The sequence below is a fragment of the Convolutriloba macropyga genome, chromosome 13 (genome assembly GCF_964194025.1).
Source record: "Convolutriloba macropyga chromosome 13, txConMacr16.3, whole genome shotgun sequence".
In the NCBI taxonomy this organism is placed as follows: domain Eukaryota; kingdom Metazoa; phylum Xenacoelomorpha; order Acoela; family Convolutidae; genus Convolutriloba; species Convolutriloba macropyga.
The window spans coordinates 22,874,811-22,946,899 of record NC_134480.1 but is presented as its reverse complement, the minus strand read 5'-3'; the positions used below and the strand labels follow the sequence as shown (position 1 = coordinate 22,946,899).

General features: G+C 37.8%; 2 protein-coding genes across 2 annotated transcripts in view; both read left to right on the top strand.

The window, feature by feature from the left end:
• The window catches only part of LOC142352183 (uncharacterized), a 21,325-nt gene extending 18,284 nt beyond the window's left edge, over positions 1–3,041 (top strand). The window contains exons 7-8 of the mRNA XM_075404594.1: positions 1,856–1,914; positions 1,992–3,041. Of these exons, the coding sequence (XP_075260709.1) occupies positions 1,856–1,914; positions 1,992–2,203 (271 nt within the window). The 3' untranslated portion in view covers positions 2,204–3,041. The remainder of the gene's footprint in view (positions 1–1,855; positions 1,915–1,991) is intronic.
• Positions 3,042–22,750: 19,709 nt separating this feature from the next.
• Positions 22,751–56,657, top strand: LOC142351667 (uncharacterized). The gene is made up of 4 exons (XM_075403807.1): positions 22,751–22,931; positions 27,876–28,054; positions 34,263–47,046; positions 49,896–56,657. The coding sequence occupies exons 1-4, from the start codon at positions 22,912–22,914 to the stop codon at positions 56,554–56,556; spliced, it is 19,644 nt and encodes a 6,547-aa protein (XP_075259922.1). The 5' UTR covers positions 22,751–22,911; the 3' UTR covers positions 56,557–56,657.
• Positions 56,658–72,089: the final 15,432 nt, after the last annotated feature.

The following is a 72,089-nucleotide window of genomic DNA, read 5'->3' as shown; positions in this document are numbered from 1 at the left end:
CAATGTCTTCAGATTTTGGATCACATATGACTTACGTCAAAAAATGGCATCTGCACTATAACTAATTTCGATGCAAATGCTAAAATTTTGGATCATATATGACTTACGTCAAGAAATGATATCTGCACTATAACTAATTTTGCGATGCAAGCGCTAAGTTTCTGAGTGCACTGAATTATAGATTTAAAGGTAGAGGTTGCTGCTTCCTGAATTATTTTTTCAACTAAAAATTATAAAGCAATTTTGGACCCTCGTTTTTTGCGTAACAGACTGCCGCTTGACGTTTCTTCATTTCGTTACCTGTTTCTTTCTCAATGGAGCTAAATAAGGGCCATTTTCCTGCAATATGCTGGCTATAATTGAAGCTTTTGGCCCTCTGAAACTGGTCTTAAGATTTTGGATCATGTATGACTTACGTCAAAAAATGACATCTGCACTATAACTAATTTTGCGATGCAAACGCTAAGGTTTTGAGTGCACTGAATTATAGATTTTAAGGTAGAGTTTGCTGCTTCCTGAATTATTTTTTGTCAACTAAAAATTATAAAGCAATTTTGGACCCTCGTTTTTTGCGTAACAGACTGCCGCTTGACCTTTCTTCTTTTCGTTACCAGTTTCTTTCTCAATGGAGGTAAATACGGGCCATTTTCCTGCAATATGCTGGCTATAATTGAAACTTTTGGCCCTCTGAAACTGGTCTTAAGATTTTGGATCATATATGACTTACGTCAAAAAATGACATCTGCACTCTAACTAATTTTGCGATGCAAACGCTAAGGTTCTGAGTGCACTGAATTATAGATTTAAAGTTAGAGGTTGCTGCTTCCTGAATTATTTTTTGTCAACTAAAAATTTTAAAGCAATTTTGGACCCTCGTTTTAATTTTGGACCCTCGTTTTTTGAGTAACAGACTGCCGCTTGACCTTTTTCTTCATTTCGTTACCTGTTTCTTTCACATTGGAGGTAAATAAGGGCTATTTCCCTGCAATGAGCTGGCTATAATTGAAGCTTTGGGCCCTCTGAAGCTGGTCTTAAGATTTTGGATCAGATATGACTTACGTCAAAAAATGTCATATGCACTATAACTTGTCTTGCGATGCAAACGCTAAGGTTCTGAGTGCACTGAATTATAGATTTAAAGTTATAGAGGGTGCTGCTTCCTGAATTATTTTTTGTCTAACTGGCAATAACTGAATATATTGTCTAACTGAATTATTTTTTTAAAAAGCAATTTTAGACCCTCATTTTTTCCAATAGAGACATTTTTCTTCATTTCGTTACCTGTTTCTTTCTCAATGGAGGTAAATGAGGGCTATTTTCCTGTAATATGCTGGATATAATTAAGCTTTTGGCTCTCCGAAGCTGGTTCTCTCCTCTGAAGCAAAAACAAATGTGTTCGAAATCGAACCGAACTAAAACATTTTCATAGAAAGCAGAGTACTGTTGATCAATTGCTTTGGAACGATTGGAGCAATAGACCGCTTCTAGGCCCTTGACTTTTTGCGTGATCCAGGTTTCTGTCTCATTCAAAAGCAGCTGAACTCAGTTGATGGCAGTTTACTACTGAAGGTCAAGTAAACAAAAAGTGCGTCCAAATTTTTATAACATTTTCACTTTTTCATTTTTCGTTTTTTCACCCATTTCAATAGTGATATATAATAACCTCTAATGAAGTCTTTTGAAGCCCCCATTATTGATTTCCCCGCGACTGAAGCAGACTTCAATGGATTCAGCTCAAACTAGTCTTTCGAGAGCAATTGTCTGACGTTAGGTGGTTATGTTTTAATATTGCCAGTTAGAACTGTTCAGATTCTTTGTAATTTCAGAGTATTGGAGTTTTTTGTTTTGTTTTCAGGTATGAGCGACTTCTGTTTCATTCGGTCTGCAAGTACATGCATCTATCATCCTATAGCGGTAAGAACCTCTCCTATTTTCCAAATTCTGTTAACAACTGAACAACTTTTTGTTTATTTGTTTTTACCACTGTGTAGTGGCTAATGGAGAAATGAAGGCTGTAAACAGTTCCACTGAAGGGGGGAATACTAGCAATAGTAGCGGATCTGGGCGGAAGACTTACGTCCAGAACAATCAGGATACTTTTCAACCTCCTAAATTACTGCTCTCCGAATATTTGCCCAGACTTAGTGGACTGGTGATTAAAGATGAGCAGGAAACAAACAATGTCGAAGAGAAAGAGTTATAGCATTTAACTGCTATTAGAAATATGCTCTTACGACAATCTGAGATTGAAAAGAGCTGCTCTATCGACTAGAAAAACTGTTAACTAAAACTCACTTAGCTTACAAAACTCTTCATTACTACCAAACTTGAACCAAAATATATAACATAATAACGTTCCTTAATAGACTTGTTAGATGTACAATTAGAACTGCTTCAAGTAGTATAAACAATTAGCTTAGATTTAGCGAAACGTATTTGATGCAATATTATATTCAATAATTATGCTTGCGTCACCACAACTAAGTTATTTTATTATGCCAAAAAATTATCCATCCAACGTGTGTTGAAAGTTTTTCAATGGAATTGAAAACATATTTGAATACAAACTGCGAAGTAATATAAAATGACTGTTTTCGAGTTGAGTTGTAGTTTGAGCTCCGAAGTTATGAACTTTCATTGTGGTTACTTTGATGTTAATGTTGGCACAAGTGTTCTCCTGTTTTCTGTAAGTTGGTTTCTATAAATAGATTGACCAAATTTGATCACGCGTTCCTTTTGGTAATATGACAGAAGTTAAGTATGGTGCTTCTGGTACTGTTCAAATATTACGTCGTCACCAAAGTTATATACATTGTAAGTCTGATTTGATCAAATTTCTTAGATGTTTACAAGATGTCATGATAGCTTACGATGAAGCTGGTAATGAAAACATGCTCAAAGCATGTGAGTGTTGAATATTTTAACAACATAGCGAAAAATGAACTATATTGTCCTAGAATTTGTTCTCTTTAAAATTTTTCCTGCTAATAAGTTTCACAATAAATTGTAAATGATTCAAAGACAATTAAATGTTCTTGATATCTTCTTTTTTAATAGCCACAAAGCGATATCTGGGGTTATTGTTGGTCTTCTCTTGTTTTTTTTTTACAAATCAAAGAATTTGAATTGTATTGGGTCGCTGTCCTTTAACCACTTGAAGAGGAGTATTAGAAGCGTTTTTTGTAATCACTTTTATTGGAGTGATTTTTACAGCGGGGGATGGGATATTATGCGAAAACTCGATTAGGCTAACAAAATTTTTGTAGCTATTAGGCGAAAAACCTGAGCGTAAGTTCTGTGGAAATTAGGTGATTAATAGCTGCCCTCATCTTCTCAGCCGGCTATTATTGCGCTCGTATTTTTTACAATTCAAAGAAAAGAATTTGAATTGTATTGGGGCGCTGTCTTTTTTTTTAAAGATCTGTTCACACATTTTCATGATTTTTAAAGTCAAATTGGAGTAGTGATTTTGGTCATGCCGAAACAGGAAATGGAGCGAAAAAGCGAGTGGTTTTGCGGCGTGAAATTTTTTCGCTCTAATTTTAAAGCAGAGTGAGAATACGGTGTTTGAACAAAAATTCGCTTGTTCGGTAGTGGTTTTTTGTTCACATGCGGCAATTTCTTTGATTTTTACTGTTTTTTCGGATCGGATTTTTCTCTAAATGGTTTTTCCAATCCATTCATAGTCCGTTCTAGGTCTAGTTTTCTGTTTAATAGCCGCCTCATCTTCTCAGCCGACTATTATAGCGCTCCTTTTTTTTTACTTCGTCGAATAAAAAAATTTTTCGCTTTACCTCATTTTGCCGCTTTTTCAACATTTTGCGTGATATCTTTTTGACTTCTCTAGACTAGTTTCTCTCTTCTCTCATTCTGCTAAAAGTGATTTTGAACATCAGTTGCTCAGCAAAGCAATTCAAAATGAACAGAGTCAGTATAAAAAATTGAAGTCAGAAGTAGAAACGGGATAAACCCATAAAGCCCAATTTCAGATGCCCGCTATTTGAACGTCGTTACTATAAGTCTTAGTTACCATCTCTAATGCTTATTGGTTTTGATAGTAGCCCCTGTAGCCTCTCTCTAAGAAACAGAAGTACGTTATCTTCAACTACGAAATGCCATCAAAATAAATCGGACTTAAAAAATGTTTTTGTACAAAAATTTTTTTTTCAATATCTTCTATTCTTTCAATCCCAATCGTGCTTATTGGAATCAACGGCGGCTATTTTCCGGCAATCTGCCGGGTATGTTTAGTCAATGAAAATTCTTTGAATTGTACGTCAGGACTTGTCGTGCTATGTTTTTTTACTTCGTCAAACTTTTTTTCGCTTTACCATTTTGCCGCTTTTTCGACATTTTGCGTGAAATCTTTTTGACTTCTCTAGGCTAGTTTCTCTCTTCTCTCATTCTGCTAAAAGTGATTTTGAACATCAGTTGCTAAGCAAAGCAATTCAAAATGAACAGAGTCGGTATAAAAAATTGAAGTCAGAAATAGAAACGAGATAAACCCATAAAGCCCAATTTTAGATGCCCGCTATTTGAACGTTCCTATAAGTCTTAGTTACCACCTCTAATGCTTATTGGTTTTGATAGTAGCCTTTGTAGCCTCTCTCTAAGAAACAGAAGTACGTTATCTTCAACTACGAAATGCCATCAAAATAAATCGGACTTAAAAAATGTTTTTGTACAAAAATTTTTTTTTCAATATCTTCTATTCTTTCAATCCCAATCGTGCTTATTGGAATCAACGGCGGCTATTTTCCGGCAATCTGCCGGGTATGTTTAGTCAATGAAAATTCTTTGAATTGTACGTCAGGACTTGTCGTGCTATGTTTTTTTGCTTCGTCAAACTTTTTTTCGCTTTACCATTTTGCCGCTTTTTCGACATTTTGCGTGAAATCTTTTTGACTTCTCTAGGCTAGTTTCTCTCTTCTCTCATTCTGCTAAAAGTGATTTTGAACATCAGTTGCTAATAAAAGCAATTCAAAATGAACAGAGTCGGTATAAAAAATTGAAGTCAGAAATAGAAACGGGATAAACCCATAAAGCCCAATTTTAGATGCCCGCTATTTGAACGTTCCTATAAGTCTTAGTTACCACCTCTAATGCTTATTGGTGTTGATAGTAGCCCCTGTAGCCTCTCTCCAAGAAACAGAAGTATGTTCAACTACGAAATGCCATCAAAATAAATCGGACTTAAGAAATATTTTTGTACAAAAATCTTTTTTTTTTCAATATATTCTTTTCGTTCAATCCCAATCATGCTTATTGGAATCAACGGCGGATATTTTCCGGCAATCTGCCGGGTATGTTTACCAATTGAAACGCTTAAAAGAGGTACAGCAATATCCGTTAGGTAATATAATTTGATTAAGCGCCTATAACAGTTTTCGAATTTGGATCATTTTCAAGATGTAATTTTACATTCTTATCAAGGGTATTTTTCGTACAGGAAATGAAACGCGTGAAAGAAAATAAAGTGATTTGGGTGCTGAACGAAACTGTAGAGTGGAGCGGAAAGAGTGATTTTTTGGTTCATAACGGTGTTTTTCGTACGGGAAATGAAACGCGTGGAGAAAAATTGAAGTGATTTGGGTGCTGAACAAAACTGTAGAGTTGAGCGGAAAAAGGTTTTTTTGTTCATACCGCTGTTTTCGAGAGAGCGAGAAATTGAGGTGTAGAAAAATTTTCTAATTTTTTAGTTAAAAGGTTTGATTATGATATTGTATTAAGGCTGTTGGATAGTGGTTTGAAGTTTTGTGGTAGTTAGTATGAGTTTTCAGCAAATTTTGAGATTTTTGAGCTATTTTGCTGATTTGTAAGCGAATTTTTGCCATTTGTGCCTTTTTGTTTTGTTCTACTGTCTTAAGTAGGATTTGAAAAGACGCTTGTTACTTGCGGAATTTTTAGATACCAAGCAAGTACAGTTTTTTTTTAAATTTTGTTAGGTTATATTTAGTTTTTTTTAGTTCAACTTGTTTTTAGAGCTTATTTTTGCATGCATTGACTTCAAATATATTTTAGTTTTTATTAATGGTTTTAGGTAATTGTCTTTTGAAGGGTTGTTTTTTGCACGATCACTTCAAGTTGGTTTTGTTCATTAATAGCCGCCGTCAGCCTCTCAGCTGTCTATTATAGCGCTCCTTATTTCTTTACGACTCGAAGAGGAGTTGGTTTTCTATCTGTCTTTTTTACAGGAAGTAGAATTGTTCATGCGGCATTTTGACCTAAAAGCGAACGTGAGAAAAGCTGTCATGGTGAACAAATATTTCTCAGCAAGAGAAATTTTTCGATCATGCACACTGCGTTCAGTGAATGACTTTTTGACTTTGAAAAATGTTTTAGAGACGGGCGCTTATAGATAACCGTTTTTATTCGTTTTTTCGTCCATTTGGCTGAAGTTTTTTCGCTGGTAATTTGTAGCAATAAATTTTGATCGATGCTGCATTATTTCGTAACTTTCTGAAATGAATACCGCAAAGTTCTGCAGAGCCTAATAATTCTTTTCAAGCGTAAAATGGGAACATTTCTCAACTTTATAGTTAATTTTTGAATTTTTTACCCTCAATTTCTTCATTTTTAGAGCTCTGAGAGCGAGTTTTTTCTTAAAAACCAGTTTATATGGCAGCCTTTGTTTGGAATTTTTTGCAGTGAACAACTCTTTTAAACGTGATGTCTTTTGTGTTATATAAATTTGTACACATAGTAATCCGTTTTTTGTAATTTTTGTCCAATTTTTCTTTGTATTTAGTTTTTGATTTTATTTCGTAAAAATATTTTTTTCTGTGCACAGGCAGTGGTTTAATATTGTATTACGAAAAATTGATTTATAAATTTTTTGATGTTTAATGCTTGAAATTCAATGAGAATTTGTTATTTTAATTGCAATTTCTTATATAATTTTTGTTTTGACCATTTTTTATGAAGTATTTTTTTCTGAAATCAGTGTAATCCTTTTTCACTTTCTGATTTCGACACAAGGATGACATTTTATTTTTTTGTGAGAGACCGAGAAAAGTAGCTGTGAAAAAGTTTTGCTAAGCGAGCAAAATTTTTTTGATCACGTGCTGTTTTTTCAAAGCAGTTTAGTTTTATTTTTAATTTTTTCTATCAGATGTGGATTTCCACAATTATCTAAACTCGTTATAGTGTGTTTGGAAGCTGGTTGGGCCGTTTGAAATATTTTAAACATGCAATTTTTAGATGTTTTTAAACCATTTTACCTTATTTTATATCTTTAATAGCCGCCCTCATCTTCTCAGCCGGCTATTATAGCGCTCCTATTTTTATTGACTTCTCTAGGCTAGTTTCACTCTTCTGTCATTCTGCTCAAAGTCCTTTTAAACAGCAGTTGCTCAGCAAAGCAATTCAAAATAAAGAGAGTCAGTATAAAAAAAATCAAAGTTAGAAATAGAAACGGGATAAACCCATAAAGCCCATTTTTAGATGCCCGGTACTTGAACTTTGTTCTCATAAGTTTTAGTTACTATCTATGATGCTTATTGGTATTGATACTAGACCCTGTAGCCTCTCACTGAGAGACAGGAGTATGTTCAATTACGAAATAAATTGCACTTAAAAATGTTTTTATACAAAAATCAATTTTTGTTGATATTTTCTCTTCTTTAAATCCCAATAGGGTTAGGAGAATCAACGGTGGCTATTTTCGGCAATCTGCCGGGTATGTTTTGTATTCTGCTTCTGTTTATGATAGCTTTGCAGGGTTTTGTGGTTGACATCAGTTGTTTTAGCACATTGGGTACTCTTTTCATTTTGATTATTAATTAATTTCAAATGTTTTTGTTGAAGAAAATTGGCTAATTTTGAGCAAATTTTTTGCTGAATTTTGGATGTTTTTTATGGTTTTTGTCTTTCTTCTGTTCTTACGCTTCTCGCTGCAGCTTTTCTCAGTAAATCTAATTCAAGAGTTTTTCTATCAGTGTTGGTAATATGGCCGACTCTTTAAGCCTAGACATGTCACTTCAAGTCTAGACAGACTTTTGCAATAAAATCAAACATTTTTTCAGGTTTTTTATCTTGACAGTTTCCAATAGTCGTTTGATATTTCTCTCCTGCGTTTTGGATGAGTGACCGATCTAGCAGAAGCTTATATAAAGTTTTTGCGGAAGTTTTTTTTACGTATCTTGAATTGTAAACAGGGCACTTTTCACTTAAATAAATTAAACAGCAGAATAATGTAGATTGTGCATTAGGACAATGAGGATAGTTACTTTTCTAGTTCGAGTCGTTTTCGGAATTCTTTCGGCTATATTTTAACTTCGTTCTGCTATTTTTTTTTGCTTTACCTTAGTTCATATCTTGTTAAACACTTTACGTTAAATTTTTTGGACTTCCCTAGGATAGTTTCACTCTTGTTTCATTCTGCTGAAAGTGTTTTTAGAGAATTTTTGCCCAGCAAAGCAATTCAAAATGAACAGAGTCAGTATCAAAAAACGAAATCAGAAGTAGAAGCGGGAAAGACCATAAAGCCCTATTTTAGATGCCCGTTACTCGAACTTTGTTCTTAGTTACCATCTCTAATACTTATTGGTATTGATACTAGCCCATGTGTCGTCTCACTGCGAAACAGTAGTATGTTCAGCTCCAAAATGACATCAGAATAATTTGCACTTTGATCATTTTTTCATCAGTTTTCTCTTCATTCAATCCCAATCTTGGTTATGGGAATCGACGGCGGCTATTTCTCGGCTATCTGCCAGGTATTTTTCTTTCAAGCAATTTTTTTCTGAATTGCTTGCGTGGCGGAATTTTCCACTCTTTGTGGAGAGAGTTTGGAGTTTTTTTGTTCATTTGCGTGATAAAGTTTTTGGTCATACGTGACTTACGTCACTTGCGAAAATGACCTCCTAACTGTCAAATTGACTTTGCTGTTCTGTGTTACTGAAATTTATTTGAATGCAGCTGTTAGAAGCACTGATAAGGTATACAGTTTCTTTATCAAATTATAACATCTCAGAAAAGAAATTCATTTTTTTTTCGTTTCTCTAAAATATTTTTGAGATCGCAGATTTACAAAGCTTTCGCGGCTGTTTTCTGGCAATCTGTCATCTATTTTTCATCTATCATAACCGAACTTTAACATTTTTAGTTTTGCCTCTAATGACATGAGGTGTAAATATATTGAAAGTGCAAACTAGGTGAACAGTTAAAATATCTAACCAAAGGAGCGCCAAAATCCCACTAACTCTACAGACGTAGTGCAGATATGTGCATCGGCTACAACATGCGGTGTAGTCAAACTTAAGGTAATGCAAAGAATTGAGCACTGAAAGGTTTGTTCAGAAAATGGTACAGAGGCTATGTTTCTGATTGCAGTTGTCGGATCTACTCAACGGTCGCCTCCCCTACTGCAAATGAGGAGGCAGTACTTGAATATAGGAATTTATTGGTCCGTCAGAACCGTACGCTTGGGTATTTTGTAATAATATTGAATAAAGCTTAGAAGGGGATGAGATTCTTCTACTAGATTATCAAATGGGAGGCAATAGTTGAGAAGATTGCTGTTGCATTTGTAGTGCTTCAGAAGTGATTGGATCAATAGTTCTCCGTCAATTAAGAGCCACGTAGGTTATGTGCACGCTTCCTTTTCATGTCAAATTTTAACTTTTTTCGGGGAATTCTTGGCCAATGTTCGTGGTATAGTATCAATTACTCGCAAACGAAGTTTGGACCAATTATACTAGTCCTTTGGTCTTTTTATTTCGCGTCTGAAGCTTTGACTTTGTGCTCTCAAGGATGGGATAAACATGTATAGCCCGGAGGCCATGAAATCATTATCAATTCTTTTAGAGCTTTACTATTTCTGGTATTAGTTTCCGGAGCTAATTTTGAGCTTGCTAGAATACGATACAACTCTGCGAAGAATTTGTCTTGGAAGTGTTAACGTTTTTGATACTCCAACTTTTTTTTGTAAAAAATGCCATCAACCTTAACCTTTGAATTTTGCACGTTGTCGTCAACCTTAGTTAAAGCTAAACAAAGCAAAATATTGGAAGTGAATTTATCACCAAATCTCAGTTTTTCAAGACAAATTTAACCTTTAAATGAGAACAATTTTACACCTGGAAGCTTCACAATGGAGGCAAACTTACGTAAAGTAACAATACTGCTTGAAATGTTTAAATGTTCAAACTCATTTTTGAAAGAGACGTCAATATTTATTTCTAAAAGGCTGCTCGGTAATATGCGTTCGCACATAATGTTCCGATCCCGCTATTCCATATTTCTGTGTCAATTGTCTACCAAATGAAGGGATAGAAAACCTTTAAAAATTCAAACGTTATACCAAAATAATTGGTAAATGAGTAACAAAAATTGCTTCAAACTTAAGTCACTTAAGGGCCGATGAGGCTTGCCATTATTAAGACTACAAGACAAAACGAACAAAAAGCCAAATAACAACAGTAATTATTATATACATCCAAAACTCCATGTCTATTTTACAAATAAAAAAATTATTAATGTTAAGTCAAAATAGCGTCAAATAAAACCTTTAACTAAATTAATTTGTACTTCACAAGAAAAAACATGGGACCAGTCTTTAATGAGATCCGGTAACATGACACAAAAGAACAAAAACGGCTGATATCTTATGAAAAGAAATGATTTCAAATAATGGAAACCATTAGATATCAACTGAAATCCTTAAATATCATGCATAGCTCCATTCGAAGACATTGAGACCTGTCATTATCCTGTTTATGTTATACGTTTTAAAAAACATACGGCATAGACAGACAACACGAAAAAATTTTAGCTAGAAACGGTGTCCGAAGCGTTAAAACAAAACGGTGGCGCAGTCGTTAAAACCTATTCGGTAAAAAACAAGATAAAATCAATTGCGCCTTCCCTGAACACAATGCAATGTTTGAGCTCTAAAAAATGCGACTAGAGAACAAGAAAAATGAGACTAGGGAAAACTGCAAATTAAAAAATTACATTTGTTTTTTCGAAAACAATTATTTTCATTGTCTTAAAAACGTTGGCTATCAACTGAAATCAATAAATAGGTTCATCTGGTCCAAACAAAATTGTTAAAACAATAAGCAATGCACTAAAAACAATAGATATTTTACGATTTGCTTTTTCGTCAACGCCAATAAAGTGATATTCGACCTGTAATTAAGGAGACTAGGTAACAAGTAGGCAAAAAGAACACCCAAGTGCACAGTAAAAAAAATACGTTTATATTTTTTTAAAACAATTTTTTCAAAATTATGAAAAGTTTTAGCTATCAACCGACATCTTTAAATAGGTTCATTTGTTCATCCACAGGAAGCTGCTAAGACCTGGAATTATCTGGAATTTTTCATACGACTACAAAGAAAACAAATAAAGACAAAAATAATGAAAATCTTTTTAATGAATTTCGAAAAATTTAGCTTATTTTCGTTTAAAAAAATTGGATCAAACAGTTCAACAACTGTTCTGTTTTTAGAGGTAAAATTAACAACACTATCGCTAATAATTGTCCAGTAAAATTGGCAAAATTGCTTAAAAATTAGGAAAGTTTGAACAAAAGCAACGAAAATCAGTCAATTGTTCACAAAATTTTAAACCTCGATAACTCCGTGGACGAAACGAAATGCAAAAATCTTTTTAATTATTTATCATACGTTGGACGGGCGTTCTTATGATACCACTCATAACCCTCTACAATGAATATTTTGATCAGCCAAAATTGACTGAACGAAAAGAAACCATTTGATTAAATAGTTCCTCCCCCACTAAAGTTGGTCGGAACAAAAAAATAAATAAAAATAAACCATCTGGCTGGCATCCCATATACAAGCATGGGCACTTAAAGATGCTCACGCGGAGTAAGCCAAACCAGTTCATATTTTTATTGCTTGCAGATTGCTTAAAAGCTGCAGATTTTTATTGCTTAAAGGCTGCAGAGTTTCCAGAAGACCTGATTAACGTATTTTAATCAACTATTTAAAAAGACGATGAGTCAGATTCTGAAAGCTATCATTTCACCTCTATAACTAAAAAATTTCTTATGATAAAAGTCTCTAGTTTCTACATAAAAGAAAACTTTTACAACCGCTAATTGGGTTCTGTAAAGGTCTTTAAACTACTGATGTCTTATTGTAATGAAACAATTAGTTAAAAAATCGACACCAAACGTTTTGTAATTACTGCTTTAGTTTGACCTCTCAAAAGCATTTGAAATGACGAAAAATTATGAAAACAGAAACCAATTGCATTTAGCGATGAAGCAATCTTATTTAAAGAACTGTCTCACAAATCAAATCCAGGAGAATATGGTTGCCGGCATTTTATCCGTTTCGATTAAGTTTTTCCAAGATGTACAGTACGAAATCATTTTTGGTCCTCTTCTAATCAATATATAGATCAACTAATGTTGCAAATTTGTTCCTTAAACTGTTACCTTCGTAAATTACGCTGGACTCTTACGGAAAAAACTTTTACGGAAGATGTTAGTAAAAGTACTACGATGACAAATGTCTATATTTGAACCGTAAAAGTTAATTATTTTGCTTAACATTATCTCAACAAAAAAGGTCAACTTATCACTCAGATTTGGTCAACTACTAATCAAAACCATTTCAATGATGAAGTACCTCGGGATATATATTGATCAAACTGCCGCAGACCTCAGCTATCGAGATGAAGTGAAGAAAATTGTCAAATTGCAGCAAGTTTAAAAACTGTATTAAAAAATATCATTTGTAAGAAAATTGGATGTTATATTTACAGCCCTAGGTGCAAGCCAGTTTCAATGGGCTGAAAAATGCCTCTTTGTTTGTCCTAAAAGTCATGAATACCTACTCCCGATAAATGTTTTCCAGAGTTTCAACTGATTTCTGGTTTCCGGTAGTTGATTGAAAACATTACACCCCCCCCCCCACCCACCCCGAAAAAAGAAAGTAAACGGTAAAAGTTTTACTGGAATTCGTTTGTTAAAAACCCACGTATAGCATCGTACGAGGAATATACAAAATCAGTCTCAAAGTTTTAATGAAGATAATGTTTTTCTCTTCATACTCTATCTTTATAATTTTCATCTATTGATGCACTGCTCAGAAAAAAATTTAGCTTTTTTAAATATAACTTCAGCTTTGATTTTGGTGGGATGTAGAAAATTCAATTTTACAGGAGGCCGTTTTTTAATAGGATGGATTCATAAATGTTGATAAGCGTTAGCTGTCGACCTTTTTTATTAAAAAAATGCCAAAAACGCTTTCAAGACTCTAATTCCTTTTTACATGTTTCATGCTAAAGCAGTTTGTCACAAATCGATCAAACTGGTTTACCTTGTAAAGTTGTCGTAATAAAACTGAAAATGTCCGAGAGTCGGGTCAAACTATATTGAACTCTTTCTATACATTGGCGCAGAAGCTACTCAATACCGAACATAGCAGAGAGGGTATCCTGTTTTGAAATATGTCAGTTGGATACGCGCAGTGCATCACATGGTGACATCTCAGTCGCTTTTGATGTTTTCTATAGTTGTCTCTTTAGGACGGTCTTCTCTCTTTCCACTTGCTTCAGGTCATTGTTTATTTTGATAGTTTTTTTGCTAAGTTTTTAAGTGCATGTCGTCTTTGTGACTGTTGTTTTTTGTTGGTGTGCGTCTTAACGGGCCTTCATAAGTATTCTTTGATGTTTGTCTTGTGGGACGGTTACTTTTAACGAAGGTGTTTGAATGATTGGCAAGGTGGTGACTCCGATAACTGCCCTCTAACATTCCTGTGCCAAAATTTCACTTATTGCTTTCTTTGATGTGTTGCTTATGACTTCCGTTGTCAGTTAAGTTCATATCGGTACACTGCGCCGATTGCTTTGTTGTTATCGTGACTCTTGTGAGCTAGCCCCCCCCCCCATCATTGCCAGTAATATTTGCTAAATAAATTGGTTGGTTTTGCATTTTCTGCTTTTTTGTTTACGATGAGTTCCGTAAAGCTGCGCACACTGTCAAATACAACACTATTCTTGTGTTTACTTCAGATGTCAGCGTTAATGATATTGGCGTGGTTTTGATTGAAAGCTGAGGATCAGGGCTTGCTTGATTGCTGCAGCTTGTTGTCATCAGTGTAATACTCGTAGTAATCACCCGTAATCAACTTGTTGCAATCAACCGTTTCGAAGGCTGCGGTCATATCCTATTCCATTAGGAATTTATTGTCGTTTTTGTGTGTTTTTTTTGTGTCTATAATCAGCTTGGTTGGTATTATATCTGCGAAGCTTTAGGCTGAGCGTAGCTATGTTGCGGTGTTCGTGCTTTTTTACAATACAACGTATTGAATTGTTTGTATTGAAGCTTTTTTTAAAAACTTTTCAGACATTTTTGTGATTTTTGAATTCAAATTGAAGTGATGATTTTGGTCACGCTGAAGCAGGAAGTGGAAGGGAGAAGCGATTGGTCTTGCGGCGTGATTTTTTTGTACACTCTAACTTTCAAGCAGTGAGAAACTAGTCGATTTTTAATCTTTTTTCCATGTTTTGATCGGATTTTTCTTCTAATTGGTTTTCCCAATCCATTATTATATAAACTTATCAAATGGATAGTATATATTGAAATAAATCGCCTAGTGTGGAGGACCTTCTAATTTGTGTATAAGGGTTTTAGAGACAGGCGTTGTATCTCATGAGATTTCACGTCTTCAAGGGCTCTCCTAACAACACGTTGCTGATTGCAGACTCAAGTGAAATTTTTGAATTTAGTAATTGCAATATCTTATCTCTTCCTTGAGCTTCTATTCAAGATCTACGATCTATACAGCTTCACTCCAATTGTAGGTCGGTACAAAAAGATTGTGTTATTCGCCGGGGAAACAATATGTTCCTCGGCTACCGCCCTTCGAAGGTTAACGCAAACGTAGTAGCTACGAGACGAGCAACCTAGCGTCAGCCCTACAAACAGTCTGTGAACGTCCTTTCGTGGTTGGTATACCTCCTCGCTTCACCACTGAGGACAAAAAAGAACTATAAGATCACGAGCCGCGACATCTCACTGTAAATAGCCTGGTCGAGAATAAAGCCAGAAGCAATGATTGGTTCTTTCGTAGTCTCTCAGACACTATGTACTGCGAACAGCATTTCTCGGAAGCAGATGGCGTGCATCTTAACCGAGCAGCTTTTAGCGCACTTCGATCGATTCTGATAAAACGAGTATTATACGAAGATTTCTCAAACGAAACAGCAGCAAATTACGAATCAAATGTGCATCTCTTCTCTAGACAGTCTGGCTGCTCCTGTGGTGCCTTTACTGGCTAAGGTCGGCAGCCTATTTTACGTGTAGTGTTCGTTTTTCTATTTTTGACTTGGCACCAGGTCACCTCTCGTTAGGTTTCATTGCCATTTAAGTCAAGGAAAGGGAGCAAAACGCTAGAGCCCCCGCTCTGTTTTCAATTGCGTGATTGTTTTGGCTGGCTTTCGGTCAAATATCGACAGGTTTCACTGCCAGAAAGCCAAAACAAGCACACTTCTAATAATAGCTGGCAATGAAAACCCAGTTAGGTAAGTTGAGTGAAATCTTTAATGCACAAACCACAGCGCCGCCTCAAGAGCCGAAATCAGTACCAAGAGAAGTGCACAATAAAGCAATTAAACGTGATAAGTTTGACGGTAATCGACTACGTGGTATCCCAGAGCTACAATCTAACAATCGTCTGCACCGGTACGAACATGAACTCAAGGAATTGAAAACAATAGCAAAGCGTTTGAAAGTCACTTGCACAGTCGCAGACCTAAACAGTATTTGAAATTTTAGGGACGTATAAAATCGCGTCTTACTAGTCAAAATAGACAGTGACTATTCAGAGGAATTGATTTTGCTCATCGTAAGCTAAAAGGCTACGAAAAAACTCATGTACATCAGTAAAGAACTAAAACCCGGAAAACAAGCGATTGAAAATGAATGCCTTCAAGAAAGACGAGCTCTTCTCAAAGCGGACAACTAAGAATATGAAACCTCGCTCTGCAACAAGAAATTGATGAAATTTGGATGGATGTTCAAACTTCTGATTCAGTTTGGCTAGCTAATCCAGTTTTAAAAGTAATGAATTCGAATCTGAGAAGCTTGATTGAATTAAAAAGTTAACTTTGCAAACTGCCTGAGTTGAGAGAACAATATGGATATAATCTGTCTGACTGAAACTTGGGTGACAGATGATATACCTGATGAGGCTCTGTTCCTCAAAGGTTACACCATTCATCGAAACAACAGAATGCCTCAACCACAAAACAAAACACGGAGGGTTGCTCGCTGCAGTAAAAAACATAGCGCACAAAAGATTGAATTGAGAACCAGAAAAAGAATGTCATAAAAGTTGAACTGGAAGATCTATCAGTAATAATTTGTTGCCTCTACAATTCTATGACTAGCCCTTCTATTTTTGACTTGGCACCAGGTTACCTCTCGTTAGGTTTCATTGCCATTTAAGTCAAGGAAAGGGAAAAACGCTAGAGCCCCCGCTGTTTTCAATTGCGTGATTGTTTTGGCTGGCTTTCGGTCAAATATCGACAGGTTTCACTGCCAGAAAGCCAAAACAAGCACACTTTTAATTCCAGATCAAAAATTCTCGCAACAATATATGCAAAGCGAAACACTACCAAATTGAGTCGAAAACAGTTAACTACGGCAAACCGTGAGTAACGAACAAATTCATTTCATGCATGCGTAGAATTCATGCACCTTTCGAAAAGATGCACAGGCATGACACCGGGAGCAGTAATTGGTCAAAGTTGAGTAATAAATAACATGTTTTTTGTCAAGATTTCGTCAAACCATTTGTCAAAAAGATGTAATACTGTATCGAATTTATTGAGCTCGGAACGAATTGGATGTTATCTCTGAAGTCTAGACAAGGATTGATGCAATCAAAGCTGAAGTTCAGAATAATAATTGGCAATGGAAACCCAGTTAGGTAATTTGAGTGAAAGCTTTAATGCACAAACCACAGCGCCGCCTCAAGAGCCGAAATCAGTACCAAGACAAGTGCACAATAAAGCAATTAAACGGGATAAGTTTGACGGTAATCGACTACGTGGTATCCCAGAGCTACAATATAACAATCGTCTGCACCGGTACGAACATGAACTCAAGGAAGTGAAAACAATAGCAAAGCGTTTGAAAGTCACTTGCACAGTCGCAGACCTAAACAGTATTTGAAATTTTAGGGACGTATAAAATCGCGTCTTACTAGTCAAAATAGACAGTGACTATTCAGAGGAATTGATTTTGCTCATCGTAAGCTAAAAGGCTACGAAAAAACTCATGTACATCAGTAAAGAACTAAAACCCGGAAAACAAGCGATTGAAAATGAATGCCTTCAAGAAAGACGAGCTCTTCTCAAAGCGGACAACTAAGAATATGAAACCTCGCTCTGCAACAAGAAATTGATGAAATTTGGATGGATGTTCAAACTTCTGATTCAGTTTGGCTAGCTAATCCAGTTTTAAAAGTAATGAATTCGAATCTGAGAAGCTTGATTGAATTAAAAAGTTAACTTTGCAAACTGCCTGAGTTGAGAGAACAATATGGATATAATCTGTCTGACTGAAACTTGGGTGACAGATGATATACCTGATGAGGCTCTGTTCCTCAAAGGTTACACCATTCATCGAAACAACAGAATGCCTCAACCACAAAACGAAACACGGAGGGTTGCTCGCTGCAGTAAAAAACATAGCGCACAAAAGATTGAATTGAGAACCAGAAAAGGAATGTCATAGAAGTTGAACCGGAAGATCTATCAGTAATAATTTGTTTCCTCTACAATTCTATGACTAGCCCTTGCAGATGGGAATATCAAGATCTGTTGACACTAGTTGGTTGCCTCGACTAGAAGTTAAAAGAGGAACAATGCAATGCAATAGTGATCACTTTTGATTTTAACTTTGAGAGCAGAAGTTGGGCAGGTCTCATATCAAATGACAAATATGAAAACGACGTTTTAGAAAATTTATCGGAGTAAAATTTCACTGAAATGTTGAAGATGAAATGCAAAAAGCGACTTGATATCTTATGACGGTTCCATGATTATCAACACATGATTTTCAACAGATATGAAAAATTGAGTTCAACAGGTCATACAGCTCGGACTATCAAAAGAACATAGTATCATTGCAATGTGAAATCGAATGTGAATTACCGGCAATGAGATAAGAAAAATAGGCATTTAATAGGGCGGACTGGTATCAGCTAAACAATTCCATTTCAAAACCCATTCCGACCGTTTCGTTTCAGTAACCTTGATGAACTTTTGAATCAGTGGTATCAATAGCTTTAATAATTATTTAATGACACTGTGCCTAAAACCACATCACACAGATGTAAGATGCCTCCATGGGTAAAATCAAGACAGCTAATCTCATGAGGAAACTGTCGACTCTGAAGAGAAAAATATCAAAACAATCAAGTCTGGCAAATTTAATAAAGATTAGGAAAATTTAATAATAAGTTTAGTATTTTGGTATAGGCGGAAACTTTGTTAAAAAGACTGTTTATTTAATTACTTGACTAACACAAAGCTATTTGTAAAAGTCAAGGAAGCCAGCTTTGAAACAACTGTAGTAACTAGCGGAGTGCCCCAAGGATCGGTACTTGGGTCTTTACTTATTATTAAGTAAATTAATGATCAGCCGCAACAGGTAGAACAGTTTGAACCATACGGCTACGCTGACGATAATAAACTGATCACAACCGATCCAGCAAAACTCCAAGCCGATATGGACAAATTAGAATAATGGTGCAAAGAGAACAATATGAAATTAAATAGAAACAAATGTTACTTTTTATCTATCGAAAATGAAAAGAACTCTAATCTTAGGCTCAACGGCAACCAACTCGAGCCAAAAACGACAGAAATATTTAGTTGTGATAATATCAACGAAACCCACCTGAAAATCTAATTGTGAAAACCGGTGCACAAAAGCCTGGAAAGCGTACTGTTTCATGAAACGAAACGTCTCTACCAACTCTAATGTAAAACAAAATTAAATGCATATGCGGGCTACGTTGTGCCGTTAATAAGCTACGCTTCCCAGGTCTAGTGTGCAAACAAAACGTGATTGAAGGATCTTAAAAATTTCAGCTCAAAGCTACAAGTTGAATTTTGGATGATTGGGACACTAATTATCAGACCTGACTGGAAAAGCTCAAGATATCAACGCTTTCAGTGTATTTCGAACTCCATTTCGTCCTTCTTTTACTCTCTTTTCTCGAAGGGAATTTTGATGTCGGTCTACTAATAAGAGTAAATTCAGAGAAAAACACTATGACAAAAACGAGACAACAGGATTTTATAGACATACATGAAACACGCACGAAAAAAACTGGCACGAAATTTTGGACAAGAGCCAGCTGTTTTCAGACATTTTTTCTAAACAGACATTTACATGAGTATGTGATGTAAACAAATTTCTATTAACTAAGATCTACTGGAGCTATTACTTCATCAAGAGTTTCTCAGATGTAAATTCAAGTTCGTGGACTTTCATGTATAATTGCGGACATTGCAACACAATGCAGAAAGTCAAATTAGCTGTGAAGTGACGGGCCCACGTTGCGAATTGGACGGATTCGAAGCCTAAACTACTACTAGGTCTAGTTTTTGTTTAGTCAGATATAATTTTTTGAATTGTGGGTCAGAATTTGATTTTTTTAAGATCTCTTCACTGATTTGCTTCAATTTTGAAGATAAATTGTAGAGGTAATTTTTTACACGCCGAAACAGGAAGTGACGCGAAACAAACGAGCGCTTTTGTTGCTTGAAATTTTTTCACTCTAATTTTAAAGCAGAATGAGGAATCGGCGTGTGAACAAGTCGCTTTCTCGGTAGCGGTTTCTTGTTCACATATGGCAATTTCGCTTTGATTTCAACTGTTTTTTTTTTTAATTTTTAGGTTGGATTTTTAAATAGTTTTTCCAATTCAATCGAGGTCTAGTTCTTTGTTTAGTCAATAAAAGTTCTTGAAGTGTAGGCTAGGATGTGTCCTGCTGTGTTTGTTTTTGTTTTGCGGTTTGACGCTCGTTTTTCGTTTTACATTTTGCTTTCTTTCTCTCGCTTCATTTTTTCTTTTGCTTTTTTCTTTCTTTCGCTTCATTTTTTCAGTGACCATTATGCTGTTGATTTCTTGTTTTTTTTGCTTAACCTAAATTGCTCTTATTCAGAGTCTGTTGCTAAAACAAGGTCGATTGTAAGATACTAGAAAAGAAGGGCCTGATAGCCGAGTGTTGAATACTTCGGTTTGTTATCTGGGATATCAGAGGGGGGGGGGGGGGGGGGGGGGGATGGGGACTTCTCTATTGTCAAACTTCACCCAAAAATGTCCTCAATGATACGCCTACCTCCATTGAATTAAAATTGTGATTTTGTTTAGGCTTTGCCGATTACTATTTTTTAGCCCATTTCTTCAATCTGTATTTTACGGCATGCAGGTCTATTTCGCAGCTATTCCGGCAATCTGCTGACTATGTTTTATGGTGTTTAAAGTGGTCGTTAATAACCTTAAAATCGTTTTAGATTGAAAACACTCATTTTAAGCTGTTTGAATTAGAATTGTTTTTGGTCTTCAACTTCATTATTCGGAATGCTTTTCTCTTTTTCTAAGGGAACTGACTGAGTTCGGAGTGAGGTACTGGAAAGCATTGAGGAGGGTCAAAATGGTACTGGAACAAGAATTTGTCGTGGCACAATGCTATGCTTTTTCTTAAATAAGAAAAGTATTGTCACCTGTTTAATTAATCTCAATCGTGGTTTGATTTAATTCCATTATTTGATCCCTTATTTTAACATCAATTTCTCAATTTATCTCCTCAAGATTTGTTTACTAGCGCTAGTACCTCATTCACTTCGTTTTATATTATAAAACTCCCCTCTCATTGAGTGAGTTTTTTTGTTTTCTATTTTGCTTGGTTTACTCTATTGGCAGTTGATGGAATATCGGTCCGTTGTCAGTTTGTTTGTTCAGGATAGTGTTTTGAGCTTTTTTTCAACTTGCTTTTGTTAATTTTGATTTTGTTTTATTGGATAATTTTTTGATATCAAGAAAAGTTTTATCCGCATCAAAGTACATGGCTGAATTTTTTTCACTTGAAGAAGGATATCTTATAGTGCTCAAGTTTAGAATATATCCATCTGTTCTTGAATGTGATAGCGGAATTTATCATTTTATGTGTTTAGGTTCTTGAACTATTTTTTTCGATTTGATGTGCTCTCTGATCTTATCTGGTTTCACCTCCTTGCTGGAAAAGTTAGCAATCGATGTTTGGATGTGTGAGGAATTTGATGTCATACAGCTGTTGTTATAGATTTACTCGACACTTTTTTGCGTTAAAGAAATTTGATTTTGCTAAGCTTTAAGTCTATGGTTTTCAAAGCTTCATGTATTTTGTACAACGTAACCTTATCTAAATTTAAAAATGTAATTAATTGGCCTATAATGGTGATTTGTACTAAATGCACACCATATGTACACAAGAACTCCTTAAATGTCCGAAGGAGTTTGGCCTAATATTACAGTAAAAACATCCAATTCTAGTCACATAAATGCTTCAAAAGCAATCGCATCTTTTAATCATTAATTTAAAACTCTCAACCAAGAATCTGATTAATGTACTACACGTTTTTATGTTCACTAATGAATTATTTTTCTTCATTTAAATGGCGCGTGTTCACTTAACAATGTTGTTTTTTCTGTGTCTGCAGGCCTCTCTTTGATCGTCGTTTGTGTATGGTACTTTATGGCATTTTGACCGCACAAATGAACTTTCAGTGTTGTGTTCTCTTTATCATCAGCTATTGTAGAAAGAGAAGTGAATATAATAAAGTAATGAACGAATAAGTTCATTCAACGAGCGGTGTTGTTGGAATTTTTTGGTACTGGTCACCCCGCTTTATGGCATACAACTTATGCCCAACCCCCCTCCCCTCTCCGCAAGCGCACTTGCTGTTCTCATATAGTAACGTATAATTATAACGACACAATTTGCAACTATGAGTTATAACTGGCTCTATGCCAGCGCCGAAACAGTAGATCCTTAAAAAAACTTAAAAAATGCGATAAATTTTTTTAAAATAAAGTTGAAATCTTTTATTTAAATTTTGTTTGTTGTCGCTCCCAGAAGTATTATCTTAAAGTTTCTAAATTTTAAACTGCTTAATAGAGTTTTTTTGGTGGATTGAAATGAAGTTGATGATGTTCATTTGCGCTTCAATTTGACATGATAACAAAGTTGCTCCTTGGTTTAGTTTCTAAGTATCTGAACGAAAAAAAAACTGCTTCGATCGCTTCATTATTGTATTATTTTATCTGAAAACAATCGTCTGAAAACGAACCAGAAAAAAACCAATTGAATGAAAATCATGCTCTCCTCTTTTGCTCGTGATTAATAGTTTAAACTCATAATAGACATTTTTCAATTGATATGATTCAGAAAAATTGCAAGTGAAAGAATGTGTTTTGAAGTTAAAACATGAAGCTAAATGCAACGCCCAGTTTTGAAAAGTTATAAGAATTGGACTGCATTATCAAGTCATAAAAAGAAAGTTTTTGGCTCTCAAACCACGTATGAAAATAAAGAGCCGCTCTTTAACAATTGACGAATGCAATTATCTTACAAACCTCTCAGATATGCATACATACCAAAATGGTATTAATCACTGAACCATGTATAACTTAATTACATTAATGGTATTACCAAAGAAAAAATAATTTGGCCACCTTTTGTATGCATATATTTTTGCCCATATCACAGTTCATAATTTTGCATCTGTTTTGTAAAGCAGCTGTAAGGTGTGTGTTTTAAATTACACAAGAAAAAAAGCAAATCTTTCTATGATCGGCGAATTTTTCAACAAGTAATTGAACTGCATTATTGTTATTGATTGAATACTTTTCAACAAGCTACTACATATTGTATGAAAAAATTTCTAATGGGGTAAGTCCAAACCTTGATAACCTTTGAGCTGGAATTGCTATCATTCGTTTCCCCTCCATCCCCACATCACCGCCAAATGATAACTGCTAACTTTTTGCATTCTTTCTCAATCATAGCAATGTCCAAGCCAACCCCCCTCCGCACCACCACCGGTAGATTGTGAACGTGTCCAATTTAAAATTTTCACACTGTTATAATGGTGTATACTATTCAAAATGGGTAATCCGCCTCTCAATAAGCTACGCGAACGATGATCAGTGCAATGACATGCAGTAACTTTTCATTTGTCTAATCAGAAAATTTATTCACGAGGGAAGAAAAGATTTTAATATTGATTAATAATAATAATAATAATAATAAATTGTTCTCAAGTATGTATAAACAAACATACTCGAAAGGCCATCAAAAGGCAACAAAGCCTAGTCGTGTGATGCCTTTGGGAAGCAGTTCAAGTTTGTTAGCTAATACGGGCGGGGGTATGGGGTTGATAGTGGTTTGTTTTTAAGGTTTAAAAAACAGTGAATGACAGCAAGAATACCTGAGGAAACGGTGGAGATTTTGTAAAAGAAGTGGAAAACTTTTCAGGTTTTAGATAATTGCCATAAAAACTAATAAAAAAGTTCTATGATATCAATTCCTTGTATAATATTTTCAAGAAAACTATGGTGGTGTGTATTAATTCCGGATCTGCAACAACTCTTTATAAAACTAACATATTTTGAGTCAAAATTAAGTTTATAATTTAGCATCTTTCTTATTGGTATTCCAATTCTCTTTGGGTTGATACCAGTATGCTGATTGCTGGGCTTTGGTTTCTTACTTGTTTTTCTTTTCTCATCTAACTTGACATGCTCTGAATACTCAATAAACCTGTTAAAAACTTCATATTTATGTTCTCCTCGAATTGTTTTGGTTAAAAATTTTGAAAGCTCGTAAATATGTAGCTCTTTCGCCAGGAAAATTCCATATTTTTCCCCATCGTTCGCTGTTGACTGATGACTTTTTTCCTGAAAATAATTTGCGCAATCTGTTTGATTTTAACTTCGATAAATTTCAGGCTTGTCTTGTTTGCAGTTCTGTAAAAAAGTACTCCATATTGTATTACCGCTTGAACAAAAGACTTACATACTAAAACTAATCGTTTAAAACTCAATACAAACTTTAGTTTATAGAACAATCCCGTAAATTTTGTCAATTTTGCTGCGACGCTATTTATTTTTTTTAAATTCAATTTGTTGTCGAGCAAAACGCCTAGATACTTTAATTCATTCCTCTTTTTAAGGTTTGCGTTGTTCAGTCTTAGATCATTAATCATGGTTTTTACACCTAAGTTCATGGTTTCAGGTTGATAGAATTATTATTGTCGACCTAAAGACAAAACACTATTAAATTGTTCTAGTTTTTTTAAAAAAAAATTCTTGTCTTTTGGGATTGAAGTGTCATGAAAGGTTGGTGTTAGCTGAACTATTTGCTTTTTGTCTTTTGACGAAAGTTATTGGTTTTGAGGACTTGGGATAGATGGTTCAATGAGGTTTCTCTCATTTTGCAGATTTGCTGATTTCGAGCGTTTTGATAAAAGTTATCGCTTTTGATGGCCACCAAAACTTTTTTATACATCTAATAGTTTGAGTTTTTTAATATTTAGGCTATTTTGTGTGTGTTTGGCTCATGATCAAAAAGGCTTAGAAATCTTATAGTTATGATAATTTGTTGTATTTGAGTTTTCGCATATTGAAGACCATAGCATCAGAATTTTTTTTACCAAATTGGTAGGTCTTTTTAATTGCTCTTCCACGAAGTTTGAAGCAATTATTGTAAAAGTGTTTATCTATTTAATGCAAATATTTTGCTTGACTGCTCTGTTCTAGAGTTTTTTTATTTCACTGCTTCAATGACTTTTTCTTGCTTGAAGTTTTGATTTTTGTTTGGCCTAAGTTGCTCTTATTCGGAAATTACAAATCTGTTGCAAAAACAAAAGCGAAGACAAGGGAAGATATCACAAGGATCTGATAGCCGAGAGGTAATTGCTTCAGAATATTACTACGGATGTCGGGGTTTCCAGGACCTCCGTGAACTAATTTTTGTCGGTACCCACAAAGATTATTATTGGGGCATTGTTAGCGAGAGATTGTAAAACAACGGTAAAGTTTGGGGAATCCCTGTAAGTTTGTTTCATATCCGCTACCGAATAACAAAAAGATGCCCCCCCCACATTCAGAAATTTTGCTGAAAAAGCCATCTTCTCAATAAGAGTTCCTCTGAATTTTGAAAACTCCCGAGCGTTATCCTTTTGAAAACTCCCGAGCGTGTCTTTATCACATCGCTGCCTTTTAATCTTTGTTGTGATTATTTGAGGGTTATGGATCTCTATGCGTTTGATTTAGCCTCTTGTTCATGACAACTGTATATTTTTGGGACTCTTTTTGAAAGGTCTAAGTTGGATGTTGATGTATAAATTAATGAATTTTTCTTCGTTTTTTTTGTATGAAGGGTATTATTGCTAACGCCAAAGTTCATTTATTTTAAAAATCTATTGTGAATTAATTCCCTTTAATTGCTCAATTTTAGAAATAATTTGACTTCTGAACTGTTTCAAATGTGTTCAAACTTTGCCTTAAGTTATTTTTGTATTAATAGAGATTTTGCTCCAAATTTGTCTCATGTTCGTAACAGTTCAATTTTCACACGTTGGTTCAGTCTTTGATTGAATTTGCGGCTTTGAAATCAAATAGTATCATATTTTTGCTCTCGGAATAATTATTCTTTACCTTTCTGCTGCAGCATCTAATCTTTTTTGCTGCTCAGAATTAGTGGAAATGAGTAGTTCCAATTTCTGATATCCCATCGGAAATGTGTAAACCGACAAGTCATTCAAAAAGAATCCGTTTCCTGGAATAAATTGACGAAAATTGTAAAAACTTTCTGTTCTGAAAAACTCTAGAAAAGTAAGCAGTTACTTCAGTTACATCTAAACACTTGTTTTTATAGCTGCGTTTATTGTTATGAGATCTGCAATTCAAGATTCAATCGGAGCTTTTAGTTTTTACCAATGGTTCTATACATTTGTTTTTGTAAAGCAATATGCATAAAACTCGGAAATAATAAATAGAAATATCTTGTGAGGAATTCTCAGAACTTCTTGAATTGTGAATTGAATTGTGAATTTAAGTTGCGCTTATTTGTTGCTGGGCTATTTGACAGCTGGGTAATGTGACAGGGTGCAATTAAATGTCTTCTGACAATTTAATTCGTTATAGAGATCAAGACAAGTCGATTGTATCGGAATGCAAAGTTTTCAAGAATTTCCGAGCGTTTCTAGCTAGTCTCAAATGATACCCCATCCACAAAAAATTTTTCGCTCCTTTTTTGCGAATGTTGATTTTGACCGCAATTGTTCGGTCAGAAGAATTACTTATCATTTTTTAAAATATTTTCCGAAGGTAATAAAACAGAATATTAATAGAATAATAAAGAATGCTGACGCTGACATATTTTTATCCTGCAATTGTTCTATTGGTTCTTGGTTTACAGTTCGCTGACATAAGTAAACTTTTTCAATGCCAAGTTTAGGACCGTTTTCCTCTGTGTCCCCCCTCCCACTCGTAATTGGTTCCTATAATTTATCGCCATGCACATGATACATTACCTTTGTTTTGATTTAGTCAACTTTCGTTGCGATAACAACAGTTGCATAACTTACTGATGAAATAAGACGTCAACGCCCGATTAACACTAAGAAATCTGCTTTTTCATTAGACTACGAGTTTATCACACTCTTTTATCACTTTTTTGCTATATAAACAGTGACGATAAAAGAGCGATAAAAGAGTGTAATAAACTCGTAGTCTAATTTTGTCATCAGTGTCATAAAGTTATGCAACTGTTGTAATCTCAACGCGGGTTGATTGAAAACATTACCACACGGTTGTTGCTGCCCTCTCAAAATTATTCAACTACTCGGCTTTGCCTCGAAATTTGATGACTTCGCGATGGCGATGACAAGCGTGTGGTAATTTTCATTATTACGTAATGGCGATTGTTCCATTACCGGAGCGATAACCGCGGAAAAGATTGCAAGTTGAATTTGGCCCTTGTTTTCTGTCTGTTTGTTTATCTGCATTCAATTTTTTTTTTGATTTTGTCCATATTTGCACATTAGCGTTATATCGCCAATGTTTTGCAGCCCTCCAAAGAAAAATTATTGTTTGTAGCATTTTTGCAAATAAAAACACTTTTTCGATTTTTGGCAACTTTACATGCAACAATTCTGGGGACATCAGGGGTAGAACACAACGCAAGAGCCGCCATTTGTAATGATCTATACTACCTGCCAATTTTTGTCCATTTTGACACAAGAAGGTTGGGCAATGGGAATTAAGTCTATGTAAGAACTGGTATTCAAATTTTCACCTTGTTATTATTACTATTATTATTACTATTAGTGGTTTCTGTGTAATAGCAGCGGAACAGCAATAGGTCACAGCGCCATATTGTCAGCTGCCGTTCTTCTTATTCAATCCGGCCTTTTCTATGTGTCTGCAACTTTTGCGTTGTACCATCACTGCAGCCATCCAAGCTTAGCCAGGCTATGGTCAATCTGAAGCTGAACTAGTGTAGATGACCTTATTACCCCCCCCCCCCCCCTCACATTGCCAATCTTCCCCAGTTGAGCCCTCTCCTTAGATTTCAATCTAAAATCTGGCATCATTTTGTGTTTTTTTGATGCTAGCATCTGAAAATTGTCTCTATAACTCATCTAATTTTATCTCTTTGTACTCTCCAGTTTACCCCTACAGTTGCACCTTTTGGGTAATTCGACACGAATGTGTTCACATTCGAGCTTGATTTTGTAAGAGTTAAGATCTTAAAACAGCTCGCATGTATTAACTTGTAACCTTTTGGGTCTTTGTGCTGTTGTTTTCAATTTTGACTGACCCTTTCTAGAGGCGCTTCCTCCAAACAAGGTGGTGGAATCCGACTCAAAGGGGAGAGTCGGGCTTCAGTGACAGTGACACCCGAGAGTGCTCTGGCCTTCGAGGTCAGGCAGGACCCAGAAGGCACTCTAGCTATCTGCAATGTCCAAGCTGCTACTTCATCACCCATATCTTCCAAAATATGCGACGGTCAGTTCTTTTGTTCACTTATTATTTATTTTTATTTAGGATCAGTTCTGCAACCCCAAGTTATACGTGCCCCACTAGCGGGTTATAGAAACAGTTAAATTGTCCTCTTGCACCCGAAGTTAACATTTACAAACTTTTATAATGGTGCGTCAGCATATTTGCACGCAAGTGAACGTTTTATAACTATTAGAGAGAATTGAAAGGTTAATATTCATAAAATAGAGCTGACGCTTTGTTCATGTTTCTGTTTTCGACAAGAAATAACTTTAACGCACAAAAGAAGTTCAGAATTCTTTAAAAAGAAATACGCATTATGAAAATGGCCGAGTTCGATCAAAACAGCGAAATCAATTTAACGGGGATAAATCAATGAAGCCGGGGCATTAAGACGTAGTGCATTAAATTATCAGAGTTTATGATAATTAGGGTAAATGCTAATTCGTGTATTTACCATTGTCCTACAAATTAGTTACTGAGTGCATGTTCTGCTAATTTAATTAAATCTATTTTGTTTTACCTAATCTAATAAAATTTAAAGTTTGTGACTCCTAGAAAACGTTTAGGCTGTCAATTTTTACTTCTTATTGTCCCCACATTTATTGGAAAAAATGGAGAACTATATATATGCTAGCCCCAGCTTTCTCAAGACATGCTCAGAGGTTTTTCGACTTTTTAATGTCAGTGGAAAATCAACTTAGAGTGGTGATTTTAGTCAAGCTGGAGCAGTAAAATGAGCGTATGAATTTAAAGTTCGAATGAATGTAAAGATGAATGTAAAGTTCGAAGTGTGAATTTATTCAAATTAGCCTTAAAGTGGAGTGAGAATGCGTGTTGAACAAATTTTTGGTTTTTGAGTATGAATTTGATCTCTATTTTTAGTGTTTTTTTCTGGAGTGCTATTAAAAATTTACTCATGTGGTCTAATTACGTCATTGCATGTAATTGATTCAATCCCTGAACCGGCAGCTAATGCTTTTAATGACTTTGTTGTCATAAATCTTAGTAATTTTTTCAAGTTTACCCGTACTTTTTTATTATCTCGCTTGTTTTATAAGTTACTGTCAATGCATGGGTGAGTCAGTTTAATTGTTTCAGTTCATAGCTAAACATTTCTTCCACTTTAACACCTATTGGTGTCAAAAAATTTCATCGATTTTTTAAAATTTTGCCTGTACGTGTTCTTCCATTTTGATGTCTTGCCTATTTATCCCATTTATGGAGGGTCTCATCATTTGGTAAAGAGACAATAATGAACCTAATTAGGGCTCAAGTTTTGAGTTAGTGCTTCTTATAACTTTTACACTATCTGTCTTCTAAGAATATTTGCGAACGTTTCAGTTTTGCCAGTATTTGTTGCCCATATTGCTGTCTCATCGAATAATTTCGTCAATTTCACATCTTGCCTGTTGCCACTGAGTCATAAATGGGTCTAAATAGTTGCTGGAATTCATAGCTGTGGTTCTCCTGACTTTGACACTATTTATTTTCAAAAAAATTGGTTAATTTTTGAGATTTGCCCGTTTTTTGCCTATGTGGTGTTCTTTTCCTTAAATCGGAAAGTTGCGGTGTAGTTTCAGTCTCATACTTAAGGTTAGTTTTAGCTAATGTTTTTTGCTTTTTTATGAACTAGATACCAATTGTTTTTGAAATGATTTCGTGATTTTGCGAATCTTGAATTTATTTGATGTTTTTTGTCCTTTATCCTTCTAATGGAATTTTTGAAAAGCTAAATTGTAAGCCATGCTGAGTTTATTGATTTTTGATACATTTTCTTTGTTCTGAGACCACCAATTGTCAAAAAGATGCAGATTTTTGTCAAATTTTTGTGCGCTTTTTTTACTTTGTCTATCAATGATTTTGTCAGGTTTGTTATATGGTGTACGAATTCTTACAAATGCGTAGTGTCAATAGTTAAAAAGGTTGTCATTGTTGATGATTTTCATGACACTAGTTTTCTGAAAAAAAATTTGTTGTCTTTGTTTATTTCAGCACATTTAAAGACACATGCTTCATTGACTTTTTTCTTGATAAATGTCAATGTTTAGTTCATAAGTTAATTCAATTCATTGGATTGTAATGGAGGACTTGTGCTGCTATGTTTTTTGTTCAAATGATTTTTGATGTTTTTAGGTCATCCCAGAATTGCACTACAAATTTTGAATTTGTAGATTTGAAGAAAAAAAGTTGTTGCACATAAATTTTCAGTCAATTTTTGGTTTTTTTTCACTTTTTGCTGTTCTTAGCAGCAAAGGTACAGAATAAGATGAGCCTCGGTTTTTATACTCATGGCTCATTGGCGCATTTCTTTATTTTAAAAAAATACAACCTGATGAGAAAAATAAGCATTTTGTACAAAATTTCTACAATCCATGTAAAAATTCCAATTTTCAGACAACTCATTGTACGGCAAAACTGTTTAGAGAGCAAAATGTATAGAATCAAGCCCTTATCCCCTTAACCCTGAGATTTTATTTAAATTTTTCACTTTGACGAAATTTTTATTAAAACTAGTGATTTTTGGTTTTTTAAAGCATGTATCAAAGTAAGTTTAATTCGTATTGAACATTTTACAAAAATGGTAATGGATCTTCTAGTGAGATTGGAGTTGGATACGATTGATTGATATTAAAAAAGTTTAGATGCTACCAAGCTCTTCCTTTTTACATTTTGCATTATTCTAAAGGGATTGTACGTGTGATTAGACTTGCGTTATTACATCTGCCTGTAGCAATTCAAATAACTCACCAGCTCGAAAAACGTACAGAAAACATTCTTAGTTGTTTAATAGTTGCGTTTGAATGAATTTTGAACCAGTTATCGTGTTCGTGTCTTTGTTTTAAATAAAAAATTTTTGTCTGGCGGTTTTGACTCTCTGAGTGACTTCTATGAGCCTCGATTTCTTGATTTTTGCATGACATTAAATGCACTACTTTAACACATTAGACAGCTTAACTGCAGCGTCCCCAAGTAACTGCGAAATGTCAAATGAAAAAAGCGCAAAAAGTTTCTGTTTCTCAAATGAATCTTGATATGGGTCAAAAGTAATCCATACCTTTTGTTTGTTTATTTAACGTTATTTTTCGAAAAACTCATTGTTAACGACTATATTTGCGCTGAACAAGCTAGAATATAATAGAGTCCTGGTCATTTGTTTGACAGCACTTAATTTGACATCAGTCGGCTGATATTGTCTTGATCATATTTAATAAAGTACGAACGCTATGTAATTTATTGACTGATTTTTTCTCAAGACTTGGTATATCGTCGTCATATATATTTTTAGGATGCCTAAAGAAGTATCACCAAGAAGCCGTTTGATTTGATTATCTGTCCTTTACCGTCTTTTTCAACTTAAAATTTTTGAAAAAAATGTACAAATTTTTTGTCAAAAATATTATTTCGAGAGTACCAACAGGTGCTGATGAAATCATAGTCATTTTGTCGATTTAGATGCTATTATGAATCTGGTTTGCTCAGGAGAAATCCGATAAGCATCTTTCCTTTCGTAAGCAACTGTCGCTGATGCAGATGGTTTTTCTTGAGTTCGCTCCACTTAAGTCAATTTTGTTTTTTTTTTAATTTTCTTTTAATCTGCTACCAATTTTGGTTTGATTTTTAATACTAAAGTTTTTTCCAGCAATGGAAAGTTTATTGTGATAATTCACTTAAGTAGCTTAACTAAAATATTGACTTGATTCCTTGTCTCTTTTTTGATTAACTTATTGGGATAGATTTTTAAAAGTAATCTGAGCAATAATTTTGGTGCATAAATTTGGAAAGAGCCCGATTCATTTGAGTTGAGCTACGAAACTCTTTTCGTTCAAAATTACGAGCAAGAAGTCATGAATTGAGGTTTGAAGGCCTACGCTCTTCAAAATTTGGAACATCGCTTCAAAAAATCAAGTTCGAAAGTGACTTCTAATGTTCTCAAAAGCTGTTTTCATTTTGCAATCGAATGTTCACTCGAATATTTCAATTAAGCTTGCCACCGCTTGCTACATTTGAGGTTTTTCATTCACTTATCTTCTTCAAAGTTTTGCTGTTTAAAAATGCTCTCAGCTTTTTTCTCGAGAGTAGCTGCGGCTTCATCAGTTTTTGGAACAATTTATATGACTTGCCTTTTCGAGTGGAATGTCTTGTAAGTATGTACTGTGGACATTTCAAACTGTACTCTAAGAATTTTGTTGGACCTTTGAAACAAGACTTACCAGAAACTGATATTCTGTAATGATCACAGAATTTTTCAATAATTTCACTGCTCCAAGTTGGAAGAAGAGCCCTATAATTTGATTTGAGCTATGAAAAACGGTTTTTGTTCCAAATAACCTACAAAAAGTCATGAAATAGGCATATGCTCTGCAAAATTTTGAAACAGCACTTTCAAAAAGCCATTCTTGGAAGTGACGTTTACTAATGTGACTATCTTAGTAATTAGACTATCCAGTCACCAGAATTTTGGATCCAGCCAACAGATGTCGAGCCTCTTTCATTTGCTGAATCTTTTTAGTTCCGCTATGAGATTTGACGAGAACAGAAGCCCTCTTCTCTCGAGATGCGAGCCCTTTTTGCGCCTAATTTTCTGTAATTTTGTCTTGAACTAGTCCTCTGAAATTTTTTGATATATTATGCCCAAACATGAATTTCGCGCTTTCCACAGGTTTGAAAGAAACAGAAATTAAAACTAACCTCTATTAACTGTTTTTAAACGAAATTTGAAACTATTTTGTAATCCTTCGTCTTTTGATCAGAATTTTGGCTTTGTTTTCGAATTTTTGATTTGATTCTTTGATCTTAAATTCCGCGGGAAAAGAAAATAAAAAAGAAACGAGAATAACATAAAATTCAAAAAACAAATCTTCAATCATAATTTTGAGGAATTTGAAAGAGACCCCTGCATGCAGTCGTCAGATTGTTTATCTTGGAAACATGTAAGCTTTAAAAACTAACTTTTCTTGGGTTCCAATATGAATAAATAAATCTTTTTCAGTAATGACATTGCTATTATTATTATTAATACTTTTGCACTGCCATTTTGTTTTGCGCAATCTATTCATTTGTTTTTGCACAATAATGGATTGAACTCAGTCTTCTTTTTTTAAAATTGTTCTCTCGCTCACGATCGTTAGAAGCTGAACTCTATTGGCGGTACTTCAATGCAAGTCAAATGGAAAGTGACTTTAAATCTTGAAGAGATCTATATACAAATCAGGACACTCACAAGACAGTTGATGGCTCTTTGACACTCCATTGACTTTTCCGTCATCCACGAGGAGTACTCTAAAAGTGTGCAACAAGATGTATACAAAGTGGACAAAATTTTAACATCAAACCTTTTTATTTTCGTGGAGAGGGAACAGTGAAAATCTGGACTGTGTAAACTGCGACAGTTTGTTTGGGGGACCTGCCAGTAATTGAAATTATAGGAATTGAGCACATCGACCTTATGGTCGTGGGCCCACTTCTTATATTTACAACTACTATTCTAAAATAACCATTTCCATAACTTCACCAAAATAATTAAAAATAACCATTTTCACAATTTTAGCGAAAATACTAAAAAAGACAATTGAAAAAATGAAATTTTTATTTTGGAAAATTTCTCAATATCTTTAGATGAGAACCCCAATGATTCAATAGAAAAATTAACCCCCAGCTTCGCGGATTAACTCCCAATGATTCAGTAGAAAGATTACAATTTTTTACTAGAAACAAAAGCAGGACTTGATGGAATTTATGATGAGATGTTAAAATATGTAAAGAACTATTATCAATGATTGTTATTACTCAATAACAACTAGATATATATTTTTAATTATGGTAATTAGGCATGGTCACACTTTCGTTGATGATACGTCAACAACAAAGAATGAGCTAAAGAAGTTTTTAGCCCACAAATAACAAAGTTCAGAAGAGAAAGAATGATACTATTATACAACGATGGTACTTAGTCAGCTGATTTAAATGATAAATCATCCTTAATTAAATCCAATAGTAATTATAATTTTATATTAACAGTTATTGATATATTTACCATCAGATATCCATGGGCTATACCTTTACTGTATAAATTTGGTATATCTATAACTAATGTGTGTGTGTAGAGATAGAGAGAGATAGAGAGAGAGCATCTTTCTCAAATTAGTGATAGCTTCTCATTGAGAATTGAAAAAATGATTCAGACTGCGACCGAATCGGTGCTTCATTGTAGGATACACACTGGACGGAATCTGTCTCAACTTCAAGGGCAAATCAGCTGAAGAAGTCAACAATTTCCTCAAGGACTACCGCCTCAATATTGACAAGGTCAAAGTCAGGTACCAAGGAGGCAAGAAGGGCAGCTCTGGTTACAAGTCAGCAACTTTGCCGCTGCCACCAAGAGCTGGGAGAGGAGGTGGTGGAAACGGTGAAAGCATCGATGTTGGTTTAAATTTTGGAGCTGGATCACACCATAATGGGGAACGTCCAACAAATACCATACATCCGGGTTTTGGAGTCAATATGGGAGACAACGCTGATATCAAAGGAGAAAAAGAGAAGAGAGATGAAAAAAACAAAGATGGTGGTTTCAAGTTTGGTTTTGGTTTTGGTCATGGCAGTGATGACGAAGATGACAAAAAGAAACACAAAGACAAAAAGGGTGGTGATTTTGGCCTGAACATTGGTGGAGACTTAGACATTGATGGGAAAAAGAAGGAAATTGATGCAGATCATGACGGCAAAGAAAAAGACGGAGACGGTGGTGTCAAATTTGGGTTTGGATTTGGTGGTGACAAAGACAAAGACAAACGAAAGACTGACAAAGACAAGGACCGGGAGTTTGGAGTTAAACTTGGTGATGTTGATGCGGATATCAAGGGAAAGAAAGTGAAAAAAGATCGTGACGGGAAAAGTAAAGACAAAGATGGTGGTTTCAAGTTTGGTTTCGGCTTGGGTCATGGAAGTGATGACGAAGATGACAAAAAGAAAGACAAAGACAAAAAGGGTGGTGATTTTGGCCTGAACTTTGGCGGAGACTTAGACATTGATGGGAAAAAGAAGGACATTAATGCAGATCATGACGGCAAAGAAAAAGACGGAGACGGTGGTTTCAAATTTGGGTTCGGATTTGATGGTGACAAAGACAAACACAAAACTGACAAAGACAAGGACCGGGAATTCGGAATTAAAGTTGGTGGAGACGTTGATGCGGATATCAAGGGAAAGAAAGTGAAAAGTGATCGTGACAAGAAAAGTAAAGACAAAGATGGTGGTTTCAAGTTTGGTTTTGGCTTGGGTCATGGAAGTGATGACGAAGATGACAAAAAGGAACACAAAGACAAAAAGGGTGGTGATTTTGGCCTGAATATTGGTGGAGACTTAGACATTGATGGGAAAAAGAAGGACATTAATGCAGATCATGACGGCAAAGAAAAAGACGGAGACGGTGGATTCAAATTTGGGTTTGGATTTGGTGGTGACAAAGACAAAGACAAACACAAGACTGACAAAGAAGGGGAACGGGAATTTGGAATTAAACTTGGTGGAGATGTTGATGCGAATATCAAAGGAAAGAAAGTGAAAAAAGATCGTGACGGGAAAAGTAAAGACAAAGATGGTGGTTTTAAGTTTGGTTTCGGCTTGGGTCATGGAAGTGATGACGAAGATGACAAAAAGAAAGACAAAGACAAAAAGGGTGGTGATTTTGGCCTGAACTTTGGCGGAGACTTAGACATTGATGGAAAAAAGAAGAACATTAATGCAGATCATGACGGCAAAGAAAAAGACGGAGACGGTGGTTTCAAATTTGGGTTCGGATTTGGTGGTGACAAAGACAAACACAAAACTGACAAAGACAAGGACCGGGAATTCGGAATTAAAGTTGGTGGAGACGTTGATTCGGATATCAAGGGAAAGAAAGTGAAAAGTGATCGTGACAAGAAAAATAAAGACAAAGATGGTGGTTTCAAGTTTGGTTTTGGCTTGGGTCATGGAAGTGATGACGAAGATGACAAAAAGAAAGACAAAGACAAAAAGGGTGGTGATTTTGGCCTGAACTTTGGCGGAGACTTAGACATTGATGGGAAAAAGAAGGGCATTAATGCAGATCATGACGGCAAAGAAAAAGACGGAGACGGTGGTTTCAAATTTGGGTTCGGATTTGGTGGTGACAAAGACAAACACAAAACTGACAAAGACAAGGACCGGGAATTCAGAATTAAAGTTGGTGGAGACGTTGATGCGGATATCAAGGGAAAGAAAGTGAAAAGTGATCGTGACAAGAAAAGTAAAGACAAAGATGGTGGTTTCAAGTTTGGTTTCGGCTTGGGTCATGGAAGTGATGACGAAGATGACAAAAAGAAAGACAAGGACAAAAAGGGTGGTGATTTTGGCCTGAACTTTGGCGGAGACTTAGACATTGATGGGAAAAAGAAGAACATTAATGCAGATCATGACGGCAAAGAAAAAGACGGAGACGGTGGTTTCAAATTTGGGTTCGGATTTGGGGGTGACAAAGACAAACACAAAACTGACAAAGACAAGGACCGGGAATTCGGAATTAAAGTTGGTGGAGACGTTGATGCGGATATCAAGGGAAAGAAAGTGAAAAGTGATCGTGACAAGAAAAATAAAGACAAAGATGGTGGTTTCAAGTTTGGTTTTGGCTTGGGTCATGGAAGTGATGACGAAGATGACAAAAAGAAAGACAAAGACAAAAAGGGTGGTGATTTTGCCCTGAACTTTGGCGGAGACTTAGACATTGATGGGAAAAAGAAGGACATTAATGCAGATCATGACGGCAAAGAAAAAGACGGAGACGGTGGTTTCAAATTTGGGTTCGGATTTGGTGGTGACAAAGACAAACACAAAACTGACAAAGACAGGGACCGGGAATTCGGAATTAAAGTTGGTGGAGACGTTGATGCGGATATCAAGGGAAAGAAAGTGAAAAGTGATCGTGACAAGAAAAGTAAAGACAAAGATGGTGGTTTCAAGTTTGGTTTCGGCTTGGGTCATGGAAGTGATGACGAAGATGACAAAAAGAAAGACAAAGACAAAAAGGGTGGTGATTTTGGCCTGAACTTTGGCGGAGACTTAGACATTGATGGGAAAAAGAAGGACATTAATGCAGATCATGACGGCAAAGAAAAAGACGGAGACGGTGGTTTCAAATTTGGGTTCGGATTTGGTGGTGACAAAGACAAACACAAGACTGACAAAGACAAGGACCGGGAATTTGGAATTAAAGTTGGTGGAGATGTTGATGCTGATATCAAAGGAAAGAAAGTGAAAAGTGATCTTGAGAAGAAAGGTAAAGACAAAGATGGTGGCTTCAAGTTTGGTTTTGGCTTGGGTCATGGAAGTGATGATGAAGATGACAATAAGAAACACAAAGCCAAAAAAGGTGGTGATTTTGGCTTGAACATTGGTGGAGACTTAGACATTGATGGGAAAAAGAAGGACATTAATGCAGATCATGACGGCAAAGAAAAAGACGGAGACGGTGGTTTCAAATTTGGATTTGGATTTGGTGGTGACAAAGACAAAGACAAACGAAAGACTGACAAAGACAAGGACCGGGAATTTGGAATTAAAGTTGGTGGAGACGTTGATGCCGATATCAAAGGAGAGAAAGTTAAAAGTGATCGTGACAAGAAAAGTAAAGACAAAGATGGTGGCTTCAGGTTTGGTTTTGGCTTGGGTAATGGAAGTGATGACGAAGATGACAAAAAGAAACACAAAGACAAAAAAGGTGGTGATTTTGGCTTGAACATTGGTGGAGACTTAGACATTGATGGGAAAAAGAAGGACATCAATGCGGATCATGACGGCAAAGAAAAAGACGGAGACGGTGGTTTCAAATTTGGGTTTGGATTTGGTGGTGACAAAGAAAAAGACAAACACAAGACTGACAAAGACAAGGACCGTGAATTTGGAATTAAAGTTGGTGGAGACGTTGATGCCGATATCAAAGGAAAGAAAGTGAAAAGTGATCTTGAGAAGAAAAGTAAAGACAAAGATGGTGGTTTCAAGTTTGGTTTCGGCTTGGGTCATGGAAGTGATGACGAAGATGACAAAAAGAAACACAAAGACAATAAAGGTGGTGATTTTGGCCTGAACATTGGTGGAGACTTAGACATTGATGGTAAAAATAAGGACATTAATGCAGATGCAGATCATGACGGCAAAGAAAAAGACGGAGACGGTGGTTTCAAGTTTGGGTTTGGATTTGGTGGTGACAAAGACAAACGAAAGACTGACAAAGACAAGGACCGGGAATTTGGAATTAAAGTTGGTGGAGACGTTGATGCCGATATCAAAGGAAAGAAAGTGAAAAGTGATCGTGACAAGAAAAGTAAAGACAAAGATGGTGGTTTCAAGTTTGGTTATGGCTTGGGTCATGGAAGTGATGACGAAGATGACAAAAAGAAACACAAAGACAAAAAGGGTGGTGATTTTGGCCTGAACATTGGCGGAGACTTAGATATCGATGGGAAAAAGAAGGACATTAATGCAGATCATGACGGCAAAGAAAAAGACGGAGACGGTGGTTTCAAATTTGGGTTTGGATTTGGTGGTGACAAAGACAAAGACAAACACAAGACTGACAAAGACAAGGAACGGGAATTTGGAATTAAACTTGGTGGAGATGTTGATGCGGATATCAAGGGAAAGAAAGTGAAAAGTGACCGTGACAAGAAAAATAAAGACAAAGATGGTGGTTTCAAGTTTGCTTTTGGCTTGGGTCATGGAAGTGATGACGAAGATGACAAAAAGAAACACAAAGACAAAAAGGGTGGTGATTTTGGCCTGAACATTGGTGGAGACTTAGATATCGATGGGAAAAAGAAGGACATTAATGCAGATCATGACGGCAAAGAAAAAGACGGAGACGGTGGTTTCAAATTTGGGTTTGGATTTGGTGGTGACAAAGACAAACAAAAAACTGACAAAGACAAGGACCGGGAATTCGGAATTAAAGTTGGTGGAGACGTTGATGCCGATATCAAAGGAAAGAAAGTGAAAAGTGATCGTGACAAGAAAAGTAAAGACAAAGATGGTGGCTTCAAGTTTGGATTTGGCTTGGGTCATGGAAGTGATGACGAAGATGACAAAAAGAAACACAAAGACAAAAAAGATGGTGATTTTGGCCTGAACATTGGCGGAGACTTAGATATCGATGGGAAAAAGAAGGAAATTAATGCAGATCATGACGGCAAAGAAAAAAACGGAGACGGTGGTTTCAAATTTGGGTTCGGATTTGGTGGTGACAAAGACAAACACAAAACTGACAAAGACAAGGACCGGGAATTCGGAATTAAAGTTGGTGGAGACGTTGATGCGGATATCAAGGGAAAGAAAGTGAAAAGTGATCGTGACAAGAAAAGTAAAGACAAAGATGGTGGTTTCAAGTTTGGTTTTGGCTTGGGTCATGGAAGTGATGACGAAGATGACAAAAAGAAACACAAAGACAAAAAGGGTGGTGATTTTGGCCTGAACATTGGTGGAGACTTAGACATTGATGGGAAAAAGAAGGACATTAATGCAGATCTTGACGGCAAAGAAAAAGACGGAGACGGTGGTTTCAAATTTGGGTTTGGATTTGGTGGTGACAAAGACAAAGCCAAACACAAGACTGACAAAGAGAAAGACAAGGAATTTGGAATTAAAGTTGGTGGAGACGTTGATGCCGATATCAAAGGAAAGAAAGTGAAAAGTGATCGTGACAAGAAAAGTAAAGACAAAGATGGTGGTTTCAAGTTTGGCTTGCGTCATAGAAGTGATGACGAAGATGACAAAAAGAAACACAAAGACAAAAAGGGTGGTGATTTTGGCCTGAACATTGGTGGAGACTTAGACATTGATGGGAAAAAGAAGGACATTAATGCAGATCTTGACGGCAAAGAAAAAGACGGAGACGGTGGTTTCAAATTTGGGTTTGGATTTGGTGGTGACAAAGACAAAGACAAACACAAGACTGACAAAGAGAAAGACAAGGAATTTGGAATTAAAGTTGGTGGAGACGTTGATGCCGATATCAAAGGAAAGAAAGTGAAAAGTGATCGTGACAAGAAAAGTAAAGACAAAGATGGTGGCTTCAAGTTTGGTTTTGGCTTGGGTCATGGAAGTGATGACGAAGATGACAAAAAGAAACACAAAGACAAAAAAGATGGTGATTTTGGCCTGAACATTGGTGGAGACTTAGACATTGATGGGAAAAAGAAGGACATTAATGCAGATCATGACGGCAAAGAAAAAGACGGAGACGTTGGTTTCAAATTTGGGTTTGGATTTGGCGGTGACAAAGACAAACAGAAAACTGACAAAGACAAGGACCGGGAATTCGGAATTAAAGTTGGTGGAGACGTTGATGCCGATATCAAAGGAAAGAAAGTGAAAAGTGATCGTGACAAGAAAAGTAAAGACAAAAATGGTGGCTTCAAGTTTGGTTTTGGCTTGGGTCATGGAAGTGATGACGAAGATGACAAAAAGAAACACAAAAACAAAAAAGATGGTGATTTTGGCCTGAACATTGGTGGAGACTTAGACATTGATGGGAAAAAGAAGGACATTAATGCAGATCTTGACGGCAAAGAAAAAGACGGAGACGGTGGTTTCAAATTTGGGTTTGGATTTGGTGGTGACAAAGAGAAAGACAAACACAAGACTGACAAAGAGAAAGACAAGGAATTTGGAATTAAAGTTGGTGGAGACTTTGATGCCGATATCAAAGGAAAGAAAGTGAAAAGTGATCTTGACAAGAAAAGTAAAGACAAAGATGATGGTTTCAAGTTTGGGTTTGGCTTGGGTCATGGAAGTGATGACGAAGATGACAAAAAGAAACACAAAGACAAAAAGGGTGGTGATTTTGGCCTGAACATTGGTGGAGACTTAGATATCGATGGGAAAAAGAAGGACATTAATGCAGATCATGACGGCAAAGAAAAAGACGGAGACGGTGGTTTCAAATTTGGGTTTGGATTTGGTGGTGACAAAGACAAAGACAAACACAAGACTGACAAAGAGAAAGACAAGGAATTTGGAATTAAAGTTGGTGGAGACGTTGATGCCGATATCAAAGGAAAGAAAGTGAAAAGTGATCGTGACAAGAAAAGTAAAGACAAAGATGGTGGTTTCAAGTTTGGTTTTGGCTTGGGTCATGGAAGTGATGACGAAGATGACAAAAAGGAACACAAAGACAAAAAGGGTGGTGATTTTGGCCTGAACATTGGTGGAGACTTAGATATCGATGGGAAAAAGAAGGACATTAATGCAGATCATGACGGCAAAGAAAAAGACGGAGACGGTGGTTTCAAATTTGGGTTTGGATTTGGTGGTGACAAAGACAAAGACAAACACAAGACTGACAAAGAGAAAGACAAGGAATTTGGAATTAAAGTTGGTGGAGACGTTGATGCCGATATCAAAGGAAAGAAAGTGAAAAGTGATCGTGACAAGAAAAGTAAAGACAAAGATGGTGGTTTCAAGTTTAGTTTTGGCTTGGGTCATGGAAGTGATGACGAAGATGACAAAGAGAAACACAAAGACAAAAAGGGTGGTGATTTTGGCCTGAACATTGGTGGAGACTTAGATATTGATGGGAAAAACAAGGACATTAATGCAGATCATGACGGCAAAGAAAAAGACGGAGACGGTGGTTTCAAATTTGGGTTTGGATTTGGTGGTGACAAAGACAAAGACAAACACAAGACTGACAAAGAGAAAGACAAGGAGTTTGGAATTAAAGTTGGTGGAGACGTTGATGCCGATATCAAAGGAAAGAAAGTGAAAAGTGATCGTGACAAGAAAAGTAAAGACAAAGATGGTGGTTTCAAGTTTGGTTTTGGCTTGGGTCATGGAAGTGATGACGAAGATGACAAAAAGAAACACAAAGACAAAAAGGGTGGTGATTTTGGCCTGAACATTGGTGGAGACTTAGATATTGATGGGAAAAAGAAGGACATTAATGCAGATCATGACGGCAAAGAAAAAGACGGAGACGGTGGTTTCAAATTTGGGTTTGGATTTGGTGGTGACAAAGACAAAGACAAACACAAGACTGACAAAGAGAAAGACAAGGAATTCGGAATTAAAGTTGGTGGAGACGTCGATGCCGATATCAAAGGAAAGAAAGTGAAAAGTGATCGTGACAAGAAAAGTAAAGACAAAGATGGTGGTTTCAAGTTTGGTTTTGGCTTGGGTCATGGAAGTGATGACGAAGATGACAAAAAGAAACACAAAGACAAAAAAGGTGGTGATTTTGGCCTGAACATTGGTGGAGACTTAGATATTGATGGGAAAAACAAGGACATTAATGCAGATCATGACGGCAAACAAAAAGACGGAGACAGTGGTTTCAAATTTGGGTTTGGATTTGGTGGTGACAAAGACAAAGACAAACACAAGACTGACAAAGAGAAAGACAAGGAGTTTGGAATTAAAGTTGGTGGAGACGTTGATGCCGATACCAAAGGAAAGAAAGTGAAAAGTGATCGTGACAAGAAAAGTAAAGACAAAGATGGTGGTTTCAAGTTTGATTTTGGCTTGGGTCATGGAAGTGATGACGAAGATGACAAAAAGAAACACAAAGACAAAAAGGGTGGTGATTTTGGCCTGAACATTGGTGGAGACTTAGATATTGATGGGAAAAAGAAGGACATTAATGCAGATCATGACGGCAAAGAAAAAGACGGAGACGGTGGTTTCAATTTTGGGTTTGGATTTGGTGGTGACAAAGACAAAGACAAACACAAGACTGACAAAGAGAAAGACAAGGAGTTTGGAATTAAAGTTGGTGGAGACGTTGATGCCGATATCAAAGGAAAGAAAGTGAAAAGTGATCGTGACAAGAAAAGTAAAGACAAAGATGGTGGTTTCAAGTTTGGTTTTGGCTTGGGTCATGGAAGTGATGCCGAAGATGACAAAAAGAAACACAAAGACAAAAAGGGTGGTGATTTTGGCCTGAACACTGGTGGAGACTTAGATATTGATGGGAAAAAGAAGGACATTAATGCAGATCATGACGGCAAAGAAAAAGACGGAGACGGTGGTTTCAAATTTGGGTTTGGATTTGGTGGTGACAAAGACAAAGACAAACACAAGACTGACAAAGAGAAAGACAAGGAATTTGGAATTAAAGTTGGTGGAGACGTCGATGCCGATATCAAAGGAAAGAAAGTGAAAAGTGATCGTGACAAGAAAAGTAAAGACAAAGATGGTGGTTTCAAGTTTGGTTTTGGCTTGGGTCATGGAAGTGATGACGAAGATGACAAAAAGAAACACAAAGACAAAAAGGGTGGTGATTTTGGCCTGAACATTGGTGGAGACTTAGATATTGATGGGAAAAAGAAGGACATTAATGCAGATCATGACGGCAAAGAAAAAGACGGAGACGCTGGTTTCAAATTTGGGTTTGGATTTGGTGGTGACAAAGACAAACACAAGACTGACAAAGAGAAAGACAAGGAATTTGGAATTAAAGTTGGTGGAGCCGTTGATGCCGATATCAAAGGAAAGAAAGTGAAAAGTGATCGTGACAAAAAAAGTAAAGACAAAGATGGTGGTTTCAAGTTTGGTTTTGGCTTGGGTCATGGAAGTGATGACGAAGATGACAAAAAGAAACACAAAGACAAAAAGGGTGATGATTTTGGCCTGAACATTGGTGGAGACTTAGATATTGATGGGAAAAAGAAGGACATTAATGCAGATCATGACGGCAAAGAAAAAGACGGAGACGGTGGTTTCAAATTTGGGTTTGGATTTGGTGGTGACAAAGACAACCACAAAACTGACAAAGACAAGGACCGGGAATTTGGAATTAAAGTTGGTGGAGACGTTGATGCCGATATCAAAGGGAAGAAAGTGAAAAGTGATCGTGACAAGAAAAGTAAAGAAAAAGATGGTGGTTTCAAGTTTGGTTTTGGCATGGGTCATGGGAGTGACGACGAGGATGACAAAAAGAAACACAAGGACAAAAAGGGTGGTGATTTTGGCCTGAATATTGGTGGAGACTTAGACATTGATGGGCAAAAGAAGGACATTAATGCAGATCATGACCGCAAAGAAAAAGATGGAGACGGTGGTTTCAAATTTGGGTTTGGATTTGGTGGTGACAAAGACAAAGACAAACACAAGACTGACAAAGAGAAAGACAAGGAATTTGGAATTAAAGTTGGTGGAGACGTTGATGCCGATATCAAAGGAATGAAAGTGAAAAATGGTCATGACAAGAAAAGTAAAGACAAAGATGGTGGTTTCAAGTTTGGTTTTGGCTTGGGTCATGGGAGTGATGACGAAGATGACAAAAAGAAACACAAAAAGGGTAGTGATTTTGGCCTCAACATTGGTGGAGACTTAGAAATTGATGGGAAAAGGAAGGACATTAATGCAGATCATGCCGGCAAAGAAAAAGACAGAGACGGTGAATTCAAATTTGGGCTTGGATTTGGTGGTGACAAAGACAAAGACAAACACAAGACTGACAAAGACAAGGACCGGGTATTTGGAATTGAAGTTGGTGGAGACTTTGATGCCGATATCAAAGGAAAGAAAGTGAAAAATGATCGTGACAAGAAAAGTAAAGACAACGATGGTGCTTTCAAGTTTGGTTTTGGCTTGGGTCATGGGAGTGATGACGAAGATGACAAAAAGGAACACAAAGACAAAAAGGGTCGTGATTTTGGCCTGAATATTGGTGGAAACTTAGACATCGATGAGAAAAAGAAGGGCATTAATGCAGATCATGACGCCAAAGAAAAAGACGGAGACGGTGGTTTCAGATTTGGGTTTGGATTTGGTGGTGACAAAGAGAAACACAAGACTGACAAAGACAAAGACCGGGAATTTGGAATTAAACTTGGTGGAGATGTTGATGCGGATATCAAGGGAAAGAAAGTGAAAAGTGATCGTGACAAGAAAAGTAAAGACAAAGATGTTGGTTTCAAGTTTGGTTTTGGCTTGGGTCATGGGAGTGATGACGAAGATGACAAAAAGAAACACAGAGACGAAAGAGGTGGTGATTTTGGCCTGAACATTGGTGGAGATTTAGACATCAATGAGAAAAAGAAGGGCATTAATGCCGATCATGACGGCAAAGAAAAAGACGGAGACGGTGGTTTCAATTTTGGGCTTGGATTTGGTAGTGACAAAGACAAAGACAAAAACAAGACTGACAAAGACAAGGACCTGGAATTCGGAGTTAAAGTTGGTGGCGACATTGATGCCGATGTCAAGGGAAAGAAAGGGATAAATGATCGTGACAAGAAAAGTAAAGACAAAGATGGTGGTTTCAAGTTTGGTTTTGGCTTGGGTCATGGGAGTGATGACGAAGATGACAAGAAGAAACTCAAAGACAAAAAGGGTGATGATTATGGCCTGAATATTGGTGGAGACTTAGACATCGATGGTAAAAAGAGAGACATTAAAGCCGATAATGACGGCAAAGAAAAAGACGGAGATGGTGGTTTCAAATTTGGGTTTGGATTTGGTGGTGACAAAGACAAACACAAGACTGACAAAGACAAAGACCGGGATTTTGGAATTGAAGTTGGTGGAGACGTTGATGCCGATATCAGGGGAAAGAAAGTGAAAAGTGATCGTGACGAGAAAAGTGAAGACAAAGATGGTGGTTTCAAGTTTGGTTTTGGCTTGGGACATGGGAGTGATGACAAAAAGAAACTCAAAGACAACAAGGGTGGTGATTTTGGTCTGAACATTGGTGGCGACTTAGACATCGATGGGAAAAAGAAGGACATTTTTGCAGATCATGACGGCAAAGAAAAAGACGGAGACGGTGAATTCAAGTTTGGGTTTGGATTTGGTGGTGACAACGACAAAGACAAGACTGACCAAGACAAGGAACGGCAATTTGGAGCTAAATTTGGTGGAGACGTTAATGCGGATATAGAAGGCAATTATGTGGAAGGTGATCGTGACAAAAAGAGCATTGACAAAGATGGTGGTATCAAGTTTGGTTTTGGCTTTGGTCATGGGAGTGATGACGATGATGACAAAAAGAAACACAAAGAAAAAACGGGTGGTGATTTTGGCCTGAACATCGGTGGAGACTTAGACATTGATGGGAAAAAGAAGGACAATAATGCAGATCATGACTGCAAAGAAAAAGACGGAGACGGTGTTTTCAAATTTGGGTTTGGATTTGGTGGTGACAAAGACAAAGACAAACACAAGACTGACAAAGACAAGGACCGGGAATACGGAATTAAAGTTGGTGGAGACGTTGATGCCGATATCAAAGGAAAGAAAGTGAAAAGTGATCATGAGAAGAAAAGTAAAGACAAAGATGGTGGTTTCAAGTTTGGTTTTGGCTTGGGTCATGGGAGTGATGGCGAAGAGGACAAAAAGAAACACAAAGGCAAAAAGGGTGGTGAGTTTGACCTGAACATTGGCGGAGAATTAGACATTGACGGGAAGAAGAAAGAAATTAATGTAGATCATGATCAGAGGGAAACAGTTGAGGACCGTGGCTTCAAGTTGGATGTAGAGGATAGCGTTGAATTGTCTGAACCTACTTCTGCACTGGAAAGCGCAGTACCTGAACCCAATTTTGAAGTTAGTGCTGGGAAGTCGTCTATTGACACCACAGGATTTAATGTGGAGTACGGTGGTCAAGGTTCAGTTGTTGGCGGAGTGTCGTCTCACAAGCAGAAAAAGGATAAAAAGAAGAGAAAAGATGGAGACTTTAAGAAAGAAAAGCGAAGTAAGAGCGAAAAAAAGAGCAAGCATGCAGCAAAAGGTGAGAGCAATGTGAAGTTTGGCAAAAAATCTCGAAAATCAGTTGATGCAGAATCCAGTGTTGGCGTTGTGGGGTTGAAGTACAGGGTCAAAACCGATGACGGAGAAGTGAGGTCATCATCTGATGAGGATAAGAAAAAGCGTGAACGAAAAGGAAGTTCATCGTCCTCAAGTTCGTCAAGTAGTTCCAGCTCATCTAGCAGCAGCAGCAGCAGCAGCAATTCTTCAGGCAGCAAAAAAGGCTTCATAGCTCGTCTGTTCTAAGCCACATCAACTAGCGTCCTTGTCAAATAAAATTCACTCGGCAAAACCTGTGAAATAAAACAGCCCTAAAGTTCATCTCAACAACTATTTTTCTCGCAAACTAAAGCTTCTTTTCCATTTTAGCTTCGCCTGTAATTGTAGTAATATTAAAAACCAGCACCGTATCATGATTTTTGCTCAGTTTATATTTTAATTCTCATCATACTGTAAGCATGTCACACACTGAATAAAGTTAAGGGGATTTTACCTTAAAAAATAACTTAAATCAGCTTTTAAGGATTATTTTAATCTTGCCTTAACAAAAGTTTACCTTAACTCTGTTGAGATAAAAAGTACCCTAACTTTATTTAGTGTGCACTTTCTGCCTTGCCAGAGAAGAAATCAGAGAAAATAGTTAGATCGCATCACTCTCAAATCCAACTCTCCGGTTTTAATTGCCAGTCAGAACCTGATTACAAGATATATATGTATATACACTCTAAGGTCCTATGTAAAAGTAATTTGAAGGCAGGGGTCACAAAAACAGTCGGGGGGGGGGGGCTTGGCTTTGAAGTGACTTCTGCAGAATCAAAGAAATTGTGCATAAAACACGCATTGTTCAATAAGTAATAAGTTAGTTAAGTTGATTTCAACTTGTGACTTTTATTATACGAACTTCAGCTGTGTTGTAGTATTTGACACTGCGCACTTTTGACATGAAATTTGCACTTGCGTGTTTTAAACTTAGATACGGCCAAGTTTAGAATTTGAAAGCTTTGCTTTATATTTCTTTAGTTCTTGTGTACTATCTTCACAAACCTGCAAAAAATTGATGCCAATGTGGTGACAATTACCCGAGTCGTGCGATTGTGCGGTGTACTTATACATTCCATTTCAGTTGTCGAGAGTTTTTTTAGTTTGTCGTCACATCAATTCGTTCACATTTTGTACTCTAAAGCGTAACCGAATTGGCTGAAACAAGTGTTTCTGCATGACTACCGGAGTATTTCCCATTATAACCCCCCCCCCCCCATGAACTAATAGCCCCCGCATTATGGTATAATCACCATGATTGGAGGCGATCATAGGTTATCTGACCTAAGCGGGGGGGGGGGGTATAATGGGAAAGACCCGACTACCGTTACCGATTATCTGAGATTATGGGTGTTTCCCATTGTAGCCCCCCGCCCCCAACCACCAGCACTACCATGAAACTATAGACCACTATTGTGGTATATTTACGTTATATTGAGGGGTTGTACGTTATTTGACTTCCAATTTGGGGGTTATAATGGGGAATACCCAAGATAATTGACTCTTGGGAAAATATAAAATTATAAAGTAATGTGGACTCGACTGGTAGGCTGGAGTAGAAAGAACTCTTCAGTGGTACATCTGGATAATCCTTATTCGGATCAGTCGAAACAGAATGGATCCGTTTAATCGTCTGCATTGTTTCTCTCAATGCTTAAACTCTTTGTAACTGTAACCGGATCTTTTCCGTTTGTGCCCCCCCCCCCCCCCCCCCCCAAGTACGGTATTCGCCCCCCAATTACAGAGCACGTGCCATTACATAGTAAATCATTATGTAAAAATATGGCACCTGCGTCTGGGGGGCGCATGGCAACTGCGTCTGGGGGGCGCAAATAATATGCGCGAGCTGGGGGGGGGGGGAGGGGGCACAAACGGAAACGATCCCTGTAACCATGGTACTCTTTTTAATCATTTCAATTTATTCTTTTTATTACAAGTGTGTTCTTGTAAAATGTGTATTTTAATAGTGAAAGAAGCTATATGAAATAATTCTTAGAGAAATACTGAAATTAATTTTTCTTGATGTAATAAATTTGTGCTAAATTGTCTATACTAATTAATTAGCAGCATCATTAAATTTGTCCGAAAATGTTTAGTTATTGTAATGATCTTTTTATTAATGATAATTAACAGTTTTACGTTTACTTAATAGTGTTTTTAGCCCTGAAAAAGCCTGGAAGCGCGTTCCTGCTCGTTTGGCGCTTTTCTGATTTTAAGTAATCTGTTCAAATTGTCACGTCTTACTTCTTCATTCTTTTAATTAAAATTTCAAAAAAAATATCGTCATTTTTTTTTCTAAAATGCTTTTTGAGATTCGTTTTTAATCAAAATCAAAGATGGGGCATTGTGGCTATTTAACAGCATCGCTGTTAAAGTTCTATATCCAAGAACGTCATAATTTTCGCCATTTCAATGAGAAAAGGTTTAAATCTGTACTTTAAAGACCTGTCGGGTTGACGGGAGAGATAGAGATTCAGTCTTGAGAATGCACGAATTTTAATCAGTGTCCAGTCAAAGCCACTCCTTGTCTTCATGTTTCGCTTAAGCGGCAAAATCTAAGTATTGCCGAGACTTGCGACGTCCTGAATCTTTTTTATCCGATTCTGCCCAATTGGATAAATTTATTTTATTTCGAATTTTAATTTTCAAAAGTGTTGCAGCAACTTATCAAGAAGAGTCACTAACCATATTTCAATTGTTATTATTATTAAGCTGTAAATTTATTAATATTTTATTGCTGAGCACGGACTCCTACTCCAAGTCTTAAAAAAGTTGCGGAAAAGTGGCAGTTCGAGTCTTCCCATTATAGCCCTCTCCAGCTTACTGGTCGTGTAACTTATAGCATAGTCCCCGCCCCCATTACCGTAAACATTCCATAATGGGAGAGGGTATAATTTCTGAGGAGGAGGGCTGTAGTGGGAAAAACGTGACAATTCATGCCAAATAATAAAATTTTTTCACCTAGTGTTGTCCCTTTTTCGAGTGTCTGTCTGAACTAACTGAAAACTGTTCTATTTCGTAACTACACATGCACGCTTCCTGGGCTTCACAGGTGTCGACACCTGCTCTTCGTTACAGGATTCTCCCTGGAAGGAATCACCCTGCGCTTCTCAGGCAGCGAATCAACAGATGATGTCAACGACCTCATCCGCAAGTTCCAACCCAACATCCGCAAAGTACACGTCAAAGTAACCAACGAGTTTCTGGCTGAAGTGGGCGGCAGTAAATCTGGATCACTCCGAAGGCCTCAAAAGGGTAAATTTGGCGGTGACATCGGCAGCCCGTCTGACGCAGGTTTCGACCTTGGAGCCGATGCCAAAATTGGCGGAAAATCTAATAAAAAATTAGAAATTAAGCCGCCGAAAGGTGACCAGGACAATCGCAACAATGACGGCGCTCTCAAACTTGGTTTTAGTTTTGGTGAGAATAAAGACGATGGCAGTGATGACGAAAAGAAGAAGAGAAAGGAAAAAGATCTCGATCTGGACGTTAAGCTTGGGTCTGATTATGATGCAGACATCAAAGGCAAAAAAGTGAAAGGAGGCAAAGGTAAAACACCTGATGGTGAGGGTGGATTCAAATTTGGTTTCGGATTCGGTGGAGGTAAAGACGATGACAGCGATGACGAAGAGAAGAAGAGAAAAGACAAAGAAATTGGCCAGGTCGTTAAGCTTGGGACTGATTTTGATGCAGACATCAAAGGCAAAAAAGTAAAAGGAGGCAAAGGTAAAACACCTGATGGTGAGGGTGGATTCAACTTTGGTTTCGGATTCGGTGGAGGTAAAGACGATGACAGCGATGATGAAGAGAAGAAGAGAAATGACAAAAAAATTGGCGAGGACGTTAAGCTTGGGACTGATTTTGATGCAGACATCAAAGGCAAAAAAGTAAAAGGAGGCAAAGATAAGACACCCGATGGTGAAGGTGGATTCAAATTTGGTTTCGGCTTTGGCGCAGGTAAAAACGATGACAGCGGTGACGAAAAGAAGAAGAGAAAGGAAAAAGATCTCGATCTGGACGTTAAGCTTGGGTCTGATTATGATGCAGACATCAAAGGAAAAAAAGTGAAAGGAGGCAAAGGTAAAACACCTGATGGTGAGGGTGGATTCAAATTTGGTTTCGGATTCGGTGGAGGTAAAGACGATGACAGCGATGACGAAGAGAAGAAGAGAAAAGACAAAGAAATTGGCCAGGTCGTTAAGCTTGGGACTGATTTTGATGCAGACATCAAAGGCAAAAAAGTAAAAGGAGGCAAAGGTAAAACACCTGATGGTAAGGGTGGATTCAACTTTGGTTTCGGATTCGGTGGAGGTAAAGACGATGACAGCGATGATGAAGAGAAGAAGAGAAAAGACAAAAAAATTGGCGAGGACGTTAAGCTTGGGACTGATTTTGATGCAGACATCAAAGGCAAAAAAGTAAAAGGAGGCAAAGATAAGACACCCGATGGTGAAGGTGGATTCAAATTTGGTTTCGGCTTTGGCGCAGGTAAAAACGATGACAGCGCTGACGAAAAGAAGAAGAGAAAAGAAAAAGATCTTGATCTGGACATTAAGCTTGGGGCTGATTATGATGCGGACAACAAAGGCAAAAAAGTGAAAGGAGACAAAGGTAAAACACCTGATGGTGAGGGTGGATTCAAATTTGGTTTCGGATTCGGTGGAAGTAAAGACGATGACAGTGATGACAAAGAGAAGAAGAGAAAAGACAATGAAATTGGCCAGGACGTTAAGCTTGGGACTGATTTTGATGCAGACATCAAAGGCAAAAAAGTAAAAGGACGCAAATATAAGACACCCGATGGTGAAGGCGGATTCAAATTTGGTTTCGGCTTTGGCGCAGGTAAAGACGATGACAGCGGTGATGAAAAGAAGAAGCGAAAAGAAAAAGATGTTGATCTTGACGTTAAGTTTGGGGCTGATTTTGATACAGACATCAAAGGCAAAAAAGTAAAGGGAGGCAAAGATAAGGCACCCGATGGTGAGAGTGGATTTAAATTTGGTTTCGGATTCGGTGCAGACAAAGACGATGACAGTAGTGACGAAAAGAAGAAGAGAAAAGAAAAAGATCTTGATCTGGACGTTAAGCTTGGGACTGATTTTGATGCGGACATCAAAGGCAAAAAAGTAAAAGGAGGCAAAGATAAGACACCCGATGGCGAGGGTGGATTTAAATTTGGTTTCGGCTTCGGTGCAGGTAAAGACGATGACAGTGGTGACGAAAGGAAGAAGAGAAAAGAAAAAGATCTTGATCTGGACGTTAAGCTTGGGACTGATTTTGATGCGGACATCAAAGGCAAAAAAGTAAAAGGAGGCAAAGATAAGACACCCGATGGCGAGGGTGGATTTAAATTTGGTTTCGGCTTCGGTGCAGGTAAAGACGATGACAGTGGTGACGAAAAAAAGAAGAGAAAAGAAAAAGGTCTTGATCTGGACGTTAAGCTTGGGACTGATTTTGATGCTGACATCAAAGGCAAAAAAGTAAAAGGAGGCAAATATAAGACACCCGATGGCGAGGGTGGATTTAAATTTGGTTTCGGCTTCGGTGCAGGTAAAGACGATGACAGTGGTGACGAAAAGAAGAAGAGAAAAGAAAAAGATCTTGATCTGGACGTTAGGCTTGGGACTGATTTTGATGCGGACATCAAAGGCAAAAAAGTAAAAGGTGGCAAAGATAAGACACCCGATGGCGAGGGTGGATTTAAATTTGGTTTCGGCTTCGGTGCAGGTAAAGACGATGACAGTGGTGACGAAAGGAAGAAGGGAAAAGAAAAAGATCTTGATCTGGACGTTAAGCTTGGGACTGATTTTGATGCGGACATCAAAGGCAAAAAAGTTAAAGGTGGCAAAGATAAGGTACCCGATGGTGAAGGTGGATTCAACTTTGGTTTTGGATTCGGCGGGGGTAAAGACGATGACAGTGATGACGAAAAAAAGAAGAGAAAAGAAAAAGATCTGGACGTTAATTTTGGGGCTGATTCTGATGCGGACATCAAAGGCAAAAAAGTGAAAGCAGGCAAAGATAAGACACCCGATGGTGAAGGTGGATTCAAATTTGGTTTCGGCTTTGGCGCAGGTAAAGACGGTGACAGCGGTGACGAAAAGAAGAAGAGAAAAGAAAAAGAACTTGATCTGGATGTTCAGATTGGGTCTGATTTTGATGCGGACATCAAAGGCAAAAAAGTAAAAGGAGGCAAAGATAAGACACGAGATGCTGAGGGAGGCTTCAAATTTGGCTTTGGCTTTGGTGGTGATGACAACAACGATGAAAAGAAGAAAAGGGGAGAAGACAAAGATATTGTTTTGGACGTTAAAGTTGGAGCTGATTATGATGCAGACGTCAAAAGCAAAGAGGTGACTGGAGGACATAACTATAAGAAGAATACTGACTCCATTAACGTTCGGTCGCCTACCTCACCATCTAAGGAGAAGAAAAATAGACTCAATCGTTTATCTTCGTCTTCACTGGACAAAATGAAGTTAAGACAAAGTTTGGGATCGGCTAGTGAAGTTTCACAGTCTGGTGATAGCGAAGTTGAGCGCAAAAAGGTTCGAAGTAAGCCAAAGCGGTTTGGAAGTTTCCGGAAGGCATTTGGATCTGGAAGTCCCGATGACAAAGCTGCTGTAGTCGACTCAAAATTGCGTTCTCCAAAATTTACTGGCGAAAGAGACGCCGAAATCAAAACGCCCTCACCAAAGGCGAAAAGCTACCCATTGAAAGAAAAAGTAACCAGTGGAGGCTTCCGATTTGGATTTAGTTTCAAAGGTGACAAAATGTTTGGCAGTAAAACTAGCAAACACAAAGATGGGAAGAAGGTGGCTTTTGGAATCAACATCGGAGGTGATGCCAGCACAGACACTCTTGAAAGGTCCAAAAAATCAGCTGGTGTGAAACGATCCAACACTTTACCTCTGCCGAAAACATCGGGCGCTGCGATTCGGGAAAAGTATCGGAATCAAGGCTCTGGAAGCTCTACGCTCGGACGAAGTTCCAGCACCCGAGTTCCTGGAGCAAAAGTGTCTATCGAGAGACGGGGCGTGAGTCAAGATGATGCTGAAATAAGCATTGTTCCAAGTACCAAAATCGATATTGAACCAAAATTCCCGAACAACAATAAAAAGAAAACGGATTTTATGGGTTCTGTTAGACCCCAAGGAGGACTTCACTACGACGTTGTTAGTTTCGAAACTGATCGCGAAACGGAGGTCAAAACAAGTGTGATCACGGTGAAGAAAGAGAGAACCGAATTCGATGGTTTCAATTACGAGATTGGGTTCGGGGGTTCCGAAAGCGACAACGAACGACGAAAAGAAAAGAACAGTGCCAAATTTGGACTGAAAACTGACCTTGACTTTGAAGTGCCCAAACAGCCGAACATGAGTGAGGACGCACCTGTTACCGTTGATTTTGGACCCTCAGATGACGGCAAAAAGAAAGCGAAGAAATCTAAATCTTCCAAGGGATTTTTCAAGGACTCTGACGTCCAAATAAAAGATGAAGATATCCCAGAAAAGCCACATGTTGACTTCGGAACTGACTGTGATTTAAAATCGAAAGGTAGAAATGGATTCAACTTATCGTTTGGAACTGAAATTGAACAAGAACTAGAAGTTAAAGTGAAAACGGAGAAAACGATTGAGGCTGGCTTCGATTTCGGAATCGGTCATGATCACGAAGACAAAAAACCAAAGCTGAAGAAAGATCTCGATTTTGGACAGAAACTGCCGACAGCAGGAGTTTCTGAACCGATAGGATTTACGACAGAAGCCGATATGGACCCCTCCATTTTTGAAAAAGACTCCAAACCCGAGAATGAATCTAAAGCAAAACCTATTAAAGGATTTCAAGGTTTCGGGTTTGATCTTGACGTAAAGGGTAAAAAGGAAAAGCCAGTTGATCCCGGTTTTCACTTTGGAATCAGCATTGGAGATGAAAAGGAGCCTAAGCGTCCAAAAGACGTTGATTTCGGCACTGGAGTTGAAATCAATGGAGAACTGAAAAAACCCAAATTTCCGATTGGGTTTGACGGTGAGGTTCCAGCTGAAATTGAGAACGAGAAAAAAGATATCAGCAAGCCGACTTTTGGTTTTGAAGGAAATGCTGGACTAGGCCACGATTATCCAAAAACTAGGAAAGATAAATCAGAAGCTTCAGGTTTTGATTTTGGCATTGGTTTGAATGTTGATGATGACAAACCAATTATCAAATCGTCCGCGGATGTTGACTTCAATGTTGACGCCCCGGAAGTAGCACCCGAGGCCAATTTTGGTTCTACCGATCAGATCAAAAAGCCGAACATTAAACAACCAATCGGCTTTGATGTTAAAGCTGATGTCGTAACCCAAAACCAAGATGATTCCCATATCGTTTGCAAACCTTTAGATTTCACCGTATCCAAGCCCGACCTTCAAGGTGAAAAGGCTGTCCTAGGGTTTCCAGACATTGAAGCTACTGCTGAGCTTGAAAGGCCAAAATTCAAAAAGATGAAACCAGAGGAACCAGGATTTGATTTTGGGATTGACGCGAATGCTTACGAACATCCTTTTAGTAAAGCAAAAGCGGGTGGACAAGTAGAGTTTGAATTGGATCCAAAACTGCCCGAGCAAAATCTGACTTTTGACAAGCATTCAAAACCGGACGTCGATGTTCAGGTTGGATTTGGAGTCAATTCGGGTCCCAAAGCTTCCGCAATGAAACCCGAAAAGTCAAAACCCCCGATTTCATTCTTCGGAAAGAAACCAAAAGATGGAGGGATATTTAAAATAGGCTTCGATTTCAGCGGCGGAAGCTCAAAATCCTCGAAAGCTATCAAGCGAAAGAGTCGAGAAATTGACATGGAGGTGGATATTGAAAGTGGAAAAGCTGTCAATGGGGATGAAACTGGGGTAGGGACGAAAGCAAATCTTAAGCCTAGTTTCTGGAATAAGAAACAAAACCACGACGAAGGAATTTTCAAAATTGACTTCAACTTCGAGGGCGATAACGTACCCGCGAAAACCAGAAAGAGTCAAGAACACAAAGATGTGACTGGGGATGAAATTGAGATAAAACTGAAAGGGAAAGAAAAGTCTAGTTTCTGGGACCGGAAAGCAAACAACAGTGAAAACGTTTTCAAAATAGACTTCGACTTTGAGGGTGAAAACTTACCCGCGGAGCGAGAGAAGAAAGAAAAAGTGGACTTTAGTCAAAAACGGCTCAAAATTGAGAAGCTGGGTAATCTTGAAGCTAAGGTGGAATTTGAAGGTGAAGAAAAGCCAAAGTCGCCAGACAGTCCCAAGCGTGGATTCTTTGGATCTTTGCTGGAAAAGGTCAAAGATACAGTCGTAGATCAAGCAGAGTACTGGACCGGGCACGACTTCGTGGGAAGCGATAGTGACGAGAATGACAGATCAGATGAAGCGGAGGAGAGGCGAAAAATGAAGAAATCTGCCCAATCACGAGGCGAGATTGGTTTCCAGTCTCAACCAATCAAAACTGCGGTTTCTGACCGTGATAGAATCTCATTCGAAACCGACGTTGATGGCACAACGGATTCCAAAACGTCCGATGAAAAGAACGAGCCGAGTTTTGGGAAGCGGTTCGGGGCGAAGTTTGGAGCAACTGTAGATGCTCCAAATTTGTCAGCGGAACCCGAAGTGTCTGTTAGCTCTGGTAATGCAGGGATCTCAATTTCGGCGTCCAAACCCTCGAATGCGGACGACCTACCCACTTAAAGCCTGCAAATTTACTAACAGACCTACTAATTTTCTACTAAAATAAGAATCATTTATAAAAAGAAACCACTGCTTATTTGTTGGTTCTTTTTCTTAATTTTCCAAAGTGTTTTAATAGAAAAATCAATTACGATTGCTATTCTTGAGTTTGAAAACCTAATTTTACTTGCGAATGATGCATTAGCCAAAAATGCCATATTTCTACCTTATTATTCTGCCTAGAAATTATTGCCAGCCTAGAAAGAGAACCAATTTTAAGCAGAGATAAATGGAAACTTAAAGACAGGACTTTTATAATCGGAAATTTAAAAACTGCTACTTTCTGGAGTCTTATTTGTTTCAAAGGACCTTATGTGACTTATGCACTTTTCCAAATATGGCGCGACAAATATTGAAATACAGATCTAACATAGGAACAATTTTCGACAAATTACGTTTTCTGACATATGACGTCATGATGTTAACGAAAATCAATTAGTTTTGGCGAATGCGAAGATTGAGTTGGCTATCATTAGGATAACAGACCTTTTTTAGGGGTTTTTCATCCAAAATTGGTTTGCGTAGTAAACACTCAAAAACTCAAAAATTGAGAAGTCTTTTATCGAAAAATGCGCTTTCAAATTTTCTTGTCAAATTTCGATCCCCTGATGATTTTGAAAATTAGTAGAAGGCAACTCCTCATTTGATCAGATAAATTTGCTCCTGAAGCTCATTTCGAGTGCTAGATCTTTCCAGACGATGTATCGTTTGTACGTTTTTCCAAAATCTTGCAACATAACATTTCAGCCTGTAAGACAACCCGTCATTTTGCAAATATTGGAACATGCTCGAGCACGTTCCGCATATAACGAGAACGGTGCTTTTTAAACGGCGTTTTTGAGAAAGAAAGAAAGAATTTATTTATCCAGTATATCATCAACAACAAACAATATAATATATTAAGTGTTAACGACGAGACCCGGAAAGGACGGAAAGCGGGGTCCTGCGACCCTCTAGGTAACCACCCTAGCTACACGTGTTGTTTATTGATGGCAGAATTAAGTAATAACAGCTTATGGGAAACAAAAAAAATGTATATATGTTTTGTAATATTGGTTTCTGGTCGAGAAATTTTCATCTTTAAATTATTTACGAGGCAAATTCAGCTTGCCAGGTCACTCTAAATAAAGGCGTTGATCATGGTGGAGAACACTGGAATTCAAAAATTAAAATTTTTTTGAAGTTTTATGGAAAATTTTCTTTATTGTGACAAGAATGTGCATCCATATAGCAATGATTGAAGTAAATATTAATAAATGGTTGAAGTTTTTCGAAAAATTTTGGCCCAAAACATGCAATTGAAAAGAAAACTTGCACAAAACAAAAGAAACATTTAACGCTTTTGATTTCATTTGGTTCAAACGGTGTTGGTATTGCTGAATGAAACGATAAAAATTTAGTCGACTGAACTGAATTTAATTTTTTCTGCTACATAGACACTTAAATATCCAATTTAATTGTTTCATTTTACATGATACAACACAGGAACAACTATAATGCGGGCAACTTCCGTGTATAAGTACAAGTGATATATCAATAACGACCAATGGGAGCAGAGCTAGGCGGGAACTAACCTGCAATGTTCTTGCAAGATAGCCACTTTTTGCAATACAGCTTTACCAGATCATTCAAAAAGCCATTGTTGCGGCTGCTCAAGAATCTCAGCGGAACCGATATATCACAGCCTGGTTCTCGAGTTTTACGCCGGCCTGGTTCTTCACTGGGTTCGATTGACTAACGCTCTCGCAGAAATAATTAGTCGCTCTAACGTATTTAAAGGACTGTAACTTTAATTTTGTTGATTGAAATTAAGAAAATCCTAAGTGATAATCTATGTTCAATCTCGTGCTGAAGTTTGTGAGGCTTCAACCAGTGTTAGTTTTGTTGCAAACTCCTCGTCAAGCAAGCTCAACTAACTGAGAACTCGCAAGATCTTAAGATCTAGCAAAACTTAGCAAAAAGACTAAAGTTGTTAAGAATCAAATTTTAGTCTATCTGAGAGCCAACTGTTCTTGGTAACAGTTTCTAATGGTTCTAAGTACAATACGGTTTTACTAATCAAACAATTGGGTTAAAGTAAATAATCAAGTATTTTTCAATTATAACATCATCGCTACTTGTTTCTGATTGGTTAATCAGGAAAATGATTTAGGTCCTTGTTTACATAGTAAATGTCAAATTACTGCAATGTTTACTTTTGTTGACATAAGCACGGATGGTTATTACGTGGCTCTAAATGCCTCGAATGTACGATATTTCACCTTTAATGATCATCTAAAATATCATAAAATAAACAACTTGAGAAATTTGACAATAAATAACAAAATATCGAAAAATGCCAATTTTGCACCATATAAGTGCTAATAGCAACACTTTTGGGTATGATGCAATAATGTTCGTTGGGTCCATGAGTAGTTTAGAGGCAACCCTAACCGTCTACCATAACCTCGGGTTGCTCGGGTTTCGCCTTCCCAAAATCGGGGGGGTTGGACAAATTTTCGGTCCCAACTTGTAAAAATTTTTCAGTTTTTACCATTTTTGAGTTTTGACAAACTCTAAGTTTTTTCGGTTTCAAAAGTTATTTCTTGCTGTCTTATGGCTTTTGTAGCTCATTTGAAGTGGCGCCAACATCGCCGGCCCTGTTTTCGATCTCGGAAACACCATCGTAGAATACTGGCGCCAACTTCATGACTGGCCGGTTTAGCTCTCCATGTGCCATTTTGACTCTCGCTGATCTCACAACTCCATCGTGAAGATCTCAATGATTCGTCCCAATTTGTGTTCACAGCGTTTCACAGAGTCATCTACTAGCCACACTAACTCGCCTTCTTTCAGGTTTCGCACATGTTCTTTTGACCACTTCGATCTCTGGTTCCATTGTGGAAGATATTCGCGAGTCCATCTTTTCCAGACCATGTCGGCATATGCTTGAGCCGCTTTGAATGATTTTCTCAGGTCGTGGTAGCGTTCACTGGATGGCAAGAATGGTGCACTCGCGCTCTCTCGTCCTAGCAAGAAATGATTAGGTGTGAGTGCTGTCAAATCTTCAGGGTCGTCACTTACTGCTGTCAGGGGTCTTGCGTTGAGAGTCTGCTCTACAAGACACATTGTTGTGCTGAGTACCTTGTCAGTGAGGCTTCGGTTGTCCAAGATTGCAATCATGACCTTCTTGCAACTCTGAACCAGTCGTTCCCAGATTCCACCAAAGTGAGGAGCTCCGGGAGGATTGAATTTCCAAACAATCTTTTTCTGTGCTAAGTCACTCTCAATCTTTGCTTTGTCCCACTAGTTCATGAATGATTTCAGCTCATTGGCTGCTCCAACAAAATTTGTTCCGTTGTCACTGATGATGGTACTTGGGTAGCCACGTCTTGCAATGAATCTTGTCATTGCAGCTAGACATGACTCGGTGTCCAATGACTGTGCGACTTCGATGTGTACTGCTCTGGTTGTCAGGCAAGTGAAAAGGCAGCACCATCTCTTCAAGGTACGTCGTAGGAACTTGACTTCGAAGGGTCCCAAGTAGTCGACTCCGGTATGGGTGAATGGGAACACATGTTCATCAAGTCGTTCTCGGGGTAGATCCGCCATCGGTGGGTGAATTGGGTTGGCGTTCCTGTGTCTGCATTTGATGCATCTCGACTTGATTTTTCTTAATGCATTTCTCAGCCCCATGATCCAGTATTCTTGTTGGAGAATGTTTTTATCACGTACTCTGTGCCCTCATGTAGGTTGTCTCGATGTGCTTTCTCCAACAGAAGTTGTACAACTGGATGTTTTGCTGTTAACAATATTGGGTGCTTTGCATTGTAGTCAAGGTTTGAATGCTTAAGTCGGCCTTTCACTCTAATTTTTCTATCTTCCACTATTAAGGGTGACAATAATTTTGCAATGTTTAAAGTTTCGGAGATTTCTTTGCTGTTGGCTATAGACTTCGAAACATTCGGGAAGCTTTCGTTTTGAACAAATCGAAACAGTATTTGCTCTGCTTGATGAATTTCGTCTGCTTTCTGCGTACCCTTCTGCTTCGTCTTGAACCTCATGCAGTAGGCAATGAAGTGTCTAATTTGGTTGTAGGAACTGTATCGTCTCCAGTCTAATATTTGGTCTAGTTTTGTTTCTGTTGCTACAGTACTCGTAACTTGATCAGGTTCGAGTTCGTTCACTTGGCACCACGGCTTTGGCCACTTTTCTTCATCTGCCTGGAGCCATGCCGGCCCGTTTAGCCATACGGACTCCTTGAGGCCTTCGATGGACATTCCTCGGGTTCCGATGTCGGCAGGGTTTTCGACACCTTTGACGTGTCTACATTGATCCATCGATGAGTTTTCCGGTATTTCCTCTGCTCTGTTAGCAACGAACACTTGTTGTTTCTTGTGCGCTGCCTGTAGCACTGTTGATGAGTCGGTCCAATGATAGATTTTGTCAATTCTGACATTATGTTCATTGAGTATCTGCTCTCTGAGCCGAACTCCGTAGACTGCGGCTTGAAGTTCTAACTTCGGTATTGTCATATGTCTGATGGGTGCCACACGTCATTTTCCTATTACATATGTCAGTTTTAGCGTTGCTTCATCTTGCAGATATGCAACAATGCACATGGCTTCCTCTGATGCATCTGTAAAGATGTGAAGTCTCAGGTTTGTGCATCCGTTTTCAAAATAGAGTTGATTTATTGACATCGTTCTTATTTCTCTCAACTCAGAGCACCAATCACTGAACAGTTTTGAGTGTTCTGCTGACAACTCTTTGTCCCATGCTTGTCCCATTGATGCCCAAATGCTTTTGAGTAGGAACCGCATTTTTATCGTGAAAGGTGAACATATCCCAAGTGGGTCGAACACTGCTGAGACAAAGGATAGGACAATTCTCGGAGTTATTTTTGCTGGAACTTCTTGCTCAGTTCCACGACAGACTATAAGACTGTCTGTGTCGACATTCCAGTTGAGTCCTAGGATTGACGATGATTGTGGTTCTGCTTCGAAAGTGTTCACAACTTTCGTTGACCTGTCTGTCTATGGGATCTGTGACTTGACTTCATTGTCACTTGTTATCCATTTCGTCAATTTAAATCCACCTTTGTTAAGGATCTCTCTGACTTTCTGGTAGATTTCAATCGCTTCTTGAGGGGTTCTGACTGACTTGAGGAAGTCGTCCGTGTAGAAGTTTCGCTGAACCGCTTTGACAAGTTTTTCGTCTTCTTTCGCGTTATCTTTCGCCACTTGGTGCGAAGCGTAATTTGCACAAGTCGGCGAGCTCTTCGCCCCAAAAACGTGCCTTGTGTACTCATAGACTTCTATTCTCTGCTCTGGATCTTCTCGCCAGAGATATCGTAAGCATCGGCTGTCATCGCTCGGGACAGCAACTTGAAGAAACATTGCTTCTATGTCGGCTGATAAAGCTATTTGGTGTTCTCGGAAGCGAAAAATAATTCCGATCAGACTCTGCAGCAGGTCTGGCCTAGGTAGAAGTTTGTAATTTAGGGCTACACCTTGATACTTTGCTGCTGCGTTGCACACTCTTCTGACTTCTCGGGTTTGTGCGGGTTTATGACGGGATAATGGGGTGAATACCATTGCAGTTTGTCTCTGGTTTCATTCAGTTCAGCTTGATCTACTTTCCGAACGTATCCAGCGTTGACATCTGTGTCAATGGTTTCTTGGTACCGCTTCTTTAGTGTTTCGTCTTTCTCCAGGCGTCGTTCTAGAGACTTGAGTTGCCCCATAGCAGAGTAGAAGTTATTTGGTAACTTCAATTCATCTTCTCGCCACAGAAGTCCAACTTCATATCTTTCACCATTAAATCGCGTTGTTTGCTCCAACGTCTGGATTGCTCGTTGCTCTTCCGTTGAATGTCCGGTTACATCGCAGTTTGAAGCGTAGGACTCAATATCCCACTACTTACTCAACTGGTTTGCTAATTTATCATCTGCAATTGATGTTGCTGTGGTTGCAAGAGTTGCTGCCTGCTTCGCTGGTAGCGGACCACTCGAGGCCCAGTCGATCTTTGATTTCACTGCCCATGGTGCAGCTTTGTCTTCTGACTTCTTGAATTCAAAAGGGTGATGGATGTCGTAACAATCTTGTCCAAGAATCACTTGAACATCGTTTAGATTGTAGCTCTGATCTCAAAATTCCTCAAATGTGGGTAACGATCTTTCAACTCTTGCAGCTCCACAATCTGGTCACCCAACTTCAGTTTCTCGTGCACATAGAATTGCACTGTTGTCATTGGTCGAGATTTCTCATGCGATGAAACAGCTATCGGCACTATTTCAGTCTTTACATCCTGTGATCCATGGATCCCTGCTACTGATAGAGATGCTTTTCGGCCTTGGAGTTGGAGTTTTGACACCACTGACTTGTCTACAAATGAGATTAGCGATCCCGAATCACACATTGCTAGTACATTTAGGCTTAAGTCTTTGTTTGTCAGCTTGATTCGTACCACTGGAAGTCCTCCTTGGGTGATGTTAGTTGCTACTGCAGTTGTAGCATCTGAGACATTCTTTGTAGTTTCCTTCTTCGGTAGTTCGCTGTGCAAAAGCCTGTTGTGCCGCCTTCCACAGCTGCGTACACTGCATGTCCTGCTTCTGCAGTCCTTCGACATGTGACCTGGTTTCAAACATTTGAAACACAATCGAAACTTCTGGAGATGCTCTCGTCGTTCATTTACTTTCAGTGATTTAAATTTTTAACATGTCCAAATGGGGTGTTGTCCATCCTTGAAGGGGCATTCAAAATTCTTGGATTTGCTCGACTTTCCAGCGTATTAAGCAAAGGTACTCGTCTTCGGTTTATCACGGCTTTGAAATTTGTTTCTGTCAAACGACGAGTTCGTCTGTGCTAACAAGTGCTCATGAATTACAGCTTTGGAGGCAAGCCACTCTTTGAAAACAATCAGGCTGCTTCTCAGTAGTTGACGATCTTGCATGTACTGCAACCACTCTTCTCTCAGTTGCGGAGAAAGTTTTCTCGTTGTTGAACTTAGCCCTGCTTCGGCTTCTAGGTCTGATGTGTATCCCAGTTGAGTCAATGCGTTCACCACATTTGTAACCACATTTGCGAACTTGACGATGCTCGTGGAATCGCCGTGCCGAAATGGAGGATGAGTATGTATTTTCTTGAATTGCGCGTTCACTATGAAATCTGATCTGCCATACTTCTCACAGAGTATATCCCAATATGATAGTATGATTGTGAGCTGAATCCCATTCCCGATATTGGTGCTTTTGCTTGACCCGTGAGACTAGTCTTGAGGTATTGCATCTTTTCTGTATCGCTGATTTGCTTTTGATGAACAACAACATCAAAGAGACCTGACCACTCTGGCTACTCCAGAGGATCTCCTGAAAACTCAGTCAGTTTTAGTTTTCGCAAGCCACTGACACCACTGCTTGGTACTGGTTCGTAGATGACTTGGGGTGTGGTGTGATTCATTGTACTCCTATTTCTGCTCTCGGCAGACCTGTCTCGAGAATTGTTAATGGGACTCTGACTCCCGTTTCTAGTTTGAACTGCTGACGTTCCCTGCTGCTGAAACGTCTTCCTTGTCAACGGCGGTGCTGGTGGGTCCGTAACTCTAATTGGTTTACGGACTTCTGGTTTCTTGAGAATGCTCGGTTCTGTCAGTTGCGTTGAGAAAAGTCCTTCACCCGGTTGGAACAGCGAGGTAGTTTTCGGGTAAGTGCTGAAACGTTTGTCAACTCTCTCCTGTGTGCCATTCGTTGGTGGGTCGATAACAACATTTGGAGATAGTGGCCGTCTATGGACAGACTGTTGAGCCACTGATTCTGCCCACCCTGCTGGTCTTTCGTGATTTCGTTTTGATCCAACACTTTCTATCTCATCTGTCACTGATCCAGATGCTCTTGAGCTTCCTTTGGTCAGCTCAAGTTTCATACGTCTTTCTTCTTCTTCCTCTGCTTTCTTTCCTTCGTTTTCTAGTGCTCGATCATGCTGTCGAAGACGCAGTTCATCTTCTTGTTGTTGCATCTTTAGACGTAACTCTTGTTCTTGTTGTTGTTGTTGTAACTCTTGTTCTCGCCGCTGTTGTTGTTGTTGTTGTTGCTGTTTTAAACGTAACTCTTCTTGCTGGCGACGAAGTTCTGATTCTTCACGCTCTTGCTCTAACTGCAACTGGCGCTCGCGCAGGCTTTGCTCTGTTTCTTTCTTTGCTCTTAAGTTTTCGAGCTCCATTGCTTCGATCTGTCGCCTTCTCGATGATCGCGAGTTGGTGATACTGGGTTGCTTTCTGCTTCCACGTGTAGCAGAATGCTTGGAAGAGACCTCGGCGTTCTCCTCAGCGTTTTCTATTGCTCCATTACCTGTATCAATTACAGTTTCGTCGTTTGGGTCTTTGTCACCAGCCGATGTAGTTGTCACTAACGATGTTTGGTTTCCACAATCCTTGCTGAGCCTGTACTGTTTGATCAGGTCCTGATAGTGACTCCTAGCTTTACTGAAATTCGCAAACCCATGGGGACAACTTTCTGTCTTCAATAATTGAATAGCTTTTGCGCAAATTTCTTTTCGCTTTTCTAATAACCATTCCGCCTGATCGCACAGTATCTGTTTTTCGGAGTCGAGTAAATTTTCTGATTTCAATTTCTTTTCGCGTTCTACCAATTCGTTCTCGATTGGAACAGAATCTTCCAATATATTGTACCATCGCAATGTGTCTTTCCGGTAGTCGACGACTACTGCGCGACAATCTTCAATATCTTGGAAATCTGGCATTTTGTCAACTACCCATCGCAAATCTTTACTCTTTTCTTCTAACATACGCTTGGTGTCATTGTCAAAGCTTTCAAAGTACTTTGGTTTTAATAGTAACCTTTGCTGTTGTCGGTTGTCTTCCAATTTGTCGTACGTCTCGAAGAAACATCGATAAGCACCTTCGGCCGTCATTGTTTTGTTTTGTGTAAGGTAGCCTTCTAGCTCGTTGAGGTGTCTGGAGAAGGACTTGAGTAGATCAGCTTGCTCTTTCTCTAACGTCTTGAGTTGACCACTCGCCTTCCAGTCAGCCGTCTTCCAGTGTCTGTTGGGACTTTTGCTGGCCATCGTTGCTGGTTGTGTTTTGGTCCACCAGGTTGAATCGAAGATTCGTTGTTGTTCGTGTTACTGCTGTTGTTGTCCGGGTCGGCGGACCAAATGTTGCGGCTGCTCCAGAATTTCAGCGGAACCGATATATCACAGCCTGATTTTCGAGTTTTACGCCGGCCTGGTTCTTCACTGGGTTCAATTGACTAACGATCTCGCAGAAATAATTAGTCGCTCGGACGTATTTAAAGGACTGTTACTTTAATTTTGTTGATTGAAGTTAAGAAAATCCTAAGTGACAATCTATGTTCAATCTCGTGCTGAAGTTTGTAAGGCTTCAACCAGTGTTAGTATTGTTGCAAACTCCTCGTCAAGTAAGCTCAACTAACTTAGAACTCGCCAGATCTTAAGATCTAGCAAAACTTAGCAAAAAGACTAAAGTTGTTAAGAATCAAATTTTAGTCTATCTGAGAGCCAACTGCTCTTGGTAACAGTTTCTAATGGTTCTAAATACAATACGGTTTTACTAATCAAACAATTGGGTTAAAGTAAATAATCAAATATTTATCAATTATAACATCATCGCTACTTGTTTCTGATTGGTTAATCAAGAAAATGATTTAGGTCATTGTTTACATAGTAAATGTCAAATTACTGCAATGTTTACTTTTGTTGACATAAGCACGGATGGTTATTACGTGGCTCTAAATGCCTCGAATGTACGGTATTTCACCTTTAATGATCATCTAAAATATCATAAAATAAACAACTTGAGAAATTTAACAATAAATAAAATATCGAAAAATGCCAATTTTGCACCATATAAGTGCTAATAGCCACACTTTTGGGTATGATGCAATAATGTTCGTTGGGTCCATGAGTAGCTTAGAGGTAACCCTAACCGTCTACCATAACTTCGGGTTGCTCGGGTTTCGCCTTCCCAAAATCGGGGGTATGGACAAATTTTCGGTCCCAACTTGTAAAAATTTTTCAGTTTTGACCATTTTTGAGTTTTGACAAATTCTAAGTTTTTCGGTTTCAAAAGTTATTTCTTGCTGTCTGATGGCTTTTGTAGCTCATTTGAAGTGGCGCCAACAGCCATTGTCCTGTAACATCTTGTTAGAACACCATTTTGGACGAATTTTTGCACAATAATCATCAGGTCTTGCCTGTGGCTGACTGAATAGGGTTTGTCTTACGCACAAACAAAAGTACAATATTTTGAGCAGAGTTTACTAATGCCTGGGATAGAATGATCATCGAACACTTGATGCTGTGGTCAACTGCAATTGATCGAAATTCTGATTAGCAATATTTTTACATATGTAAATCCATTAATTCGAAAAGCAAAAATGGCGTCTAGTTTTAAAGTCCATTTCCATGAAAATTATTAACAAATATTTTACTTCGGGTTTTGAACGCAAAAAAAAATTGACATTTATTGTCATGGCAAATTACTCCAAAACTACACGCTATTTTTTGCGTTTCGGATTAATAGTTGTCATGGATTTTCATATGTAAAAATATTGCAAAATGGAAATTTTGTCTAATTCGATTGCAAAACAGTCCAAGGAGCTGACTTAGTTTCATCTCAAATGGGCCGATTTGAGGTGTCCCGCTTTTTCACCCCTGCTCATTAGCCCCCTATCATTTAAACCCGAGTTACTCACCCCTCTATCATTTAACCCCTCTATCTCTTAACCCCTCTATCATTTCACCCCGATTTTAATCTTTATATAAAATAAGGATAATTAAATTAGCAATATAATTATTTGGCCATGCCTCGCGGGCCATGGCCATGCCTCAGCGGCTCGTGGGACTTGATATGAAACTATCACAACCGAACGTGGGATTAATTTATCCACTTAATTGTGACAAAATATGCTTTTAATGTCGACTGCTAAATGGCGGGATGAAATGACAGAGGAGTAAAATGATAGAGGGGTTAAATGATAGAGGGGTTAAATGATGTGGTGTTAAAATATGCGGGGTTAAATGAATCGGGGGTGAAAAGAAGTAGAACCCAATTTGAACCTGGGGACGCGGCGCTTTGACTGTTTTCCTTTAATAGAATTGAACTACGAACCTTTCCCGCCGATAGAGCAAAGCCATCTTTTGTTAAGGTGTCTACATTTGTATAAAGGCGTGTTTTACGTAAAATAGATAATCAAACAACCTCATTAGGCGATGCAAATCAGAAAACCAAATTAGATAACGTCTTTGAACATGATAGGTGATGATGGTTGTGAATGAAGACATCAGCTGCTCCTAGAAACAGGTTTGTCATCATCAAAGCACTCTCGGACAGTGCAAAAGCATACCCTAGTTCATTAATCGCCGTTTAAATGTAAAAAAAAGTTAGTTAGAAAAAAAAGGACGAAAGCCTTTTCGTTTTGTTTTGGTATCGTCGGTCTGTTCAGTTTCTAAACGTAAGGAATCAGTTGCATGTTCGGTTTTTAACGTAAGAAATCGTCTGTATGGACGATTTCAATTAAAAGAAAGTCATGAGGAAACGACTTATGTACTTGATTTCTGATGATCACATGAAGACTCAGTGAGTGTGATTGATTGATTTTTTAATGTGTTCAATTAGCGGTGAACTGCTAATTGCGATTTCTCAGGTGGAAGTTTACACCACCTTTTAAACCGCGCTTTCACTTTGGTTTGCACTTGGTTTTGCTATTTTCGTTGGTTTCTTGTGGTTTGTGGTGAGCACTTGTCTGGAGGAGGGAGGTAGCAAGATTGGTTTGGGTGTTTTTGTGGAGGGAGCCTGGGAGTGCCAGAAAAGGAGTTTGGAGAGAGGGTGTGGGGAGAGAGTGAGGGAGTTGAGTCTTAAGAGAAGCAGAAAGAAAAGAAAGAAGGAAAGAAGAGAGGCACCCTCAGTGCACCACCGGCAGCCAGTCCCCCCTTTCAGAGGACCGGCAACCGGCTTGTGCGCTGACAGTACAGTAACTTGTCATTGGTTTTGATGTTGGTGAATGGAAAACAATAATGAAGTCTTTAGAGAGAAAGACTCATGAAGACTCAGTGAGTGTGATTTAATGAACTGAATCCCCATTAAAGTTCAAGAAGTCTGTTAATTTTTAACCTGAAAAACAAATTTAAAACCCATATTTGTTCAACTCATCTGTTATTTGTAAATTAAATAAAGAAAAAAGTCAATTAATTTTTGAAGTAAGTGACAAGATGTACGTTTGAAACTCCTGCGATTAGAAAGCTATCATATGATTTGGCTACATTATGAACGAAAATGTTCAAATTTTTTTGTGTGTGGAAGAAACTGACTATTATATTTCGTAGTGAAGAGACCGAACACACCGACGATTTGAGACGTTTAAAACCAAATAAATCTAATATAAGAAACCGAACACACTGCCTATTGTTTTACATGTAAAACTGAACATACCGAATCTATGAAACCGAACATATTGAATCTAAAAGTGACCGAACATACCGACGGTTGCTCACTTTCTAAACCGAGCATATCGACCATTTCTGACGTGAAGAACCGAAAATTTGCGTCACTTTTATTTGGTATTCTAGAGTCCTAGTTGAGTTGGTAGAAAAATGGTTCAACAATTTATTATCAGCAGTGCGGTGCCCTCCGTGATTTTGAATAAAAAGTTGGGGCAATGTCTTTTTTCGGCCTAAGATGTCTCACATATTCGGACTCATGATGTCACGTTTTCGAGCCATAACTTTTATTCATAATTTTTTCACTTCAGTGGTTCGCATGTCCATCGGAATCGAAACATGAAAGCACTTTGTCTACTTAATATGCAGTAATTCATACTAATTGCTACAAAATTGAAAAATGCCAAATTACTCAGATTGACTGATCGTTGCCAATTATATTTCATCCACCTTTTTCTCGGGCAGTTTAACCAACTACATGTGTGATTATAGTATCATGGTTTTCTATTTGCAACGTAAAAGTAGACGACAAGCTAGTGAATAAATAATTAGTATCTGGTTTTTCTTGAAAAATTAATTGCGAGAAATTTTTCTCTTCACCAAAGTCAACTGAATTTGCAGGAAAGGTAGCAGATTATCTGGCAAGGTTCTAGGAGATCAAGAAATCAAAATGCCTGCCTTGTATTTGCATTTTGCATTAGTCCAAGGCGGACTTATAAGAAACCGTGTTCGACGATAAGATGGTATGGGAACGCCAAGATTGACTCAAATGACCCCAGAAAGGATTGAGGGTTCACTTATCATCGTCTCAATTTTAGCTTCACTAAGGTTTTTGGCAGCTGGACTTTAGATCAAGTCAAGTTTTTGCTGCTAAATATTAGCTCAACCCCAGTTTTTGTTAATGGATCTCAGGTTAACGCAAGGTAAATTGAACTTTAGCCACCCGTTTGTTTGATTCATGGGTCTCACATGCACAGATTTGTCTGCTATAGCAAGTAGTCAACGGGTATGTTCCGCAGATTTTCAAACTTCAGAAATTTAAATTGTAAAAAGGTTTAATATAATATAGATATCGAAAGTTTCACAATTTTGCAACCAAAACCACTAAGAAACGCTCCAAGTTATTTTGTGACGAAATCATGATTATCAGAGATATGCAAACTTGTTCCATGCTGCCAATCAAACTAAGGCAGACTTGATGCGGGCTCCGTTTACAGCCTTAAAGTATAAATAGTTATGGCTATTTATTTCTACGTGTGAAGCAGGCTTACCTAGTTCTCTCAGACTAACCGACTCTGTAAAACACTGAAGGTTAACTTCAATTAATACGGTGATAATATAATATATCATCGGAGTCAGAGGTATACACATCATGCAACTACTCAACAGACTAATAGAGTTAGCCCTATATAAAAAAAAAGCGAATAGTGTCTCCTCAGTCTCTGATTGGTCGGAGGTATTTCGACTGCTACAAAACTGGAAATACGGCCGAATTGCTTTAAAACATTTATCTCAGGTGTTTAATATTTCTGTGGTAAGTTTTGTGGTAAATATCTTAAACAAAATGGACTGCTAGATCCAATGATAGTTTGGCGTTGCTTGTGGGTTCCTACGCATACACTGAAAGCGATAAAAACTGAAGATGTCAAACCGGAAAAAATAGTTTGCTCGATTATTTACAGGTGCTATATCGTTTCCTGCGGTTTTGAATCATCACTTGGTTTCATTTGTAATGTTGCGGTTTTCTAAGTAACTAAACAGTAAGGTGCATTAAAGGAGCTGCAAGTTTTTAAAACAAGTTCTAAAGTATCATCTTTGAAAAATTTGCACAATAATGTGCAGTTTAGAAGGTTGACAAAAGTAGACAAGACTGGACATAAAATGCTGTTGTGGGTTAGCTTTTGATTTTTGAGTTTGCAGCGAAAATTTTGTTTTCAATAACTCTTAATTTACTCGGCTTTCCATTTCACGCAGAATTGACTGATTTCAAACTGCCAGAGAAACATTAAAAGTTGGAATATTGAGCATCTCAATCTAGTTGACAGGCGTCTTTATTTCAAGATGAATGTCAAAAGGGGGACATTTTTGCAGTAAGTAGGATAACTAATTTTAACCAAATTTGCTGCACCGCATTTTTAGATGTCATTTGTTTGTTTCTAGTCATCTTAAATTTCATTTATTAGGATAGAAAAAAGGCACAACGTTATATATAAATATGTTCATAACTCTTCAATTAATTATTCTGTGGTGTAAACAGATTTCTTCCATTAAAGAATGGGAAAAATTACTAAAATGGCAGCCTGATTCAGAAAAGTCAGTAGCATAACTTCATGATTTTTTTTCTCGATTGGTGAGTAACCAACATATTGTTGCCTATGCTAACATAGCGTGTTAGCATCAGCAACGAAGATTGCAGCAAGTGAAAATTATGTCAGAGGTTCTATTTAATGCGCATTAAAAATTTGAGGAAAACAGACTCCGATTGGCTAAAATTATGTCATTGAAAACATTTTTAGATGTTGATGATATGTGGTCCTCAAAATGATGGTTAAAATTAGTTTTGATACAACTTTTACCATCAGACAACCTATCGGTGCCGTCCACTTCGCTCGGGTTAATGGATGAATCACAGAAGAGACTCTCAATACGAATAGTACGAAGATGACAGCCCTTTGATAAGTCCTCAACTACCCAAACCAAATCACTGCGCTTTCACTGACAATTATTTTTAATCGAGGTAGAAAAGTACTCTTTACCAAGCGACTGAACTCGATTGTAAGGTTTACGGTGATCTAGTATTTACCAACAATACAATCTCAAGAATGGTTTCAATTGAAAAAAAAATTGGTATATTTGGGTTAATATATGTATAGATTGGACCTAATGACCATTACGGGCATTAAAGTTCCGAGAGACTGAGAGTGCTCATTTATTTTTCAGCGACGCCACAGGTTCCAAAAATGATGTTCATTGCCCTCTGTGAGCTCCTTAAGATTGTGGCTAATCCTGCTGGCATCTTTTTGGACCGGTTCTCAGATT

Excerpts from the sequence above, each read along its gene's own strand:
- LOC142351667 (XM_075403807.1), top strand. The coding sequence starts at position 22,912 with ATGAAAAAATTTCTAATGGG. Across the intron at positions 22,932-27,875 it reads ATGAAAAAATTTCTAATGGG|AGGCGCTTCCTCCAAACAAG; the intron begins GTAAGTCCAAAC and ends GACCCTTTCTAG. Across the intron at positions 28,055-34,262 it reads ATCTTCCAAAATATGCGACG|GATACACACTGGACGGAATC; the intron begins GTCAGTTCTTTT and ends GCTTCATTGTAG.